General features: G+C 42.3%; 3 protein-coding genes across 4 annotated transcripts in view; 2 read left to right on the top strand and 1 right to left on the bottom strand.

Moving 5' to 3' along the window:
* The first annotated feature begins 32,970 nt into the window (after positions 1 to 32,970).
* LOC127754443 (tropinone reductase homolog At5g06060-like) lies at positions 32,971 to 36,214 on the top strand. Its single transcript, XM_052279982.1, has 5 exons — positions 32,971 to 33,153; positions 33,267 to 33,474; positions 33,594 to 33,810; positions 34,389 to 34,495; positions 35,794 to 36,214. The coding sequence occupies exons 1-5, from the start codon at positions 33,071 to 33,073 to the stop codon at positions 35,959 to 35,961; spliced, it is 783 nt and encodes a 260-aa protein (XP_052135942.1). The 5' UTR covers positions 32,971 to 33,070; the 3' UTR covers positions 35,962 to 36,214.
* Positions 36,215 to 45,166: 8,952 nt separating this feature from the next.
* Positions 45,167 to 47,591, bottom strand: LOC127754441 (DIMBOA UDP-glucosyltransferase BX8-like). Its single transcript, XM_052279980.1, has 2 exons — positions 47,175 to 47,591; positions 45,167 to 46,198 (listed from the first exon to the last, which is right to left on the bottom strand). The coding sequence occupies exons 1-2, from the start codon at positions 47,569 to 47,571 to the stop codon at positions 45,300 to 45,302; spliced, it is 1,296 nt and encodes a 431-aa protein (XP_052135940.1). The 5' UTR covers positions 47,572 to 47,591; the 3' UTR covers positions 45,167 to 45,299.
* Positions 47,592 to 65,131: 17,540 nt separating this feature from the next.
* The window catches only part of LOC127754444 (tropinone reductase homolog At5g06060-like), a 9,651-nt gene continuing 2,693 nt past the window's right edge, over positions 65,132 to 72,089 (top strand). The window contains exons 1-6 of one of the 2 annotated variants that reach the window (XM_052279984.1): positions 65,132 to 67,185; positions 67,301 to 67,407; positions 67,586 to 67,676; positions 67,793 to 68,017; positions 68,610 to 68,707; positions 68,827 to 69,034. In XM_052279984.1, coding sequence (XP_052135944.1) covers positions 68,622 to 68,707; positions 68,827 to 69,034 — 294 coding nt within the window. In that variant the 5' untranslated portion in view covers positions 65,132 to 67,185; positions 67,301 to 67,407; positions 67,586 to 67,676; positions 67,793 to 68,017; positions 68,610 to 68,621. Of the gene's footprint in view, positions 67,186 to 67,300; positions 67,408 to 67,585; positions 67,677 to 67,792; positions 68,708 to 68,826; positions 69,035 to 72,089 lie in introns of both variants that reach the window. The other variant, XM_052279983.1, reaches the window with a different exon arrangement.

Raw genomic sequence — 72,089 nt, 5'->3', positions numbered from 1 at the left:
CGGCGAGGAGAGAGAATAGGAAAAGAGGGATGCGAGTAAAAAGAAAAAAAAAAGAGATTAGTACTGATATATGGGTCCCATGAGTGCCACAAAGGATAAAACCGCTATCCAAACAGTCGAGGGATTCGATTTGCTCCGGTTTTTGAAGATGGAGGAGGCCTTACATCTGGTATTGCAGTTGAGGGATGCTAATCAATCAGAGGCAAGACTTGAGGGAGGCAAAATAGAATTATTCCAAAAAGAATATACCTCCATTTCACAATGCAAGTCATTCTAACATTTTCCACATTTATATTAATATTAATGAATCTAGATAAATATTAATTAACATTAATATGAACATGGAAAATGGTAAATTGACTTACATTGTGAAACGAAGGAAGTAGATATGATTGGTTCGACTGCAGAGGATCCGTTTCCGTTAACAGTCTATTGAATATAACCACATGTTCGATTAACGACAAGCAAGGCCCATTAGTCGATCAGTCGCACACCACAAATATTCTATCGACAAATTGAAATGGCGAGGCGAGAGTTATGAATTTGTGGCCAACGGACGATGACCAAGTCTAATCTGTCAATGGCGGTAGTTCAGGGCGAGAAAAATGTGTTGGGGCAAGTATATATGTCGACAACGATAATTAAGGGATTGAGATGGTGTTTCAACACAGAAAATAACAGAGACGTCATAATGTAGTAAAATATCCATGACGTTGGATCGGGGAGCGTACATCTCGACAGCAACACTTCGTGTGCACACACTGTTCATACAATAATCATAAGGGTGGTGCCGTCCGTTAGAAATATTTGATCAAAGATTTTGAGTGATAATGTCTAATGTTAAGTGCTACATCTGATTTATACTATAAATCACTTTAATCTTTTTCAAGTCAAACTTCTTTATTTTGATCATGTTTATAGAAAAATACAGTAATAGTTTTAACATAAAACAAAACTATCAAAATATATTCAGTTTTAATAAAACAACACTACTACATAAAGGCATAAATGTGCTGATTGAAAAACCCTTAGGTGCCGGTTTTCCCAACCAGCATCTCGGAGGCGGCACTGATGACCCTAGGTCACAACTGGCACCTTTGAGAGGCACAAAAGCAAAAAAACCGGCTCGATGCACGAGCCAGCTCCCCATCCCACATACAACAATTCATCAATATCAACATCTCACCATCATAGAAATTCAACATCGATTCATCCCCACACAAATCACAGTACCATCACATCGATTCATCCGCACACAAATCACAGAAAGAATTCAACATTGATTCATCCCCACACAAATCACAGAACCATCACATAAATTCAACATCAATTCATCTCCACCCAAATCACGGAAAGAAATTGAAGACTCACCGTTGGGTAACCATGGAGGGCAGTCATTGGATATGGCTGAGGGGAGGCGCCGCCCACCGCCGCTCCATGGGCGTCACCGCCTGCCGCCTCCCCTCCTGCTGCAATACGTCGCTGTTGCCTCCCCTCCTGCTGCAATACGTCGTTGTTGCCTCCCCTCCCGCCTCCACGCTGTCCGCCGCCACCGTGCCTCCCCTCCTGCCGGATCTGGCGGAGGAGAGGGCGCCCGCCGTCCCTCCCATCCCTGCCGGGCCGTTGCCGCCGTCGCCGCCCTTCCTCCCGCCTGATCTGGCGGAGGGAGAACGCCTCCGGGCGGCCGCCGCTCTTCCTGCCGCGCGCCGCTGACGCCGTCGACGCTGCTCCTCCAGCCGCCACGAGCGAGATAGAGAGGGGAGAGAAGAAGAGAGATCGAGAGGAGACAAGAGAGTTCGAACGAGCGAGCGGACCTTATCTCCTCGATGCGTCGTGGTGGCGCCCTCCGGCTTGGCTCAATTCATAAGTGCCATTTTTCTAAAAAAATACGGTAATTATAGTTGCCATTTTTTATTAAAGGTTTAGGTTTTTTTTAAAAAAACCGACACAATGTACCTGGTTTTTATTTACAACCGACACCTATAATTACTTCAAGGTATCGGTTTTTTACGATTTCAACCCGCGGAGATGGGAAAAAGCCTATAGGTGCTGGTTTTAGCACTTCTGGCACCTATAGTGCCGACACCTATTTGATATTTTGCAGTAGTGTGAATTTGGTGTTATAAGTGTTACCATATTCTTCTATAAGTTTGTTCAAACTTTTAAAAAGTTTGACTAAAATAAAATTAAAAAAACTAGTGATTAAATGGAGGGAGTATCAACTAGTGATTAAAGTAATCTGTGATTCGTAATGACCAACCATCAATGATAAAGCACTCCGTAGATAAAAAAAAATATTGAAAAGAAACCAACACGCCTGCCAGGTGCAACACGTTCGTTCGGGGTTTTCATTTTTTGCTCGTGCGAGTTTGCTATGATGATGCAGCATCGTATTTGGCCATTTTTTCTCTATAATACACCCTGTGTTTTCAAACACATAACATTATTAACTTTTGAATATATATAACAATTAATTATTAGTCTTATTAAAGTATTCGGTTGGTAAATGGTTTTATGTTACAGTGGATATTGAAAACGAGAATGGCGGGCACCTCAGTCATGTTGATGGAGGTGTAGAAAATGATCATAGTCTACAATAATTTTTGATTTTTTTAAAAAAATTAAGTTTGTAATTAGTAATATTTAATTAATTATATAGTAGTTAGTTCTTTTAGAAACACAGTATAAACGCAGACGCTCACAACACGTGTGTATTCAAATCTATAAACACACAAACACTCTACCCAATTAACATCTCGGAAGATTGGGCTAACATATCTCCTGATTGGCAAAGTAACTACGGGCATGTCGCCTACCGAGCACCATGTTAAATTTATGATTTGAATCTAGTTGAGCTGGTTCCATCACAAGAAATTAAAACTAACTAGTTAAGCTACGCTCGTTTCGCGTGCACCGTAAATATTCTAAACTCACCGTGAAACGAACGAAGCCTCGCCTCCCAGACAACCACACTGCTAAACCAGTCATGCGTATGTATAATCTCTAACAGTTCGCGATAGTGTCCCCCGTTAGGAATATTTTGTCAAAGATTTAAGAGATACTGTCCTACCAACTACGTTGTCATTTAAAGTAAGCTGTAATAAGATTTGCAATGACCAATCGTCAACAGTAATGCACACCATAGATACAAAACAAATATATTGAAAAGAAACAAACACATGTTGCAGGTGTTACACGTTTTTTGGGTCCTTTATTTTAACCCGTGTGACTAGGATGCATGTATTATCGTATTTATTTCTTTCACTATAGTACACACTCTGTATTAAATACAAAACGCCCTATTAACTATATACTGTATCTTATTAAAAAAAATCAGTGCAGATAGAAAAATATAAATCGTACTGATACAAGTCACAACAAGCTGAGAAACGATATTTACGTTGTTTTTCAAAGAACACTAATGATCCATCGTAATATTTAGGGTCGTTTGAATTGCAGGATTGAGAAAATATAAGAATAGGAAAAACACAGGATTTTGATATGAATATAAATGTAAAACAGATGATTACAAAATACAGGAATGGCCGTTTGATTAGACCATAGGAAAAACACAGGAATTAGAGAAGAGATAAAGACTCAAAGGAAAGTTTTCATGAGGTAGAACCTCATGTTATAACTCCTCCAAAACTTGCATTGTATTAGGCATTCCATATGTATTTCATAGGATTTCCATAGGATTCATTTCTTTGATTCAAAGTGTAAAAATTCCTATAGAAATGAAATCCTGTAAAATTCTTACGAATTTCTTTTGAATCAAGGGGGGCCTTAAATGCAAACAACTCCAAACATTTTAAAACAGAGATAATAATCTCTGGTTTTAGAATAAATATTGTTAAGCTGTATTCTATATAAAAAAATGAAGATTACCTTTTGGCATCTCTAACTCCTGTCTATCAAGGCCAGTTAGATATACCTAGTGAAGGTTTTAATGTTTATTTTTCTCTAAATGTAATTGGATCCATGTCTTGTCCCAGTACCCACTGCAACGGCGGGAGGCAGGGGTGACCGATCTGATTCGAGGATGTACTTGCCGGCGGTGGGGGAGAGGGGGAAGGTTGGGACTTGGGAGAGAAGGGCAAAATGGTTCATACGAAAATGCCGTATGTAAAAAACGAGTATACGGGTGCCTGATGTGTACATGGTAGCATGGTTCAAATTTTAGAAAATGCTAATGGCAGCCGATTTATGATTAGTAGTGGTATTTTTTTAATACTGTATATTTGTAATGGCATGATCTAATTAGAGAAAATCTATTGTGTACCATTGACTATGGCCTAGATCCATAATCTGCCACTGACTGTGTTCAGTTCCATAATATGTCATTGCCTTTTGTTTAACTTCTACGATTTACCATCGCTGTTCAGTTAGCCTCTATTAGTAACATACAATTTTGTTCTAATGATGAAAATATCCTTGAGACGAAAACTTTTAGAATTTGGCCGAAAATTCACAAACACCATACTGTAACATGTTACAGAGGTTGCCCAGCTCATATTCTTCTGTGATAATACATGATTATCTAAGCATACATATATATGATTGTTTTAGCAACACTTTTTTAACGGCATGTTGCCCTTACAAAAATAAATCTAATCACATGCTTATTTTATATTATGTGTTGACTAATATATTAAGAAATTCAACGAGCTAGTGAGCTACTAGCAGTACATATCTCTGTGTATGTGTGTAGGTTCAAAGCAGGTTAGGCACATGATTCCCATGCATAGAATTATGAGTGCGAGCACCTGCCACAAAATTAAAATATAAAAAAGCATAAAAGCCAAAAACAAATATGCACACACACATAGAGCTCTAAAAGATATCCATCACAGATAAGACAAAAAAAAAGCAAAAAAAACTTCATAACAAGTGTGAGAATGTATGGATCTGACCGCCTTAGGAAAATCCACTAAAAGTTTCGAGTTTAAAACCCCACCCTATAATTTGTTTGTTTTGGGAGAGAAAAATCTCGGCTAATTAAACTGAACAGGGTTCGAGAAGGAAGAAGACTATATATAGAAAAATTTTTACAGGAGGACCACTTAACCCGTTCGTGTTTTAGGTCCGCCTATGATAATTCATACATCACGAGGACGGTTTAAGGCTCCACCAGTGAAGAAGTGTTTGCGCATGCGGACCGCGGACGGGCATATCGCAACCTCCACTCAGACAAAGTAAGAAATAGTTTTTGGCGGCGAAAGTTCGCCTCATCTGCATAGCGATGTGGGTCTTGTTTGTGGAAATCGAGGTGAGTTATCATATAGGAAAAAGTACGAATTACCCCTCTGAACTTTTGCGGTCGTCCGAATTACCCCCCCCGAACCACAAAACCGGATATTTTTCACCCCCAACTATGCATACCGGACGAAATACCCCCCCTCAATCCAATCCGTGGTGGGTTTGGCCTTCGTGGCGTACACGTGGCAGTCCAGTCAGCATTCTATTTTTTAAAAAATTGTGGGACCCGCATGTCATACTCCTCCTCCACTCTTCCCCTCTCTCTCTCTAGACAGCAGCAGGCGGGGGACGCTGACGCGGGGACGGCGGGGGCGGCGGCTGAGGGCGGCGGCCTCGGCGCGGAGCTGTGGCGACGCTGTGCTGGTCACCCATGACCCGGCGCTCCAGCCCCGCGCCAAGATGGAGCTCGGATGCCTCGTGCGCGCCAACATCGCCGCCAACGACGACGCCCACGCCTGTGCACTGCAGCGGGAGGACGAATAGGGCAGCGGTGGATGGTGACGCGGGGCAGCGGCTGAGGGCAGCGGCGTCGGCGCGGAGGTGTGCGTTGGCGAGGCGGACGAGGCCCGCGCGGCCGCGGGTGGCGTGCCCACGCGCCGCGGGCGCGCGGTTGCAGCGCCGGAGCCGCCTGGCACGCGCGCGGAGCTCGTCGGCGTCGGCATCGGCCTCCCTCTCCGGCAGTTGCAGCGCCGGAGCCGCCCGGCGCGCGCATGGAGCTCGTTGGCGTCGGCGTCGGCCTCCCTCTCTGGCGGGGCAGTGCGGCCCAGAGGTAGGGGGGACACGGAGCGTTGGCGAGGCGGATGAGGCCCGCGCGGCCGCGGGCGGCGTGCCTGCGCGCCGCGGGCGCGCGGTTGCAGCGCCGGAGCCGCTTGGCACGCGCGCGGAGCTCGTCGGCGTCGGCGTCGGCCTCCCTCTGCGGCGGTTCCTGCGCCGGAGCCGCCCGGCACGTGTGCGGAGCTCGTTGGCATCGGCGTCGACCTCCCTCTCCGGCTGGGCAGGATGGCGTAGAGGCAGGGAGGACACGGAGCGTTGGCAGCGGTGTACGCGTCGCGCTCGTCGCCGACGCTGTCGTGCTGGTCCACCGGTTCGCATCCGCCTCGTCTCGCGCCGCCGCCCACCGCCCGCCTCCGCGCGCCGCATCCGCCTCGTCTCGCGCCGCCGCCTCCTCATCTTGCGCCGCCCGCCCTCTCCCACGCGCCGCCCACCCAACGCCCGCCCTCCCCGCGCGCCGCCCACCCATCCCCCCGCGCCGCCCGCCCATCGCCTGCCCCGCGCGATGCCTCCGCCTCGCTCGCGCCGCCGCCTCCTCATCTCGCGCCGCCGCCCACCGCCCACTCCGCGCGCCGCATCCGCCTCGTCTCGCGCCGTCGCTCGCCGCGTGCCGCCGCCCACCGCCCGCCCCCGCACGCCGCCTCCGTCTCGCTTGCCCCCTGCCTCGCTCGCCATGAGACAGTGATAGAGAGAGAGGAAGAGTGAGAGTGAGAAGTGAGAGAGAGTAGTGTATGACATGCGGGTCCCACAAATTTTTTTAAATAGAATGCTGACTGGACTGCCACGTAGACCAAAACCACCGCGGATTAGATCGAGGGGGGTATTTCGTCCGGTATACATGTATAGTTGGGGGTGAAGAATATCCTGTTTTGTAGTTTAAGGGGGTAATTTAGACGACTGCGAAAGTTCAGAGGGTAATTCGTACTTTTTCCTGTCATATATGATCAACAAAGTGAGCAAGCGGTCAAACTTTCAATATATATGATCTACGTGTACGTGTAAATAAGACCCAAATTAGAGTTTTACATGTAGTCATTATTTTATTGGTGAAATATCTAAACAAATCTTTTAAACACGTTCTCATGTGATAGTAATTTTTTCCCTATGGGTCATGAACGTGTCAAACTTCCTCTCGTGGCTTACAGCGATAGCCACGGTTAGTGGTGGACCCAACAGTGAACGTGATTAAGATAAGTTAGGCAGGCAGCTAGGATTAGGCAATGCGCTAAAATTTCAACATAACTGCTCATCATATCTTAATGGCATTGCACTTTGCTTTCTATATAGTAATATAATGAGAGCGAGATAGACTCAATACAATAAATATCGATGCGGAGAACATATAAGCACGAAACCTCCCTAATCTGCTTAACCGACTAACGTATAGAAACAAAATTCAGGAGACATATGGAGAGGGTTAGCTAGGATAGATACAAACTACACGCGCCACTACTACAAAAGTGATTTTTCTATACGAGGCCCCTTTATTTTTACAAACGGATCATAACTAGTTACGCATGTAAAAAATCGATGGTCATTTTTGCATGCGGTCCCTTAAGTGGCTCGTATGGAAAAATCGATTTTCCCATACGGGCCTCTTAAGAGCATGCGGCTCACTTAAGCGCCTGCATGGAAAAATCGATTTTTCCATACGGGCCACTTAAGAAGGCGTATGCAAAAATAAAATTTGAAAAATTTGAAACTAGTGTATCTCACTCATATGAACTCCAAAGTAGTTGATTCTTTTTTCTAAATATTTCCAAAAATCATGCTCTATCATTTTATTGTGTTCTTACTGCTATTATTTGGCCATTTTTTCTTGTGACTTTGTTTTATAAATTAAATTTTTGAATTTCAAAACTTTAAATAATATTTTGAAGTAGTAATTGATTTCAGCTGAAAAAGTCATTAACAACAAAGTTGTATAACTCATCAAGATATATACTCCCTCCGTCCCAAAAAAACCCAATCCTAGGTTTGAATCTGGACATAAATGTATGTCCAGATTCAAACCCAGGATTGGGTTTTTTTGGATGGAGGGAGTAACTTATATTTTAGTCATTTCTTCATCCGACAAAGCGATTTGTAAGATTGTTCACAAAATGTACATATCTCTTATATAGTTTATAATGTACATCTCTCTTATAGTTTTATAAACTATATAAGAGATATGTACATTTTGTGAACAATTTTACAAATCACTTTGTCAGATGAAGAAATGAACAAAATAGAAGTTATAGATCTTGATGATTTATACAACTTTGTTAGTGACGACTTTTTCAGTTGAAATCATTTAATATTTAAAAATATTGTTTGAAGTTGTCATATTTTAAAATTCAAATTCAAACTATTCAAACAAAGTCAAATATACAAATGACAAAAACAAAAGTTGTAGATCTTGATGAGTTATACAACTTTGTTATTGATGACTTTTCCATTTGAAATCATTTACTACCCAAAAAATTATTTGAATTTCTTATATTTTAAAATTCAAATTTTGTATAGTCCAATCAAACTTAGATGGAGAAATCACCAAAATAAAATTGGTAGATCTCAGTGAGTTCTGCAACTTTGTTTTTTAGAACTTTTTGACATGAGTTGATTTAATGTCATGAAAATCAATTTGAAGTTCAAAAAACACATGATTTTTACATGCAGACGCTTAAGTGGTCCGCATGTAAAAATAAGCGCTCCATTTTTACATGCGGGCCTCCTATTTCCCTCTCAACCGTTCAAAAATATTTCAACTCACACCAGCCGGCCTTATCTACTTCTTCTCTCTCTCTCAGTCGTCATCTCTTCATCTCCTCTCTCTCGCAAACCCTCTCCTCCCAGCCCTCTCTCTCTCTCTCTCTCAAATCCTCTTCTCACAGCCGTGCTGCGGCGGCGGCGGTGCCACGGGGCTCGAGAGGCCGACGGCGTGGGGCTCGAGAGGCGGCTGCCGCGGGCTCGAGAGGCGGCGGCGGTGAGCTTGAGAGGAGGCACACGGGGGGCGGAGGCGGCCAGAGCGGATCTTGGGACTGTAGCCCTCCCCCGAGCAGATCCGGGGTCGGCCGCCGTCCTTCCACGCGGATCCGGCACCGGCACTCTCCCCCGCGGTGACAATGAGCTCCCCTCGGCGACGACGAGCTCGGGGGCGGCGGATCCGGCACGGGTGCTGCGACGACGACCTCCTCGCGGCGACGACGACCTTGGCGACATTGACGGCGGCGGGTGGCGACGGCGAGCTCGAGCGCGGCGGATCTGGTTCGGGTACGGCGACGACGACCTTGGCGACAACGACGGCGGCGAGCTCGGGTGCGGTGACGACGACCTGTACGAGACGACGACGACGTCGGCGAGCTCGGGCGCGATGGATCCGGCGTGGTGGCGAGCGGCAGCGGCGAGCTCGGGCGGCTAGGGCTAGGGGTTTTTTTTGGGGATTTTTATTTTTTTTTCGCGATTTTTCATTTTCGCATGCAGCGGCTTAAGCATCAACATGCAAAAATCCGATTTTTGCATGCGATTGCACCGGCCGCATGCAAAGATGGTGATCTTTGCAGACCTTCTCGCGCATGCGTACCGGCCAACCGCATGTGAAAATGCAATCCACCCGTTTGCAAAAACGGTTTTTGTAGTCGTGCGCCATATACACGAGATACACAACACCCCCTTTGTTTTAAAGTCGGTAGGCCGAACGTTCAGACTTGAATGGAACTCGAAGAAAATAGCTCCACGAAAACCCAATCACAAACAAAGTGAAGATCAATCTCAACATGTTTCATCCGCTGGTGTTGTACTAGGTTTGTGGAGAGATAGACGACGGTGACATTGTCACAGTAGAGCACGGTGACCCGGCATATTTTGGCCACAGCATTTGCCATGATCCTCTACTCAGCCTTGGAACTGGAGCGGGAGACATAGTTCTGACGTTTGGAGGACAAAGAGACATGGTTATCACCTAAAAACATGACGTAGCCTTAAGTAAACATCTTCGTGTCGGGACAACCAGCTTAGTCAGCTCCATACTATGCCGCTAAGTCAAATGTGGAGGAATGTTTGGAAGTAAAGGCCATGATCCAGAGTACAGCAAAGGTAGCATAAAATACGCTTTATGGCAGTATAAAATCTGCTGGACGACATAAGAGATATCTAATATATCGAGTGGAGGTGAGGTACTCCAAGGCACCATCAAGACTACGATAGACGGTCAGATCAATCACAGGATTACCATCAGTGGAGGATAGCTTAGCATTGGTATCAACTGTCATGGAATAGGGCTTGCAACTGTAGGATCGAATTACAAGAACTAAGCCAACCAGAGGGGGAGCGTGAGGCTTCCCTGTATCGCTTTAGAGAGCAATTGAGTTGAGTTTTGAGTTAGGGTTTCGAGTTTAGTTGAAATTTTTGTAAGGAGTGCTGTTGGTACACTTTGTAAGCACAGAGAGAATCAATAAAGTCGTCATCTACTTTAAGAGTTCTTCGATTTGTGTTTACCGGGTTTCGGCGGTCTAACCGGCAACTCACCGGCGGTCAGACCGACGGCAAGCGGCGGTCAGACCGGCGGGAACACGGCAGTCAGACCGGCGGCGGCGACAGCAAGCAGCAGGCGATCTCGGCGGTTAGACCGGTAGATCAACACCGGTCAGACCGGCGGCTCGCTTCGGTCAGACCGGCTAATCTACTTTGGTCAGACCGATCTCATCGAAATTGAGGGTAACTTTTATTTCTGCTAAAAGTTTTCGGTTTTTGGGTATACCAACCATTCACCCCCCCTCTGGTTGGCTTAGTTCTTGTAATTCGATCCTACAAGTGGTATCAGAGCCTTGTTTTCTTCTTTGGATTTTTATCGATCTAGAGTTTTTGCCATGGCTACTCCCGCTAGGTTTTCAACTAAGCCTCATGTTTTCGATGGAACGGATTTTTCTCATTGATGTAGTAGGATGCAATCTTATATTATGGCTGAAGATTATGATATTTGGAGAAAAGTTTCTCATGCTTATGTGATTCCTGAAGCTATTAATACTGCTGCTGAAAAAACTGCTTTTGAACAAAATTGCAAAGCTCGCAACATTCTTTTGAGTGGTATTTCTCATTCGGATTATGATCGTGTTGCTCATCTTCAAACTGCTCATGAGATTTGGGTTGCTTTGAGTAATTTTCATCAAGGAACAAATAACATTAAAGAGCTTCGTCGAGATCTTTTTAAAAAGGAGTATATTAAATTTGAGATGAAACCTGGAGAAGCTTTGGATGACTATCTTTCTAGGTTTAATAAAATTTTGAGTGATATTAGATCTGTTGATTCTTCTTATGAAGCTAATTATCCACAATCTGAGATTTCTCGTCACTTTTTGAATGGTCTTGACATGTCTATTTGGGAGATGAAAGTTACATCTATTCAGGAGTCTGTTAACATGTCTACTTTGACTTTGGATTCACTTTATACAAAACTGAAAACACATGAGATGAATGTTCTTTCTCGAAAAGTTGATTCTAAGTCGAATACTTTGGTTTCTTCTTCTTCCTCTTTGGATGTTGTTGACAGAAAACACGAGGCCTAGGAGATTTTCTTAACTTCAGTGCAGGTCCAAAGCTCGCCTTCGGGTGCGCTAGCGTGCCAGTTGATTTGATCCTGTAATCAACAAGAAATAGAAGCAAAGAAACCGTGGTTAAATCTATAAATGATAGCCGATCGGCTAGGTGCCGATGACATATCATTTATCTTTGAGCCAATGTCATATGTGAATCGATCGGCAGTTGCAAATAAACAATAAAGAACTAAATCTATTCGATCGGCTGTAGATATTTCCAATATATAATTCTTATGTCGATATATACTTAAATCAAGTGATTGGGATAGATCGATCGCCGTGCCGAGACAGTATAAATCACTTAGATCAAAATATATATTAATAACAGGACTATATATGTTTATAGCATAGCCCCATCAGATAGATCTAGCATGTATCGGCTAATACTCCGATACTACTCTATATCAGGATATTAAAACAGGTAAAATATATCAAACAGAAGCCTAATATACTTAAAAAAATAATATCTTGACATAAAGGGCAGATTTAACATGTCAATGAAACATATAGAGCAAATATAATTAAATCAGATAAGATCGGCTGACACTCCGATGCTACCCTAATCGACAACCAGAAGATAGGCTAGAGATTGATATTCTAAGCATGACTTAATAGATCAAACTCAACTGATGCAGCATTAAGTATGAAAAGAAGAACAATATCTAGACAATCAAACCGCTGGAAGTTTCATAGAGTGGTAGATATCTTATATAATCTGAGTCAACGTCAGAATCTAACCTAATCGGCTGCCTTCCTCGATAGATGTTAGCCGATTGTAGGTTAGATAGCGATATTGCCAGAGATTATGTAAAATATATGATAACTGGACGAATCACATAAACAAGATTAGAATATCACAGAGATAGAAGCGCTAATCTCAAGAACGCAAGCCGTCATAACAAGTTTTATCTCTTGTTGAAGATCGAAACCGATGCAGCTCAACCCAAAAGCAAGAACTCGTCGAAACAAAACTAAAGTAAAAAAGGGTGGCGATGCGCCGGAATTGTATTGAACGTGTGTTTTTAAGTTACATAGGGCTCGGGTCTATTTGTACCCGAGAATTACAAGATATGTCCATAACGGACACGATTACCATCTCTAACAAACTCTAAGATACTATAACTCTTTGCGGCAGACTTTTGCCCAATCGTATCTCTAAAGAAATTACATAAAGCATCCTAATTAATAGATACAATTGCCTCCTCAGGACTCTATTCATGTGCGGCAATCTCCTTGAAGCACCTCAATCCAACCTGACATCACACGTCAAGTTGTATTATCAGAATCGGCTGTATCGGCTTTCCTAATCTGACTCAGACCCAGCCGATCCTAATCGTAGCCGATCCGGACTCCAGCCGATTCCTGCTCTGTTTCCGAACTCGATCTCCGCCTCCAACTTTGCTTCGATCTAATCTTCTTTCCTGATGCTGATGTTACCAAATCTAGTTGTTAATACATGCCCCCCAAGTCCAGAATATTTGGTAATGTTTCGGATTTGCTGCAAATCGACTCTGAGCAAATTTCGCACTTTGCCGTTTTCCGACCGTTATTGCCGTGCTTTAAATACTAACCGTCACCTTCGAGAAATCTCACACCGTGACTTCCATTTCCACCGCTCAAGCGAAACCTTGTCCTCTTTCTCTCCGGCAATTCCTCCAACGCAAAAGCGTCTTCCAGGCGACTTCATCTTCGGCGAGAGTTCCGCCCGCAGCGATGTCGTCCTCCACCAACCCATCTGATGCGCCATCAGCCGAGTACGTTGAGGTAAGTCCCCATCGGCTAGATCCCCTTTCTTAGCAGCAGATCGATTTTCTCTTATCTTACATCCCTCTCTTTTTCTCGGTTGTTTTGGATTTGTAGCATCTCTCCAATCTAGTCGCGATTCCAAGCCTCTCATACGAAAACTACTACTTTCTCGGCCCAGTCGGCAACCCTGATTCCACTGAGTTTATTATTGGTGAAACCAATAGGATCCCCTTCAGATTAACCAACCCAGATCTAGGTCACTGGAAGAATACCTTCAAATCTTGGCCGTCTCTAGAGAAAGTTCCACCCGAAAAAAGTTGGACCACATGGTTCAAACGTGTATCAGCAAGCAAAAGGGTTCACTGGGATGAAATTGGAATCGGCCAAGCACTTGACCTCACTATAGCAAACTCGGCCAAAGATTAACCCCTGATGGCAACTGCCTCTTACTTCTGGTCAAACACCATCAATGCCTTTTTGTACACCATCAACGCCTTTTTGTTTAATCAAGGGCCGATGACTCCAACTTTAATCGATATCACCATGATTACTGGATTAGATGTAACTTCATCGGCTAACCCTATGAGTATGAACACCAAGAACTAATTTGACTTCAAGACCAAAAGCATAGGTGGCTAGTCTGGCTATGTGGCGGCATATATGGGCCAAGGGTCCGTTACCCCTCGAGAGCATGTAGCTTTCTTGCTCATGTGGTTAGAAAAGTTCCTCTTCTGTGGATCCAGTTGTGGCCCTACAACCAACTAGCAATTTCTAGCCGAAGCCTTAGAATCGAAGAATTTCCTTTGGGCAAAATCCTTCTCGGCTATCTGTACCAAATGTTGAACAATGCATCGGCTAAAACAGCCGTCGGCTCAATAGTTGGAGCAGGTGGACCATGGTGGCTGCTGCAAACTTGGTTAAACCTGATAGTCATGAAGGTTGTCAATCAGCCATCCGTAACAGAAACTGAATTCCCAAGATTAGAGCCGACTGTTAACGATGACAGAGAGGAACTCACTCATCGGAGATGCACATCATATGGAGAGTACGCCTCTACACCAACTGATGCAGGAGCAAAACTATCGGCCGATCTGCTCAAAGATTGGTTTTGTAGCTTTTATGAGGGGTTCCAAAAGGATGCTCTATGGAGACTCAACACTTCTGGAAAATCCATGGGACTTCAGATTCGAAGACATCAACAATGACAGATATCAAAAGCCTAGAGAAATCTTCTTATCTATTGAAGATGACGTTGATGAGGCTGCAGCCGAAGTAAGCGATACAGAACGAACACCATCGGTTTCACCCAAGCAAACGCCTCCAACTCCTTCCGCCCTAGTTCATTTTACAAGAGTAAGCATCTCTTTTTGACTTCTACCAAAATTACTTCCCTCTTCGGCTAATTACCCATAGACTTTGTGGTTGTAGAAAAAGAAAACTGCTGTGAAGAAAAAGCCAGCAGCAATGATTCCCAAGTCGGCTCCACCAGTAAGATGTCTTTAATTCTTTTACTTAATCAAACTCAACCGGCTCTATATAACACTTGTCTATTCTACAGCCTCCGCCTGCTTCTCCTCCTGTACGGCAATCATCAAGTGATCAGACTCCATCGGCTGTGGGAAGTCATCACATCGAGGAGGAAGAACAACCAGTTGCTCCTGCTATCCCAGTAAGTCTTCCTTTGTCTCAACAATTAGATCGGCTATAATTCACCCATCTCTTACTCTTTCTGAAACCGTCTCTACAGGTTCTAGCCGATCTCTTCTCTTTTGACATCAGACATTACCTTGATGAAGCAGAAGAAGATACTTCAAGCAAAGCATTAGCTCCCCTTTCCGATGATGTGAGAAAAATACTGGAAGATATTTCTCATCGGCTAGAAGCATCACTAGATAACTTGGTGACCAACTGTGGCTCGATCCGAGCGAGGTTCACAAACATCCAAGCTCTACTCCCAGATGACTTAGCCGATGCCCTTACTCTAGCTGTTTACCTTGACCAACACCGATTCAAACTGGAGAAGGCTAGGCAGAGATTAGCCGATCGCTGGCAACGCAAAGACATTGAAGCTACAATCCAGCACAATCGGCAGCTTGTGCATGTAGAGAAGTCCAAGCTTGATCAGCTGTCTGAAGGCCCAATCAAGTCAAATATCGATCGGCTTGAAGCTCGTAAGATTGATCTCATGGCACAACTTCAAGAATGCAACACCAAGCTGGATATGGAGCACAAAAAGCTAGCCGATCTCCCGCAAGCTGTTGAAGAACAAAAGGCAAAGCTAAAATCGGCTATCAAGAATGTCGCTGATATGACCAAGTCCTTGAAAGTTATCCCTGGAACTGACGCTCAAGATGCCCAAGCCATAGAAGAAGTGGAACAGATTAGGCAGAAGGCTATATCGACTATCCAGCAATACTTGTCTCAATAACTTGTATGTAATAGAACTTAGAAATTTTGTAATCGGCTAAGACGTTATAATACTTTACTGTCTTGACAATCTGCATGGCATTTTGATATGTGCTCAAAAAATTTGTAAGCTGCATTGCATTTTGATATGTATGTGCCCCCCTAATTTTACAATGTCAAAAGCATTGATAAAATTATAAAACAACTAAGGGCGATATAACAATATCGGCCATTGGTCATTGGCAAACCACAACCGATTACACCATAAAAACAACTAAGGGTAATATAACTATATCGGCCATCTCAAGGCGATGGAAACATATCGGCTGTCATGCATTAACCCAAACACTTGGGTAATATTTCTTCAAATATTTGCCATTGAGCGCTCGCCCATAGACTTCACCATCAAGCCCTTGCAACATATATGCTCCCTTAGACACAACCTTATAAATTTGGAACGGTCCTTCCCAATTCGGCGACCACTTGCCGAATTTACTATCACGGGTACCAATTGGCAAAATCAACTTCCATACAAGTTCTCCTTCCGAAAAATCTTTAGGCACCACTTTCTTATTATAGTGCCGAGTAACACGTTCCTTGTCCTTGGTAACCTTTGCAAGGACACGCAATCGTGACTGAACCAGATCCTCCCACTCATCAGCCATAAGGTTGTAATACTCATCGGCTGTTAAATCGTTTTCTAATTCCGTTCTTCGAGAGCCGATTCTAACCTCCCACAGCAAAACAGCCTCATGCCCATAAACAGGTTTGTAAGGAGGGACTTGGATCGATCCATGACAAGCCATCCTATAAGACCACAACGCTTCGGCCAACTGAGTATGCCATTGCCGAGGATAATCAGAAATTTTCCGCTTAATCAATTTGATCAAACTTTTATTAGACGCCTCGGCCTGCCCATTAGCTTGTGCATAATAAGGTGAAGAATTCAACAATTTGATACCCATGCTATCAGCAAATTGAACAAACTCATCGGACACGAAGATTGAACCCTGATCGGTAGTAATAGTTTGAGGAATACCAAATCGGTAGATTATATGTTCTTGAACAAATTGAATGGCATCCCGAGAATCAACTTTCTTCAAAGGAATCGCCTCCACCCACTTGGTGAAATAATCAGTCGCCACCAATATAAACTTATGTCCTTTACTTGATGGTGGGTTTATCATAACAATCATATCGACTCCCCAACCTCTAAATGGCCATGGCTTAATAATAAGATTCATAGCCGACGCCGGCGCTCGCTGAATTGCTCCAAACTTCTGACAATCTTGACACCCCTTATAATATTTGAAACAATCCTCCAGCATTGTCGGTCAAAAATACCCTGCACGCCGAAGTAACCACTTCATCTTATGAGCCGATTAATGAGTACCACAAATTCCTTCTTGAACTTCGCCGATTGCAACTTTAGCCTGATCGGCACTCAAGCACTTAAGTAATACTCCATCAATCGTCCGATAATAAAGCTCATCATCCAACAGTGTATACTTTAATGCCTTATACCTTAATTTCCTAGAAGCCGATTGGGATGGATTACTCAAATATCGATGCACATCATACCTCCAATCATCGGCTGTCATTGCTGCAATTTCAACTTTAACATCTTTGATCATCGGCTTATATCCCGATGCCCCTTGGGCTAAATCATTAGCATCAATATTTTTCTCTCGATAAACATGCTTTAAAGTAACCAGTCGAAACTCTTTCATTAGTTCTTGGCACTTCTCATTATAAACCATCAATGTATTATTCTTGCATTCATACTCTCCTGCCAATTGACTGATTATTAACAGAGAATCCCCCATGATTTCAATGGTATCGGCTTCAACTTCCCTGAGTAGTTGCAACCCCTTGAGCACTGCCTCATACTCAGCTTGATTATTAGTCGCATACGGTTTAATAATATAAGCAAACTCGAAACATGCCCCCCTAGGGGAGATTATTACTAAGCCGATACCACAGCCATGAGTACACACCGATCCATCAAAGAATAAAGTCCACGGTACTATTTCAACCGAGCCGATTGAATCATCACGATGTTCCACAATAAAATTGGCTATAGCTTGTCCCTAAATTGCCTTTGGAGACTCATACCGAAGATCAAATTCGGTTAAGGAAAATATCCACTTCCCAACTCTTCCTTTCAATATTGGAGCTGATAGCATGTATCTGACTACGTCGGCTTTACATATAACAGTACACTCGTTAGATAGTAGATAATGCCTCAACCTTGTACACGAAAAATACAGACACAAGCATAACTTCTCCACAGGGGAGTACCGAGTTTTAGCATCCAAGAGCCGACAACTAAGATAAAATACGACTCGTTCCTTCCCTTCCAACTCCGAAATCAAGACTAAGCCGATTGACTTCTCACCGGCCGATAAATATAACCTAAACGGTATTCCTTTCTGTGGAGGAATCAAAACAGGAGTAGAGCTAAGATATTCCTTAATATCATCCAAAGCCTTTTCCTGCTCTGCCCCCCAAGTAAATTGCTGATCGGCTTTCAATCTCAACAATGGTGTAAAAGGTTTTAACCTTCCAGACAAATTAGAAATAAACCTCCTAACAAAATTTATCTTGCCAATCATCTCCTATAATTCTGTCTTATTCTCCGGAGGCTGAATCTTCTTGATCGCATTAACACTCCTTTGAGTTACCTCAATCTCCCTTTCAAGAACAAGAAATCCCAAAAACTGGCTAGCCGATACACCAAAAGCACATTTCGTCGGATTCATCTTTAGGCCATATTTTCTGGTTCTCTCAAAAACCTTCCTCAAATCGGCTATGTGGTCCTCTATTTCTTTATACTTAACAACCACATCATCGATGTAGACTTCAACCAACCAGCCAATTAGATCATGATATATATAATTCATGGCTCTTTGATATGTAGCTCCAGCACTCTTCAAGCCGAAAGTCATGACAACCCATTCAAATAAGCCAATTGCACCACGACACCTAAAAGCTGTCTTATGAATGTCTTCTGCGGCCATAAAAATTTGATTGTATCCCGCGTTTCCATCCATAAAACTCAAAATCTTATGTCCCGAAGCAGCATCAACTAATTGATCGGCTACTGGCATTGGGCACTCATCTTTCAGAGTGGCCTTATTCAGATCTCGGAAATCAATGCAAACCCTGACCTTGCCATTCTTCTTAATAACTGGAACTATACTAGAAACCCATTTAGCGTATCAACAAGGACGAATAAAACCAGCATCATACAATCGTTTAATCTCAGCTTTGACAGGTTCAAGCATATCGGCTTTACATCTCCTCGGAGGTTGCTGGCGTGGCCTAACCCCTAGTTTGATAGGTAGCCGATGTTCAATAATTGATCGGCTGAGTCCAGGCATCTCATAATACTCCAGAGCGAAGCAATCTCTAAACTCTTTTAAAAGCTCTATCAGCTTGGTTCTAAACTCCGGAGATAAGTTCTTACTAATAAATGTCGGCCTTGGCCGATCGCCTGGACCTATGTCTATTTCCTCCAAATCATCGGCTGACATGAAACCTTGACCTTGCTTGTCATCGAGATCATCTACTATATCCTTAGTGTAGACATCTAAACCCTCCACGACACCCTCAAAATAATAGCTTGGGTTCTCCATCTTCAATTGGCTGTATATCAGAATCGGATACTTTTAGAAAATCTCCATCCCAGACTTTTCCAGATAAACAATCAAGGCCATCCATCTCCCAGAGGGCTAAATTAGCACTGGCAACATTAACTGACCTGTCGGCTGGCACGATCTCTATCTTGTCGCCTTGCCATTGAATCAAACATTGATGCATTGTCGAAGGAATGCAACAATTGGCGTGAATCCAATCTCTTCCAAGCAACAAGCTGTAAGAACCCTTCCCATCGATGACAAAAAACGTAGTAGGAATAGTCTTACTACCGACTGTCAGCTCCACATTTAGAACACCTTTGGTTTCCGATGGATTACCACCAAAGTCTTTGAGCACCATATTTGTCTTAATGAGATCCTCGGCGTTTCTCCCCAACTTCCAGAACGTAGCATAAGACATGAAATTTACCGCGGCCCCACCATCAACCATCATCTTAGACATCGGCTTCCCATTGACATAGCCATTTATATACAATGGTTTAAGATGCCGATTATCTGTCCCCTTAGGTTTCTCGAACACTGCCTGTTCCGGTGACAGAACCAACTTAGCCGATTCCTCTTCCACCTCGTCGACATCGGCTTGATCGATCCCGAATTCGGCTGGCAAGGTAAAGACCATGTTAATTGGTGCCGTCACAACACTCTTCCCTTTTGCCAACCTTTTTGCCTCATCGGCTGCATCATCATCAGCTACAGGAACCTGATTCTTAACACGCCACTCCTGCCTCGGTTTTGCTTTCCTCAGCCGATGATTAATTTCTTGTTCAACCTCCTGAAGGCGTTCTCTGTTCCTCAATCTTTGAACCCTTCTCTTCTGATTCTTCATGAAAATACCAGAAGGACACCATTGATTCTTCCTAACCACACCGTCTTCTTGGCCATGTTCTTGATTCACAGGACCTAATCTTTGATGAACAAAAACCCTTGTCTGCCTTAGCCGATTACCCCTATTATATGATTGGCTTGAGCTCTCGACAATATCACTGCACCCAGGGCAGTTTTCAATAGATGGCAACCTCATGCCTTCATTCTAGCAGAATCTAAAAAATTCACAACCCCAATGAGGATCAAAACCATCATCGTATTCTTCATAATGCTTCTCTTGCTGCTTGTCATATTTCCTCTGATATTTGTTGATAATCTTAGCCGAATTCACTTGAAAACCCCTTGCGCGGGTCCTATCGGCTGTCTGGCCAGCTGTATGCACCAAATTAACAGGAAAAGGATTACCATCGACCTTCATCGGTTTTTTGGAATCATCAAACTTAATCTTGCCCCCCTCAATGGCCACCTGGATCTGATGTCTAAAAACCTTGCAATCGTTAGTAGAATGAGACCCAAAATTATGCCATTTGCAATACCTCTTTTTGCCTAACTCCTCGGCCGATGGGATTGTATGACCAGCAGGAAGTTGAATTTGCTTCTCTCGGAGTAGCAGATCAAAGATCTTATCAGCTTTAGTAATATCAAAATTGTATATCTCCTCTTTTCCAGAATTTTTCACCCATTGGCATGGTATGACCTTTTTACTCCTTTTCCATTCAGCCGCAGCTATTTCAGAATCATCCTCATCATCATCCTACCTATACATGTATGGACAAACATGATTAACTCTCTTAGAGTTCTTCCTAACTTCCGCAGACCTATGCTCATGCAGGGTTACTTTCTGTATCAGATGTGACAAGCTATCAAAGTCTTCAGACGAGAACTTCTCCCTAATCAGAGCAATCATACCCTGAAAGGCAAGATCGGCTAACTGGGCATCAGTTAAACTCAAGCTGAAGCATTTGTTCCTCATCTCCCTGAATCTCTGAATATACTCGTGCACAGGTTCATCATGCGCTGCTTAATCGCCGTCAAGTCAGATCATTTCATCTCATGAACCCCACTGTAGAAATAGCTGTGGAATTGCTTCTCCAAATCGGCCCAACTATTGATCGAACCATATGGCAAAGAGGAAAACCAAGTAAAAGCCGATCCAGACAGGCATAACCGGAATAACCTAACTTTCAGAGCGTCTACAGCCGATGCTTCACCACACTGAGCCTGGAATCGACTAATGTGCTCATAAGTCGACACACCATCTTGTCCTAAAAATTTGGAGAAGTCCGGAACTTTGAACTGATTGGGAAGAGGAACTGTCTCAAACCACTCAGGGTAAGGCTGCCGATACAAGCTTCCAGTCTCTTTTGGTTTAAGCCCAAACTGTTCCCTCATCACATCAGCAATCACATCGGCCCACGGTCGTTGCTGAGCTGCTCCTTGTGGCTGTTACTGCATGGGCTCGAATTGACCGTATTGAGATGCAAACCGAGGTTCAGCCAATCCCCCTGGCTGATACTGGGCTTGCGGGGAAGGAGGCTGATATTCATAACTCAAGTTACCCCCTTGGTAATTATGAAGGTTCGGCTGGATATTGCACACCAAGTGCTCAGGAACAACCTGAGGCATTACTGTGCCGTCCGGCTGTACGTGGTGAACCAAATGTTCTGGGACAACTTGGTTTACAAATTGTTGTACAGGCTGACCACCAGCCGTTGCAAACCCGGCCGATGCACTTATTGACCCCTGGTGCTGAATCGGCTGAACGATTTGCTGTCTTAAGGGAGTCTGTTGGATCGGCTGCAGTGGCTGCTGCCTTGGCGGTGTTTGCTGAATCGGCTGCAGAGGCTGCTGCCTTGCACGACCTGTTGTTGGATTGGTTGTACAACCAGCTGAATTGGGGGTGTCTGCTGAATCGGCTGTTGCTGTATTGGATCAACAACAGGTGGAAGTGGGAGAAACATGGCAGCAACCTGATCTTGGGTCAGCCGATTCGCAGCCTGCCCGCCATGCTATGGCTGTTCCCTCATTAACAACCGAGGGTTCACTAGCTGGCCTAGTGCCATAGCTGATGTAGCAGGTAGGGGAATTGATGCCGGCGTCGCCGGCTGAGTTGTGGGTGCAACGGAGGGAATCGCCTGAATAGATGGCTGAACATCGGTGATCAAAGACTGATAATTTGGGAAGACACCTCCTTGCAAATAAACCGTGCCTGCAGCCTGATGTTCAGCTATTGAACCATCAGCTATCGACTTCATCATGTTTGATAGGGTATTGACTAACACCCCAGACTGATTGATCAAAGCATGATGCATAGCATAATCAACCCGATCTTGGAAGTTATTGAAAAAGTCCCGTGCCTCATCACTATTAAAATTTCCTCCCTGCATCCCCTGAGCACCGTCACCTTGAACTCCATGCACCCCGTCACCTTGTACTCCATGGACTCCTTGAGAATTGTCACCTTGATTTCCTAGAGAGCCGTCGGTAGCACCCTTGATACTCGGCTGAGCCGAGCCGTCTAGAGCTTGTTTCCCATCTCCATCCTTAGAAGAACTGGTCCCAGGATCATCAGCAACGACTTTTATTTTGTACTTCTGAACAAGTTTCCCCTTGCGGGTCTACATGAATGAGTTCAGGAACTGATCCCGTGCTTGCTGCAACATTGCTTCAAACTCTTTCTTCTGCTCAGGTGTGAATTTTTCTGGATCGACCGGCACGACGTTTCCTTCATTGACGTCAGTTAATCCCAACTTCAGCATCTTTTCCTTAACAGAGCCTTTGCTAGATAGTGGTGGTGGTTGTTTTTCGGCCATGAGGAAGGATTGTTGGCTGACTTCTTAGTGGTCCCACCGGGCGTGCCAAAAGCGTGTTGACATAAAACACGAGGCCTGGGAGATCTGCTTAACTCTAGTGGAGGTCCAAAGCTCGCCTTCGGGTGCGCTAGCGTGCCAGTTGATTTGATCCTGTAATCAACAAGAAATAGAAGCAAAGAAACTGTGGTTAAATCTATAAATGATAGCCGATCGGCTAGGTGCCGATGACATATCATTTATCTTTGAGCCGATGTCATATGTGAATCGATCGGCAGTTGCAAATAAACAATAAAGAACTAAATCTATTCGATCGGCTGTAGATATTTCCAATATATAATTCTTATATCGATATATACTTAAATCAAGTGATTGGGATAGATCGGTCGCCATGCCGAGACAGTATAAATCACTTAGATCAAAATATATATTAATAACAGGACTATATATGTTTATAGCATAGCCGATCAGATAGATCGAGCATGTATCGGCTAATACTCCGATACTACTCTATATTAGGATATTAAAACAGGTAAAATATATCAAACAGAAGCCTAATATACTTAAATACAGTAATATCTTGACATTAAGGGCAGATTTAACGTGTCAATGAAGCATATAGAGCAAATATAATTAAATCAGATAAGATCGGCTGACACTCCGATGCTACCCTAATCGACAACCAGAAGACAGGCTAGAGATTGATATTCTAAGCACGACTTAATAGATCAAACTCAACTGATGCAGCATTAAGTATGAAAAGAAGAACAATATCTAGACAATCAAGCCGCTGGAAGTTTCATAGAGTGGTAGATATCTTATATATTCCGAGTCAACGTCAGAATCTAACCTAATCGGCTACCTTCCTCGATAGATGTTAGTCGATTGTAGGTTAGATAGCGATATTGCCAGAGATTATGTAAGATATATGACAACTCGACGAATCACATAAACAAGATTAGAGTATCATAAAGATGGAAGCGCTAATCTCAAGAACGCAAGCCGTCATAACAAGTTTTACCTCTTGTTGAAGATCAAAACCGATGCAGCTCAACCCGAAAGCAAGAACTCGTCGAAACAAAACTAAAGTAAAAAAGGGTGGCGATGCACCGGAATTGTATTGAACGTGTGTTTTTAAGTTACATAGGGCTCGGTTCTGTTTATACCCAAGAATTACAAGATATGTCCATAACGGACACGATTACCATCTCTAACAAACTCTAAGATACTATAAGTCTTTGCGGCAGAGTTTTGCCCAATCGTATCTCTAAAGAAATTACATAAAGCATCCTAATTAATAGATACAATTGCCTCCTCAGGACTCTATCCATGTGCGGCAATCTCCTTGAAGCACTTCAATCCAACCCGACATCACACATCAAGTTGTATTATCGGAATCGGCTGTATTGACTTTCCTAGTCCGACTCAGACCCAGCCGATCCTAATCGTAGCCGATCCGGACGCCAGCCGATTCCTGCTCTGTTTCCGAACTCGATCTCCGCCTCCAACTTTGCTTCGATCTAATCTTCTTTCCTTATGCTGATGTTACCAAATCTGGTTGTTAACAGATGTTGATGCTTCTTCATCTAAGTCGTCTTTTCTTGCTGTTTTTAATGCCACATCCGTTGATCAACTCGAACAAATCGAGGAGGAGGATTTGGCTTTGGTTGCTAACAGAATTGCTCGAGCTATGAATAATGCCAGGAACAGGAAAAGAGGTGGTCCAAATCGTTGCTTTGAATGTGGTTCAATTGATCATCTTCGTTCGCATTGTCCTAAGCTTGGGAGAGGCAAAAGAGAAGACAAAGATGGTGAGAAGACCAACAATAACAAGCCCAACAACAACAAGCCAAAGGGTTCTTACCAAGGGAGGAAGATGGAGAATCTTAGGAAGGCTTTTCAAGAAGTTTGCACCGCCTTCGAGCCACTAAGTGATGTAGATGGTGAAAGTGGAGATGATGATAAAGGAAAGAACATCTCCGATGTTTGCTTCATGGCGCGTGGTGAATCTGACACAGAGTATGAAGATAATGAGGTGAGTGTTCTTGAGGAAGCTATTAATATTTTGAGTGCAAAAAATAAGAAGTGTGAGAAGATGTATAGAAAACAGGAATTTATCATTGAATCTCTTAAATTTGAAATTGATAAATTAAAATCTCTTATTCCTAATGATGATGATTGTGAAAATTGTGAGGTTTTAATGAATGAGATTTCAAAAATTAGAGATGTTAATGCTGCACATGATTTGAAAAATAGATCTTCTCTTGCTTGTAGTTTTGCTTTGCACACACGCACATTGGATGAGTTGTTTTTAACTAAAAAGTTGTTGCAAAAATATCAAATTGCTTTTCATGCTAGTTTGATGTTTAACATGATTTCTGCTAAAAAGTTAAAACAACCTCATGATGTCTTGGATTGCTCAACACGTAATTTGAATAAGATGAAACTAAAACATGCTTTAGGTCGTGTTGAGTACATGGAAGATGTTGTGAAAAACAATGAACTGCTTTCTTGCCCCAAGTGTCGTAAAAGCAAAGGTGTCATGGTAGATTGTGAAAATTGTGCTAATTTGGAAAAAGAGGTTTCTTATTTGAAAAATTCTTTGCTAAGATTTTCTGATGGTAAAAAGAACCTGAACATGATTTTGGATCAATCAAAGGTTAGCACACATAACCGTGGTTTAGGTTTTAATCCTTATGCTCATAATTCTAGACATGCTCCTGTTGTGTTAGGTGTTGGTGCTAGAAGTGGTGAGATTTTGGTTAAACCTGATACTAACAAAACTGTGTTTAAATCTGCTGGTATCATGTCTACTATGAGTGCATCTTCTTCAAAATCCAATGTTATGCATACAAAATCTCCTGTTGTTGCTTGTGTTGCTAAATCTTCTAGTGCTACCAATATGTCTAATCATCGTGAAAAATATACTTGTTCTTTTTGGGGAAAAGATGGACATATTATTGATTTTTGTTTAGATTAGCTCATAAAAAGAAAAAGGAGAGAGATTGCTTTTGCAAAATCAAAGTGGCAAAAATCGGGTTTTCCCTCGAGGAAACCGGTCAGACCGTAGTGGGTCCCGCGGTCAGACCGGCGACCGGTCAGACCGGCTGAACAGCCTCGGTCAGACCGACCACCGGTTAGACCGGCGGTGAAGCCTCGGTCAGACCGGCTGCACACCCTCGGTCAGACCGGCCTCGGAGGAATTTTTCTGAAAATTCTAAAATTGATTTTGCACGTGGATATATGCCTATTGGATCTTCTGGTCATGTGTCTCAGTACTGGATTCCTAAATTTTTATTATCATGTAACCCCAGTACTGAGGCTTCGACTTCTGCTTATGTGTAGGCTTTGGTGCCAAGGAAGGAGAACGTGTGGATCGTGGATTCCGGTTATTCGCGGCACATGACCGGTAATAAAAATTGGTTCTTCTCCCTAAAGAAGGCATCTAAGACTGAATCAATTATCTTTGGTGATGCTACTACAAGTGATGTTCTCGCTACAGGTATGGTTAAGGTAAATGAAAAATTTGAATTGAAGAATGTAGCTTTGGTTGAGGACTTGAAGTACAATTTGCTTTCGGTTTCACAAATTGTTGATGAAGAGTTTGAAGTTCACTTTAAGAAAACTAGAAGTAAAGTTTTTGATTCTCGTGGTGATTTTGTGCTGAATATTTCTCGTTATGGAAGAGTGTTTAAAGCTGATTTTGAAAATCCTGTTTCACCTGTGATAACATGTTTGGTTGCTAAGTTTGATAAAGATGTGATGTTTTGGCATCGTAGACTTGGACATGTTGGTTTTGATCATCTCACTAGGTTAAGTGGTTTGGATCTTGTTCGTGGTTTGCCTAAACTTAAGAAAGATCTTGATTTGGTTTGTACACCGTGTCGTCATGCTAAGATGGTTTCTACTTCACATGCTCCTATTGTTTCTGTGATGACGGATGCACCGGGACAGCTATTACATATGGACACTGTTGGTCCAGCTAGAGTGCAATCTGTTGGAGGAAAGTGGTATGTGTTGGTTATTGTTGACAATTTTTCTCGATATTCTTAGGTTTTCTTTATGGCAACTAAGGACGAAGCTTTTCAACACTTTTGTGGTTTGTTTCTTTGATTGGATCTTGAATTTCTTGGTTCTTTGAAAAGAATTCAAAGTGATAATGGTGGAGAGTTTAAAAATGCTTCATTTGAACGATTTTGCAATGAAAGAGGTCTTGAACATGAATTTTCGTCTCCTCGGGTTCCTCAACAAAACGGTGTTGTTGAAAGGAAAAATCGTGTTTTGGTTGAGATGGCTAGAACGATGTTGGATGAGTATAAAACTCCTAGAAAATTTTGGGCTGAGGCAATTAACACTACTTGTTATATTTCAAATCAAGTTTTCTTGAGATCTAAACTTGGAAAAACTTCTTATGAACTTCAATTTGGACATCAACCCAAAGTTTCACATTTGCGTGTTTTTGGTTGCAAGTGCTCTGTCTTGAAATCTGGAAATTTGGATAAGTTTGAGGCACGTTCTACCGATAGATTGTTTCTTGGTTACCCCGCACACACTCGTAGTTATCGTGTACTTATTTTGGGGACTAACAAAATGGTGGAGACTTGCGAAGTTTCTTTTGATGAGGCTAGTGCAGGTACTAGACCCGATATTGCAGGTACACTGTGACAGGTTCAGGGGGAGGATGGTCGTATTTTTGAAGATGAGAGCGACGACGACTACGATGATGAGGTCGGCTCGGCCGGTCAGACCGGGCGCCAGGCTGGTCAGACCGCCGGCACACCTCTGGTCAGACCGGCGCAGGACGTGCGGTCAGACCGGCCAGGGTCGTCGGGTTCGGGTACTGTTGATGCTGATCGAGATGGTCCTCCAGAGATTACTACTTCGACCAGTACTGATATAGAACGTGGATCAACTTTAGAAGTCACTGCTCTTTTGCACATTCAACGACGACATCCGCCGGAACAAATTATTGGTAATATAGGTGAGCGGACTACAAGGTCTAATGTAACGACTGATAATGTTTGTGCAAATTCTGCATTTGTTGCTTCTTTTGAACCCAAAGATGTGTCACATGCATTAAGTGATGAATCGTGGATTAACGCCATGCATGAAGAACTTGAAAATTTTGAGAGAAATAAAGTTTGGACTTTAGTTGAACCACCTTCTGGACATAATATTATTGGAACCAAGTGGGTTTTCAAAAATAAACAAAATGAAGATGGTTTGATTGTGAGAAATAAAGCTAGATTTGTTGCTCAAGGCTTTACTCAAGTTGAGGGTTTGGATTTTGATGAAACTTTTGCTCCTGTTGCTAGAATTGAGGCAATTAGACTTTTGTTGGCTTTTGCTGCTTCAAAAGGTTTTAAATTGTATCAAATGGATGTGAAAAGTGCTTTTCTAAATGGTTTTATACAGGAGGAAGTTTATGTTAAACAACCACCAGGTTTTGAAAATCCTGATTTTCCCAACCATGTTTTTAAATTGTCTAAAGGTTTGTATGGTTTGAAACAAGCTCCTAGAGCATGGTATGATAGGCTGAAAAACTTTTTACTTGCGAAAGGTTTTACAATGGGAAAGGTTGACAAAACACTTTTTGTTCTCAAGCATGGTGATAATCAACTTTTTGTTCAGATTTATGTGGATGATATCATCTTTGGTTGTTCGACTCACGCTTTGGTTGTAGATTTTGCTGAGACTATGCGCAGGGAATTTGAGATGAGCATGATGGGTGAGTTATCGTACTTTTTGGGATTGCAAATTAAACAAACACCTCAAGGTACTTTTGTGCATCAAACGAAGTATACGAAGGATCTTTTGAGACGGTTCAAGATGGAGAATCCCAAGCCAATTTCAACACCAATTGGTTCTACAGCTGTGTTGGATCCTGATGAAGATGGTGAAGCTGTTGATCAAAAAGAGTATAGAAGTATGATTGGATCTTTGTTGTATCTAAGTGCTTTAGGCCAGACATATAATTTGCTGTGTGTCTGTGTACACGCTTTCAAGCTTCTCCTCGTGCTTCACATCGTCAAGCGGTCAAGCGAATAATGAGGTATTTGAATCATACACTTGAGTTTGGAATTTGGTATTCTACTTCATCTTCTATATGCTTAAGTGGATATTCCGATGCTGATTTTGGAGGTTGTAGAATTGATAGGAAAAGTACTAGTGGAACATGTCATTTTCTTGGTACATCATTGATTGCATGGTCTTTTAGGAAACAATCTAGTGTTGCTCAATCAACTGTTGAATCTGAATATGTTGCTGCTGCTAGTTGTTGTTCACATATTCTTTGGCTTTTATATACTTTGAAAGATTATGGTCTTACTTTTGAGAAGGTACCTCTCTTTTGTGATAATACTAGTGCTATTAACATTGCTAAGAATCATGTTCAACACTCACGTACAAAGCACACTGATATTCGCTTTCACTTTTTGAGGGATCATGTTGAGAAGTGAGATGTTGAATTGCAGTTTTTGGACACCAAGTTGCAAATTGCTGATATTTTCACTAAACCTTTGGATTCTAATCGCTTTGCTTTTCTTCCTGGTGAATTGGGCATAATTCATCCTTTTGGCATGGTTTGAGGGGGAGTTTGTACCTCATGGTTTTATCAAGCAATAATATGACAATGAGAAAAATTGAGAAAAGAGAGCTTTGTTTATGCATATGGTATTTTCTTGTGCATGCTAGCAATACTTTGAAGGTTTATTTGTTTCTAGCATAGCTTGTATGTATTCTAGTCTTTTCATGAGATTTAGATTTTGCTTTTAAGGGAGATGATGCATGACACTTAAATTCTATACTTGAATTAAGAAAATATGCAATGTTGATGCTAGCATATGGTTTGATCTATAAATGCTCTATATATATGCTTTATTGACTTGTTATTCCTCAAATAGCTTTAATTGCTTATTGTGAAAAAGAGAATAAAAATAAGAAAAAATGAATACCGAATCCTTGGAAACAGTCATGACGACACGGACGTATTCGATGTGAGCAAGAAAAAATGGGTGCCGAATCCCTGGAAACAGTCTTGACGACAGGGACGTACCCGGAATAATAGAGAAAAATATGAGCAAAAAGGCTCAAGAAAAAAAAAGTTCAAAAAATTCTCTTGGTTATTTTGTGCTAAAGGTTGTTTGAGAAAGAGTGATAAATGCAATAGGTATATGTGTTTAGTGTTTATTCTTCAACCTATGTGCTTGTTAAGATGTTGCATTATAAATCGTATGAAATCATGAATTTTGATTATTGTTTCAAACTTAATTGTAAAATCTTTGGTTCATGGTTATACTTTAATGCATGCTTGTTATGTTATAGATGGATTCATCTTCTTTTTATTGCAACATATGACTTGATATGCTATATGTATGCTGAGCTCTTGAACATTAATGAACATAATTCCTATGCTTGATGAAATCATTGTCAAAAGGGGGAGAAGTAATGTGAAAATTTTGGATTTTATGAAATCATTGTCAAAAGGGGGAGAAGTAATGTGAAAATTTTGGATTTTTGGAGAAGCATGGTGAATTTTTGAAGAGTTGCTGAGAAGAGCATGTTTTTGGTTCAATTGGGAATTTCTTTCTTTTAAAAAGGGGAAGAAGTTTTCTTTTGGATTTTTGAGCACGATGTGTACATTTGTATGAAGTGTGCTTTTTATTTTTCCAAACACCAAAACATTTTTATGAGTTTGCCAATGTGTTCATCAAGGGGGAGATTGTAAAATCAAAGATGTTTTTGATTATTATTCTGTGATGAACAATTGGGCATTGGAGATTATTGGTTTTGTTATTTGGAATTTATTCACGAAGTGGTTTTGGTGATGATTGGGTTTACAGGTGAATCGCAGGATTGTTATTTCATGTGACCGGTCAGACTGGGCTCTGGTAGCCGGTCAGACCGGCGTGTAATACGCGGTCAGACTGGCGCAGCCCGCGGTCTGACCGGCCGACACTGTGTCGGTTTCGGTTTCGGGTTGTTTAGTTGGATATCCGAGTTTATTTCATAATTATGACTTCTAGATGGATACTATACGTATGTAATACGTATGTAATCAAGTTGGAGATAGCTTGGTCTCGGAATATGGTTTCTTTGTTTGTTCCATGAGTAGGTGTCTCGATGTCTCCGGAGAGTATTTGCGGTGATGGACCGGGAGTCGGCTTGGGGATAAGACGACGTCCGTGGTGGTCAGAGATCATGCGGGATACTAAGGCTAGAATTGATGCACGTGGTTGATGGAGATTCCATATGGCATACAATGGAGTTATTGTGTGCGTATGGGATGCGGAGTTGAATTTGGAAGGAGTCCAAATTTGGTACGATTGGTTATGTAAAGTTTCTTTCTTGTACTAGAGGGTTTCCTAAGGTGTTTAGGACTCCTAGTATGAGTTTGGTTCGTGGCTTTAGGCTGCCTACCTCATGTATAAATAGAGGGGGAGCGTGAGGCTTCCCTGTATCGCTTTAGAGAGCAATTGAGTTGAGTTTTGAGTTAGGGTTTCGAGTTTAGTCAAAATTTTTGTAAGGAGTGCTGTTGGTGCACTTTGTAAACACAGAGAGAATCAATAAAGTCGTCATCTACTTTAAGAGTTCTTCGATTTGTGTTTACCGGGTTTTGGCGGTCTAACCGGCAACTCACCGGCGGGAACACGGCGGTCAGACCGGCGGCGGCGATAGCAAGCAGCAGGCGATCTCGGCGGTTAGACCGGTAGATCAACACTGGTCAGACCGGCGGCTCGCTTCGGTCAGACCGGCTAATCTACTTCGGTCAGACCGATCTCATCGAAATTGAGGGTAACTTTTATTTTCGCTAAAATTTTTCGGTTTTTGGGTATACCAACCATTCACCCCCCCTCTGGTTGGCTTAGTTCTTGTAATTCGATTCTACAGCAACCAGTCATGCCAGCATGTTCTAGGACCTCAAGACAATACTAACACGGACTGAGATGGATGTCGGTAGGACGAGCACTTATCCCAAGAAAGTGATGGAATTTGCCAAGATCCTTCATAGAGAACTCAGACTGAAGACCAGTGATAATCATCCGTAGGAGGTCACCAAAGAAAGCTATATATGGGGACAATATCATCAACATATAGTAATAGATAGATCACAGAAAAACCTCGATGATAAGCAAATTGAGACGCATTAGACTTAGCCTCTGTGAAGCCAAGAGAGAGCAGAAAGTTGGCAAACTAGCTGTATCATGACCGGGGGGCCTGTTACAATCCATAGAGGGACTTGTTCAGACGACAAACCATGTCAAGCATGGTGGGATCCACAAATCCGACCGGTTGAGAGCAATAAATTCTCCTGAAAAGTACCATGCAATAATGCATTCTTAACGTCGAGTTGATGAATCAGCCAATCCCGAGAGTTGAAAGTGGATGGTTCGACAATCAGCGTAAGTGTCTCATCGAAGTCAATGCCAAGACGTTGTGTGAAGCCACATAGAACCCAATGAGCCTTATATCTGTCAAGAGAGCCATCATCTTGAAACTTGTGACGAAGTTAGTGTCGGGTGTATTCGGAATGAGCTCCCAAGTGTGATTCACTAGCATAGCACTGTACTCATCCATTGGAACATGCTAGTGCGGGTCTATTCGGTGAGGAGTTCATATAAGCACGAAACCTCCATAATCTATTCAGCCGACTCATAGAAACATAATCAAGAGAGATATGGGGAGGGTCGGTAGGGATCAGACTTCTCGACGAGGTCAACCGGACAGTGCACAGTTGATAACAAGAGGAGACGTAGTGCTGTGATTGTAGGGTTCGGATCATGTTGATCGAAAGCCGAATCATGTTTGTCAATTTCCATCAAATCGAGAGTTATCAATACCTACCGGAAGATCGAGACCTAGTTTCTTGTAATAAAATATATAGATGGTAGTCATTTGAACGTGTTACATGTGTAGGTTTGGGCGTCCATATATGCCTATATAATGGGCACGGTGATGCACACAATAATCAAACAAGATTCACAGAAACTACCATCAATAACAGGACTCCTGCACTTCATACATGGCCACTGCCAGCTCTATAAACAAGAGGTTTAGCCTCGCCGGTGCCACGGCGCTTGTCACCGGTGGCAGCAAAGGCATCGGGTACGTATAATCAACTTACCAAATCAAACTGACTAATTGTTTGGCTCATACGCTTCATCATTCCAGTGGTGCAAATTTATCGAAGCATATCATATGAATTATTAACCATGCAGCCGCGCCATCGTGGAAGAGCTGGCGAGCTTCGGCGCGACGGTGCACACCTGCGCTCGGAACCAGGCGGAGCTGAGCAGATGCCAGGAGGAGTGGACGGCCAAGGGCCTCGCCGTCACCGTCTCCGTCTGCGACGTGGCGGTGCGCGCCGACAGGGAGGCGCTCGCCGGCAGGGTGTCCGCCATGTTCGACGGCAAGCTCAGCATCCTGGTAGAAGAACACGAGCACGCACCATGATATGTGATATTATCTTCTAATCCAGTATAATATCTCTATATGGACACGAACCGATGAAACGGCCGGATGGATATATATATATATATATGCAGGTGAACAACGCTGGGACGGCGTACCTGAAGCCGGCGGCGGACCTGACGCCGGAGGAGACGTCGAGGTTGATGACGACCAACTTCGAGTCGTGCTTCCACCTGAGCCAGCTGTTCTACCCTCTCCTCAAGGACTCCGGAAGAGGCAGTATCGTTAATATCTCGTCCGTCGCTTCTGTCCTCGCGTTCCATTCTCTTCCTATCTACTCGGCTGCCAAAGGTAAAAAAATTAAACTCCCACTCTGTATGCTATGGACTTCTTGTCCTATCGCACAAAACAACAAGCCTAGCTTGCAAATATAATTTCACTGAACTGCACCTCCTCCTTCAGGTCATATATTTGACGACGCTTAGGATTAGATTTTGTTTAACTTTTAAATTTCCAACGTACCATTAGTTTTATATTATTAGAATAAGTTTGTAAAATTTAACAGAAATTTATGTTATGATGGTATAGTTTGAGGCAAATACATGTATACCGTATAGGATGATATTTATTACATCCTAAATGTATCGTTGTGAAACGGTATAAATCCAACTCCATCTATCTAGTTTATTTTGTGAGAGCGTTTCACCTAACTCAACTCCCACTGTCAGGTGGATCTAAATCCAATTCCATCTATCTAGTTTATTAGTTTATTATGTGAGAGCGTTATTCCACCCAGCGTTATTTCAGATCTCATGTTTTATTTTGGCACGTGGCGCGCACATCCAGCGCGAGAGAAATTAATGAATTGATTTATGTGCACTTGCTTCTCAAGTTGTAATAATCACTAGCTATGCGCTTTGTAACGTCAGGAGCAATGAACCAAGTCACAAGGAACCTGGCTTGTGAGTGGGCGAGCGATGGGATCAGAGTCAATTCCGTTGCACCGGGCTACATCCAGACTCCACTCCTAACTGCCGTAAGTTTCTCGTTTTACAAATACTCCCTACGCCGTTGGCTTTTCGACCGACACTCCTAACTGCCGTAAGTTCCTCGTTTTACAAATACTCCCTACGCCGTTGGCTTTTCGACCGACGTTTGACCATTCGTTTTATTCAAAAATTTTATCCAAATATGAAAATATTTATGACATTCTTAAAGAACATTTGATGATGAATCAAGTCATAATAAAATAAATGATAATTACATAATTTTTTTAATAAGACAAATGGTCAAACGTTGAATAAAAAGTCAACAGCGTCATACATTAAAATATAGAGATAGTACTAGTAGTAATATTTTTCAAAAATAATAATAGCTAGGTACTATAATTTTAGTGCCGCTTTGTTTTAGTATCTTGCTACGGCCTATTAGTGTCTTGACATCAGAGATACCGAAATGAAAGGTATGATGTCTCATTATATTTTAATTTTAGGGATCATAAAAGACCTTTTTTTTTCTAATGAACGGGCGCAACTAATTAATAAGACTGTGGTCCCCGGACGATCTCGATTACTTGCTTGACTTTTGTAAACTTTCCTAGAGAGGTTGAATAGTTCGGAAAGCATAATTTGGGGACAAACAACCGGGTGGCATGTGGTATTTTGCGTTTTGTACAAAATTATATCTTTAAAAAATACTATTGGGTTCATCTGTTGTTTGTCAAGCTAACTGTTTTTTTTTTCTAATGTATATATCACTTACATGTCACAATTTTTGTTAAGGTGAAATAAACAGTGTTCTAACTATTTTCAATAAGAAATTAATATACTTTAGTGCAAATCTTAGTAATACATAAACACACCAAATTATAAGCTAGGAAGATGCAACATCTGGATTAATAAAATAAAATCGAAAAGTTACACTAAATTATACAAGAGTTGTGATCTTTCGGATTAAGGGTTTAATAAGCTATTTAATGTGCTACGTTTTAGTCGATGGCAATTAAGAAGAAAATATCAGATGACTGTAAAGCTAAACACCATTTGACCATCCAAGTACATTAAGAATTGAAAAGTTTTCCTACATTTAATGTGAGAATTCCAACCTAATTTTGCTATATGTCAGATGAGACTAAAGTGGAAATTGTAAGAGAAAGAACATAAATAATTAAATACTATTTACGAAAGTTTGTAACTAGGACATAGTACTACTTATTATGAAAAAGTTTATAACTATGACATACTACTTATTATGGAAAAGTTTATAACTATGACATACTTATATTTCTCATATATATTGTTGCTAACACATGGTGCCTGCACTGCATGTGTATAGTTCGTGGCCGGCAACGATTTCGCACAGGTTGAGTTCAACCGTCTTCCTTTGGGCCGTCTCGGTAAACCTGAGGACATCTCGTCGTTGGTGGCGTTCCTGTGCATGCCTGCGGCCTCCTACATCACTGGCCAGATTATATGCGTCGATGGGGGCCGTATGCTTTCTTAATAAACTCTACATATACAAAATAAAGATATATCATGTATCATAATATATTCTACTGAATTGGGAGACTTCCAAGAAGAATGAAATCTTTGTGTGCCCGTGTACCAACCACACACAACAGGCTAGCTAGTCTTCTCTGCATGCGTAGAGCATAGACTGGGTGTAATGTGTAAAATGGCCAATATATATTTGTATTAAGTTTGGGAAATCATGTGGAGAAGATTGGCAAGCTGAGTGTAATGAATTTTCCATGAAATAAAATTTACGGTTCCAATGATTATTGATACAAAACAGTATGAATGAGACCTTGATTTGTTTTGACTAAAGATTCATTATAAGGTTTATTCATGCTGTATTGGAAAAATCAACTATTCATTGGATTCGTTCCTTTTATACACTAGTACAGATCATCTTATCTGTGACGGCTGCTCACATGTCTAGGTTTTGCGGGCCGTCACAACGAAGTCATCTCAAACAGGCCCAAAACGAGGCCGACAAAGATATACTTGCACAGACATGTTAGATGTGCATAAAAATCGAGCCCGTCACGGATGACACCTATTTGTGACGGGCTCCAACTTGAGGACCGACAAAGATAACTGATGATATCTTTGTCGGGCCCTAATAGAAGCACGTCACTGATGTCCATCATTGGTGACGGGCTCCAACTTGAGGCCCGGTTGAAATAACTATTATATTAGGCCCATCGCGATGAATGTTATCGGTGATGAGTTTTTACTTAGGCCCGACAAAGATAACTGAAATACCTGTTACCGTCGTATTTTTTTTGGCCGTTACAGATATTTATTGCATAGTAAACTACCTAGTGTAATGGTTATCCCACTGTTCACTATTTTGTTGGGAGTATGAGGGGGTGATTTTTGTCTCTTTTCTCCAAGAAAATCATAAATTGCAAATTTAATTGAAAAATAGTAGTCAATTCTCAAAAATTTAGTAAATACTTACCTACAAAATGTATATCTAATATTTTTCTACTTTTTTGAAGCTCGGGGATGGATCAAAGTTAGATGTATGGGAAAACTGTGCGACGTCATACCAAGGTGTATAGAAATGGCATATTGAATTTTATTAACGCCGCGGAGGAGGATAGGAAAAGAAGAAACAACGATTGCATGTGTTGTCCATGTGCAGATTGCAAAAATGAGAATATGTTTTACAGCAGAGTGGACGTACACGCTAATCTGATACAAAGAGATTTCATGAAGGGCTACACATGTTGGGTGAAGCATGGAGATCAAGGATCAAGAAGTGGTGTACAAAATCTAGAACATGAAGATCATGAGCATGAATCAGGAAGTGGTGCACAAAATTAGGAAGATGGAGATGAGCATGACATGTTTGTACATTCTCCACTGGGCGGTGAAATGGTTGATGTGGATCACAATCTACTGCAAGACATGTTACGTGATGTTGACGACCTAGCTTACAACGAGAGAGATTCTATAAAGTTTAACAGGTTGGCCAGTGACTCGGAGATGTCTCTGTATGCCGGGTACAAAGCAAAACACACCAAATTGTCAGCTACCTTGGACCTAATGAAGTTGAAGGCAAGTAGTGGATGCACGGGCAAGAGATTCATAGATCTTTTAGGAATTTTGAAGGCCATGCTTCCTAATGAGAACACATTGCCCGAGATGACATATGAAGCTAATCAGGTTTTGTGTCCCCTGGGGTTAGAGGTCAGTAGAATTCACGCTTGTCTAAACGACTGCATATTGTACCACAAGCAATATTCGAACATAGATCTTTTAGGAATTTCATGTGATGGATGAAATATTTTGTATTATTAAAAAACCTTTTGTATGAATGAAGTACTTATATTCCTATGAATTTCTATTGTAGCATTAAACAAGCCTTTCTGTTATATAAAATTAGTAAATTATTTAGTGAAATATATGAAAATAGTAATTTTTATAGTGATTTTAGTTAATTTGGTGAATTATTTAGTGAAATAAATAAATTATTTAGTGAACTATTGTTCGTTACTGAATTATTTAGTGAAATATATGAAAATAGTTTTTTTAGTGAATTTAGTGAGTTTGGTGAATTATTTAGTGAAATAAATGAATTATTTAGTGAATTATTGTACTTTAGTGAATTATTTAGTGAAATATATGAAAATAATAATTTTTATAGTGAATTTAGTTAATCTGGTGAATTATTTAGTGAATTATTTTGACTACAGGTCAACTAAAAATAGCAAACAAATATAAAAAAATAATTAGTTCATATGTAAAAAATGGACAAATACTATCGGTGACGGGCCTTAAAGTAATGCCTGATACATATTACGTCATGTTTATCGGGATTTAGTTTAAGGCCCGTCACAGATGACTCATCCGTAACAGGCTTTAGTTTAATGCCTGATAGAGATGATGTCAACTCTATCGGGCATTACTTTTATGCCCGTCACGGGCTCTAGACTAAGCCCGATTGAGATAATGCTTTGACCAAATTGGACTAGGGTTCATTCTCGCTCAGATCTAGATCGAAAATTTTTCGAAGTTCCGCCACTCTCTGAACCCTAGCACCACCACCCTCTAGGAGCCCACCGCTGCCATCGGCCGCCGTTCCCGAGCCCTCGTGCCGCCGCCACATCCGTCTGGGAGCCCAACGCCGTCGTCCACCGAGCCCGGCACCGTCCTCGAGCCCGCGTCGGCCGCCGTCGACCTCCTCCACGTCGTCCCCCACCGTCCTTGCCACCGTCCTTGCTACCGCCGCATCGACGTCCCCCGCTGTCCTCCACCGACCTCCACACCATCCCCGAGCCGACCGCCGTCCTCCATCGACCTCCTCCACGCCGTCCCCGAGCCCGTCGCCGCGTCAGCCGCTATTGGTATTTCTTACGATCACATATAAATCCACAAGTGCATGGAATACCGCTGTAGCACTTCACCTTCAGGTGACCCTAAAAGGATATCGAACTCAGGGAACGTGTGTAATCTACCTAATGGTAGGTAGGTTAGAGAGGACTTTCTATGTGCTTTAACTATCTAAGCTAAGCAAAGGTAATTTCCTATCTGTTGCTTCGGGCACCAACCCCTGCTAGTCTGCCAGCGTGGTTCCGACTATAGCTCTATGATGTACCCGAACGTGGAGGATTACTAGGACGGGATTCAGGGCTGTCACCACCTGCCGCCTACCTTTGACAAATCCATGAGATACACAACAAACAAAGGTAATCTCTAACCTAGACACCATGTCTAAGTTATTAATTACTACTCTAATACTTACGCAGGAACTTCCTTCTCTTTCCGGAGTCCTAGTACTAGAGAACTTAGTATGAATACTAAACAATGAACCCACAAAGATAAAAATCTATCCTACTTACACAAAGTAATTAAATAACATAAGAAAGGAACATGGATGCTTACTTAATAGAAGAAGTTTCTCCGAACCCGTAGCAGAGTGTACCGACAGCTTCGGTACTCCTCCCGAATTCCTCCTAGGAAGCTACACTCGTCGAGGTAGAAGTTGGATGAGCACCAAACTTCCGGGCACTCCTCCAGAGCTTCCCCTCACTCTCGACCTTATTCTAATGTACAAAAGATACAATAGAGCCTCTTGTAATTCAGCTCAAAGTTGTGTGTGTTGGAATGAGAGTAAGCTCCTCCTTTTATAGCCTCCATATGACAGTACAGGTATGGGAAACGACCAAACTACCCACCAACCGTCATTGGGACGAAATCAGGAGCGTACACGTGGAAGGCTGGTGATTAACAGCCGCAACAACGGTTCGGCCGAACTGGTGGTTCGGCCGGACCAAAAAAATGTCTTCCCGGCCTCTCCTTTGGCTGGTAGGTAGCTTATTGGGCCTCCAACATCATGTACTTTGATTTGGCTCAATTCTAAGTGGTTTTGGTTGACATATGGGGCCCTCGAATCAGTGTAAACGCGTCCTGAATATGCGGAGGTGCATTTTGTCGCATGACAGATGTGTTTTCTCCTCAAAATACCCGCATACACATATTTCACCAACACTAGTGGAAATGATTAGTAATAAACCTTACCACTAAGTTGGATACCATATTTTATTTCATTATATGCAAGTATTGACGGTCAAATATTATGATTTAAGGACCGTCAACAACACCTCCACACTTAACCTTCACTCGTCCGAGTGAAGGCTATGGACTCTACAACAGGGTTATGACTTCCTTACTAATAATCATGCAAACAAATTATTCAAAGTCATACCTACAGTTGTGGATCTTTGTAGTGTCTACCATGCAATCCTGAGCAATTGAGAAATGGAACAATCTTGACTCAAGTCACCCTAACTTTTCATGAAAAACAACTTAGGGTTTTTCATGTAACACAAAATTATAACTCTGCTTTGCTGCTCAATTGATTCTCTCGATCTCAATTGATTCTCTCGATCACTCAAAGTGTATGATTCCTCACAATGGCATATGATTGCGCCTTCTCTGAAACTACTTTGAATCATTATTGCAAAACTGCCACTAGAAAATTACAAAAATACCACTAGAACTGTCATTTGAGTGGCATCCTTGCAATATTGAAAAAACCGGTGGCAAATTTGCAAATGCCCCTTTCTTTTCCTACCATCTAATAAGGCTTATGTGGAGCTCAGGGTGTGGAAAAGAGTAGAGCACTACTTGCATCACATATATTACAAAATCAAATAATGGATCCACGGAAATACGAGACATACTTTCTGGTAAAAAATGTGCATGTGTATGTGGATGGTTAATTTGTGGGTGAAAAGGAATGAAAATAATAACTCCTTTTGTGTACCTCCTCCATTTATTTTCTCTTTTGAAATTTTGGAAAGTGCATGGCTATCTCTTTTTTTTTCTTTCTTTTTTTTCTCATCATCATGCTCCATACTTGTATGAGCACTTTTTTTTCTTTCTTTTTGCATAGCCATTGCTCTCTCTCATTTTTTTAAAGAACTTTGGAGGAAGAGGCATAAATGACATGGAGTATTTATTTTGTGAATAGTGGATGAAATGTATGACAAATGATGAATGCTAACTTCCAGTGTAGAAGTCATGCATTGGTGGGTGTATGTGATCTTGACCATGAAAGTATGAAAAGCATTTCATACGGATCTCAAAACTTGACAGCGCTCAATGTAATGACAAGCAGCGTATGTAGCAAGCTAATCATGAATGACCAACCTATGGCTCTAGTAGGAATAAAAATATCAATGAGGAGTTTAGCATCGTTATATTTTCTTTCTTTTATAAAATGAAGTGTACAACATGAAGTGCAGGATTTCTATCATCAGACTATATCTCATTCATCAATTATCTAGATAACAGGGGGTCCCTATTGGATATGTCACCACAAGCAACAAGTAATGAGCAAAAAATAATAGGCATGCATGTTATTTTAAGGAAGACCATGAACTCTAATTGTACCATCCCTAGCTTGAGTTTAATTATCCTCGATATTTTAGAATTAGAATTGATAATCAAATTGAACTCAAGATAAAATGGATGTCCAAAGAAAAATTGTGCAAACCTGCTTTCTGTATAAAACAGAGGACGATTCATATGGTTTGTCATGGCTTATCACTTTTGGGGTGATCTTGCTTTGGTTACGGCATTGATGTGCAAGATCACCCCCACACTTGTCTTTGTATCTGGGATGCTTTATTGGACACAAAAAGAAAAAACAAAGACAAAAGTGAAGCGGAAAGGACTCACTTGGTTGGAAGACCAAGGAGCCGACTTTATTTTATTTTATTTTATTCATGAAAGCTAGACCTAAGATAACTAGAGGGAGGCCTAAGGACTCATGGCATTGAAAACTAACGAATCAAGGGGGACCTGAGGACTCCGGGTAGAAGCTAAAAGAGACTAGATTCACAACGTCTATGTGACGATCAACTTCTAACGGATCAAGGAAAACTTTTAAACGATAGCCATTTACCTTAAAGATGTTACCTTCGTTGTCACGCAGAGTGACAGCTCCATGTGATGAAGCATCGACTACGGTATATGGATCTATCCATTTACTTCAAAGTTTTCCATGTCCGAAAAGCTTCACCCATGAGTTGAATAGCAGCACCTTGTCCCAGCCTTGAATTCTTTGTGCTTGATTCGTTTATCATGCCATATTTTGGTTCTATCCTTATATATCTTGGCATTGTGGTAGGCCTTGTCCCTCCATTCTTCCAGCTCAGAGAGCTGCATCTTCCTGTGCTGTCCGGCTCCCTTCAAGTCCATGTTCCAAGTCCGGATAGCCCAGTGCGCCCTGTGTTCCAACTCTACCGGAAGATGACAAGTCTTCCCATAGACAGGTTGGTATGGTGACATGCCGATGGGCATCTTATAAGCAGTCCTATATGCCCAAAGTGCATCAGGTAGCTTGTTCTTCCATGCCTTCCCCATCTCATTGACAGTCTTCTGTAGAATATTCTTGATTTGTTTGTTACTCGTTTCTGCCTGTCCACTTGTCTGGGGATGATATGGAGTGGCAATATTGTGCTGAGCCCAAAGTTCTTGCAATAAGTTTCGGAAGGTCTTATCGATGAAATGAGACCCTCCGTCACTTATCACCATATGCGAGCGTGCTTGGCGTCTGCGGTCCTGCATGGCATTGCCTCTATCCCACTTGGACACATCATCAACGGCCACTAGGATATACTCACAGTCATAGGACTTTGGGAAAGGTCCCATGAAGTCGATGCCCCATACATCAAATAGCTAGACTTGAAGGTTAAAATTCAGAATAAAGATAAGTACTATTGAAAAAATAGTCCATGTATAACATAATACGAGATTAATTAGAACTCAAAATAAAAATAAAATAAATTTTGAAAATAGAAAAGGAAAAATAAACACAATTTTGAAGTAACTAAAATTCTTACTACTCCCTCCATTTCATATTATAAGACTTTCTAGCATTGCCCACATTCACATGTGTGTTTAGATTCATTAACATCTATATGAATGTGGGCAATGCTAAAAAGTCTTATAATATGAAACTGAGGAAGTACTTTTTTTTTATTCCACCTTCAGCCGACCGCTCCTCTCCTTGACCCACAAACCCAAACATTGCCGACCCTCTAGATATGTCTCCACATGCGTTTCGTCTTCTTATGAACTGCAAAAATAGGTTTCATCTTTGATGGGCATCAATGCCCACCGAATTCCCCTTCAATTGGTGCATTAATTGTCTCAATCTGCCTAATCTTTTAACTCTGGCCAAACTGCCACCATTGATGACCAGCCGAGCTCCCCCTAGAAGATCCCCTTCCTTCTCTAGCCTATAAAGGGGCGGTAACATCCTCCCTACCCTCCCCTTTGCCTTTTCCGGGCTCTCATGCCCCGCGTTCACTCTCATTCTCTCCAACGGACACCTCTCCCCGTCAACTAGAGCAGCGTAGCACCTCACCACTGTCTCCATTGGCATCGCTCCAACCTCCTCTACCGTGGCCACACCTTTGTTCCGGCTGGCAGAAGCAAGACCTCGTTGGCGACCAGTGGTAACGTCGTCATCTTGCTCCTTCAGCAGCTGGCCTCGCCTCATCGGAGTGCCATACCGCTATGTCGTTGTCACTGTACGCCTCACCTCATCATCCTCTCCCCCAGCTACCCCTATGCTTCAACCCAAGACCCCAGGAATGTTGGTCCCTAGGATCGACAAAAAGAACGCCTTTGTCTTCTCCATCTATCGTTGGTTCCTGCTGTTGACCGAGGATGTAGAAGCCACCATCACCATATCAAACTCTGTCGTACGTCGGCTGCCAGGATCCTGAATATCGAACAACCCGTTGCTGAACTGTTGCCTCTGCCAAAGCAACAACGGCGCGCTGCACTGTTCCCTTCGAGCGGAATCATCGACTCGACTAGCACGAAGAACTCCCCATCCTGATGCGGCACCCCACCGCCGTTGTCCATCATCAATGGCATGGTGTTGGATTCGGAGTCAAGAGGGCTTGCCGGCAAACCCCGCTTGGGCAAGCTTCTATCTCAAGTTCTTCATGTCGGACTTGTGGCTATAGATTTTCTTTTTTCTGTCACTTACATGTGTGCCCCACATCTATTTTTCAATTTTTAAATGCTTAGGCTGCCAGGTCAGCCAAAACCACCTCGCAAACCGATGAGCTCGTAAAATGCTTACTATTAATTAATAGTTGAGTGAGTCAATGTACTCGATTTTTACTATTAAGATACTTGAGGGAGTCAAGATGGAGTTTTTCCTTCCGAAGCACTTGCTCCCTGCAGCTGGGCCTGGTCGCTTCTTTACAGCAGACTGGGCTCTCTCTGGCCCAATCATGTCTGCCCGAGCTGCTAGGCCTATTAATTGGACATTTTAGACCAACACAATATTGTTTAGATAGTAACATTTCTAGCGCACACTAAAATATACTATTTTTCACGCAATGTTTTATGAATATACCTAAATAAATTATAAAAATACAACATACTAAATCCAAAGCTCAACATGCAAGTAGAAATAATTACTTATGCAAGAATTAAATATCATCTATAATTTATTGAATCATACAAATCAACATGTAAACATATCCAATTATCTCCTCTCACATTATTTAAACATATCTATCTATTATTTTTATAATACTTAGCATATATCTATCCATATATTCCGTGTTAGTGGAATATTGTTTAGTTTGTTTCATGAAAAACCCTATCTTTTCATTTGTTTCCCATCTTTCACTTCTTGCGAAGCAAATCTTGGTCAACAATATAATATTTAATCTGCAATCTTCTAAAGAGTCTATTAAATTCATCTTTCAACAAAAATGTTTTGACAAACAGTTTCATTTGATGCTAATATCATGTTTATTCCTTACTTGATTGTTGAAAAAACATATTAAAGATTATTTAGTAATTTTCACATATTAAAGATTATTTTTGTACATCCTGCTGCCAGGCAAATCAGGTAATTTCTGTATATATTTTTTTTTCAAATTTTGTATATTTATGCAAATTCACAACAAATATATTTTCATTTTTTTCTGGTATAGCAGAATGTAATATATCAGTTTGGCTATTTCCACCGGGGGCAACCGATGTGACCGAAATAATCTTGGATATTTTGGAATATAACGGTCCAAAATAATTTAGAATTTGCACAAAATTATGTCATATTTGAACTAATTTTGCCAAATTCGAAAGAAAAACAGGCGAAACAGCTTCCTATTTTTATGCCGTCTGAAATTTTGGAAATTCTATTCCGCAATTTTTGAACCTGGTTATTAGTAGTAGATGAAAACTAGATATTACAACATTTAATGATCTTCTCAATACCATCCGCATTCTTAGAAAAGAGGCTACAAGTATTAGTTGAAAGACATGACTACGTTATATCTGTGCAGATAATCAACATTTTCCAAAAGATAATATCGAATCTACTAAGTTACGTAGACCGGTGTCTGATGATCCTCCTTTACTAACACATTTTTCAGCTTCTATCCTCAGATTTCTCATTCTCTGTTTCACATTTTGACCTTCCTCCCCATTCACTAATTTCTCAACAGCAGTTTGAACTTTTGCCCTCTGCAGAACACTCCCTACCTCCATCTCCACACCCAACCTCCAAACAGCACAAACATACCTCGCATTTCCCATCTGATCTCCAAAACATGGCCTACATATCATCGGCACGCCTTCAGATATACTCTCTATCGTCGAGTTCCATCCATTATGCGTCATGAATGCGCGGACAGAAGGGTGACCTAGTACCTTTTCTTGCGGTGCCCAAGAGACTATCCTGCCTCGACCATTGATCTCTTCCTGCAAATCACTAGGGAGCTCACTGGAATGCAGCCGTAACCCACGGACAAGGCTTGGCCGAACCACCCATAGAAATGGTAGCTTGGTGCTAGCCAAGCCCCATGCCACCTCCAGAAACTCCTGAGCATCAATGGTGGCCATGGTGCCGAAGCTCACGAACAACACAGAGCTAGGGGCTTGTGTGTCAAGCCACCTCAGGCAATCACAATCTGGGGGAAGAAAGCTGCTTCTTCCGACGAGTGGTATGAGTTTGTTGAGTGGACCAATGGCAAACACAGGGATGGAGAGCTCGTCGCGGATCCTGCAAATGTTGTCACCCTCGATGAAGTCGAAGGTGTTGAGTATGAGCCCTGATGACAGCCGCGCTGCGGCGACTACATTGGCAAGCACGTTGGCGAAGCTGTAGAGGTTTGTCGTGTCAATGCGCTGTAGATCCTTCACTCGGAAAGGGGGGAGAATGTCGACTAGAGTGTCCTTTTGGGCATCTAAAATAAGGAGAAATGGATGAACAGATAGATGGAGTAGAACCATTTATATGAAGGGGTTATATTTAGTATAAGTAAAGATTTTGCACATAAGGGAAAATAACTCTGTTTGAATTTTGATTGAAATGATTGAATCAGTGAAACAACAAATACGAAAAAACATATTAGGATAAGTTCTATAAGTAATTTAGAAGATAACTACATATTTGTAGTTAATTATTTTAAATATACATCATGTCCAATAAAAGTAGTTCTGTACCAGTTGTCAGATTTTGATAGAAAAACAGAGTATAATTATAATAATCTACTTTCAGAATCAACCTATTCGGTTTTGCTTTTGATTCTCGGGCAAAATCCACATCAAACGAAAAGCAAACGGGGCTAACACTGTCCATATCTCAAGGAAGATTAAAACTAGAACTGCAGAGACGGTTGAATCTGTTCATTCTTACAGAAGACCCACCGATCCCAGAATCATGCAAGCCACTTGCTAGCTAATAAGGCTTGCTCTGAGTCTGTTTCCGATTTTTGGCTGGGTGATTCTTGTAATTTTATTTCTCAGACTGTCTGTGCTGACGCTTTAGTTGAGTAATAGATCATTACTTTTCCCCGGAAAAAAAAAACTGTTCTTTCTTTTCTGCCGGATGCCATGTCTTGACTCTTAGGGTGTGTTTGGATAATGAGAAATGAGAGTGGGATTAGGATTGGGAAATGAATGAAAGGTTAGGATTAAATGAAAGAGAGAGAATGAATGGCTAGAATTTAAAGATGTTTTTTAATGGATGGGAAATCATTTCCCTATACCATTAGCCAAAGAGGGCCTTAAATCTATATACTCTCTGTATCTCGTTATCTAGAAAATCTACCTAATATGTTGAAAATATTTCTAATAACTTGATGATCTTCATAATTTCCGCAAAATAAGTAGCGAGAAAAACACAGAGCTCCAAGCGATGGACACATGGAGTAAACTCACCGTCGACAGGCAAGAAGCCCCTCTCAAGCAGAAGAGGGTACTCCATGAACATCCGGAAGCTCGACGCGCTGCTCGTCATCAGCAGCATCAGCGGCACGCCGAGCTCACGCGCCACCGCCGCCGGCGCGTACCACATCACGTCGGCGATTACGCACAGGACGCCGCCCTCCTCGGCGAGCAGCGCGGCCAGCCGGTCCACGAACGGCACGGCGCAGGTCTCGTTGAGCGAAGTCAGGACCGCCGCGGCGTCCTCGGACACCACGAGCTCGGGTGGGGTGCCGTCGGCCACGGCCACGAAGCGGTACTCCGGCGGATGCGCCGCCGGGTCCGGCGCTCTGGTGTGGAGGACGTTGATGGAGAAGCCACGGGAGCGGAGCACGGCGGCGAGGTGGAACATGCAGGGCCGGTCCTGGGTTTTTGAGGCCCCAGGGCGAAAACTTATATGGAGGCCCCCATATATATATATATATATATATATATATATATATATATATATATATATATATATATATATATATATATATATATATATATATATATATATATAGTCTTATAAAACACATAACACTTAATATTCGATGTGATAAAATTATCTATATATAACATTTTAAAACTTCAAAGAGAAATAACATAATCATAAACATTTACTTGGCACTTTCAATAATTTCTTCTAATATTTCGAGATACAAAGTCATTGATTATAATATTGATGTCGATCTCATCCAATAACCTTTTCTCGATGCATAAAGTCGCCAAACCATTTAACCTTTCTTGAGTCATTGTTGTTCTCAAATAATTCTTCAATAATTTTAACTTTGAAAAGCTTCTTTCAGCGGATGCAACGGTCACAGGCACAGTAAATAAGATTCGATAAGCAATAGAGAGATTAGGATAACAATCCACATCTCTAACATGCTTGAACATCTCCATAGCAGACAATTCACCATCTCGCTAAGTAAATTTCATAATCTTTACTTCAGAAATAAGTACATGTACCTCAACATCAAATGAACCATCATGAGAGAAAGTTTCCGCAAATTTAGTACAACACTCTTCAAGGTCAATATCATTCATTGATTTCAAGGTGCTTGAGCTCAATAAAAATCCAAATATATTTTTGAACACCATGAGATCTTCGAATCTGGTCTTCAAAGAAGTGTTTGCCATATCAACCACAACATAAAAATATTTGACTTGAAAAGCCCTCTTAGCTTCTAGGATTTCTTCCTCGCTTGACACTTCATCAAATTGCATCTTTCTGGTAGAACGGCGTTTTACTGGAAATGATGCTGGTACACCCATCCCAGCTGCAATACCTTTAGCTATGATCGAGCTAGAAGGAAACCCCTCATCTCTGTACTTCTCAAAGTATTGCATTATACCATTTATTTGCTGCAAAGTAGAGTCAATACACATGGCTGGTGATTGCAGTTTCTTGCTCACTTTATTTACAGCAAATAGAATATCATGCCAGATAATCATACCAAGAATAAACTCAAAGCTGCCAAGTGCCTCAAATAAACCTTTTGCATCACTTTTATCCTTAGGGTCAACGTCAGAAGCATGTCGTAACTCTAACAAAGCTGACCTTAACTCGACAGCTTGATATCTTATTGCTGTCACACTTTTGATTCGGCTCTCCCATCGAGTATTGGACAGAGATTTCACAGTTAAGCTTGGAACATGTTTAAGTTAAACATCCCACCTTTTTGTAGAACTAGCAAATAACACATATATGCCTTGAACAATTCCAAAAAATGAAACAGCCTTTCCACAAGATTTTGCCATATCACAAAGAGTAAGATTGAGACTGTGGCAAGCACATGGCATGTACAAAGCCCTTGGATTTACATCAATTAACCGTTTTTGTACCCCTTGATGTTTCCCCTTCATATTAGAACCGTTGTCATAGCCTTGACCCCTTATATCTTTAATATCTAGACCGAAGGACTCCATAGATTCAAGCAATACATTAAAAAGACCCAAACCAGATGTGTCATCAACCTTCAAGAACCCCAAGAAGTACTCTTCAATATTTATTTTACCATCAGACAAATTAACACATCGGACTAATAAAGTCATCTGTTCTTGATGACTCAAATCAGGGGTACAATCTAGGATAACAGAGAAATACGTGGCCTCTTTAACAACCTTCATGATAGAACTTGTGATATCAGCAACTAAAAGAGATATTAACTCATTTTGTATCTTATGACCGAGATAATGATAATGAATTTGTTTGTTCTGAATACGTCTAAGGTGGTCTTGCATTACCAAATCAAATTCTGCAATCATCTCAGCACAAGCTAGAAAATTACCATTATTATGATGATATAGCTGCTCACTGCTTCCTCTAAAAGCCAAGTTACGTTTACCAAGATATTTCACAATGGCTATTATTCTGAACATAACTTGCCTCAAGCGCTCTTTCTCCTTGTCACTTTGCTGCTGCAATTCTTTGTCGCTTCGATTTTCCTTCGCTCGGTCGCTCCTCTTCGTCCTCCGTCTTCGGACGATACAGGCCTGCGAAGTAGCATACATGGGGGCGCCGTGGGCCATGGGCCATGGCCCATCAGCCATGGGGGCCCCTGGATTTTGGGGGCCTCGGGCGCGCGCACGGGCTGACCCCCCCTAGGGCCGGCCCTAGGAACATGGGGATGGTGTGGCCCAGGTACGGCATCGGGAAGAGGACCACGCGGCCGCACGGTGGCGCCATCTTCGTCTGTTTCAAGTACTGAAATAATAGGATATATATATATATGCAAAAATTTTGAGGGAATCAGCGGCGGTCAAGAAATAACTCAGTTCTAAAAAATACCTGACAACACGAAGTCCAATTTATGCGTTTTTGTTATTTATTTATCGGAGGGGACTACCGATCGGGCATGACGTCAGCGCCACACATGCGTACAAAACCACTTTAAACTAATTTTTCTCTTAAATTATTTATCCAAATCATGATCCGATGGCACCATTAAATTCGTTGCAATTAAATCTTCAAAACAAAACCACACATGGATATATTCCGATGAAATTTTCTTTAGCTTATTATTGAATTATTTTTAAAAGTTACACGATGTTCCACCAAGTATATCGGAATTGTTTCACTAAGTATATCGAAAATGTTTCAATCGTTTAAATTGGGCATTGTTTTACCTTATATAAAAATAATGTTTCAGCAAATAGCGAAAGAATGTTTCAGTCCACTGCAATATTAGATCTATACATAGTGAAATATTCTGAGTACACTGGGTGAAACATTTTTGGTGGAACAAAAAATAAAACGAATTCTCTTAATAGAGGGTTTCCAAAATATGTGGGTGATTTGTTGTAAAAGAATGTTTCGTTCACTGCAACATTAGATCTGTACATAGTGAAACATTGTGAGTACACTAGGTGAAATATTTTTGGTGGAACAAAAAATGAAACGAATTCCATTAATAGAGGGTTTCCAAAATATGTGGGTGATTTGTTGCAAAAGAATATTTCAATATACTACAACATTAGATATATACATAGTGAAACATTGTGAATACACTTGGTGAAACATGTTTGGTAGGGGCACGTGGCAGGTGGAAGGCAAGATAAATGGTGGGGCCCACTGGCATGTGTGTCGCATGGGGGAAGAGTGCCCGATTTCGCTCCCCCACGCCGGTCGTCCGAGGCGAAGAATTTTCGTTATCTCAGGTAATACCGGTGTGGGATTCCTAGCTCAGACAGGAAGTTGAGCTAATTAGTTTGGGAGGTGGGATGTTATTTTCGGACTTTATGGCGGCCTGCCCTAGGTATTAAACAAGGGTGTCACACTTCTGTCTCACACGGAGAAAATGATGGACTACCATACGTTCCTGTTTCCATACTGGTGAGACGAGATATCCGTCGACGGAATTTATCTTCTATCTACGGAGTATATACCATACGATAATAATTTATTAAAATTTATTAAGCTTTCTAGGAACACTCATTAGCTATCGTGTGGTGCTCTAAGAGCATGTACAATAGCAGGCTATAAACCAGCTATAAACATATTTTGAAGAGATAAAGGAAGAGAGAGAAGAGCAGCGGGTTACAGATCTGTAGCTAGCTGCAGCACGGACTCCAAGACGTAATATGTGTATAACAGGTGGGACCATATATTAATAGTACAGTGTAACGCCCCGATTTTCGTCGGGATTAAAAATCATTTAATAATGCATTTTCTAGAAATTACATAAAAGTTAAATCAATTTAATCAAGTGAAATTATAGAGGAAATTAAAATTTTCCTTTAAAAATCATGGCCGAGAATATTTTGCAATATTCTTTGTGCCCTAATGAACTTTCTGAAATTTCCCGCGAATTTTCGAAGCTCAATATCTAATTTTAATATTACAAATATCATTTAACCAATTAAATAAAAAGAAAACCAAATAATCTCCCCTTTCTCCTTGGGCCATTTTCGGCCCTAGATCTTTTCCCCCTGCTTAGACCGCTTGCCCCTCTCTCCTTCCCTCCTCCCTCTCGGGTCGACCCCTCCCTTCTCAGCGCGATCGACTTCCCCTCGCGCAAAGTCTGAATAACCCCCTCAGTCTCCTTCCTCTCTCCCTCCCCGACAGGTGGGCCCGGCGACCCCACTTGTCAGGTCCTCCTCTTACCTTCGGCTTCCCAGGCCGAAGCCGCCCACGTCCCGTCGAATCCGGCGCCCTCCTACCCGCGCCCTCGTGCCCAAACCGAGTGAAATCGGTTCCCCTCCATCTCCTCCACCAAATCCCCCGCTTTTCCGCAATTTTTTGCGCCAAATCGAGTCCCCACTTCGCCCACAATGTCACCCACGTCGTCGGCCGTTGCCGGCTGATTCCACCCTCCACAGCCACGATCTCACCGCCCCGAGCCCATAAAAACATTCCGCGTGCTCTCCTCTCCCATTTCCCCAAATTTCCCGAGCTCGTCGCGCCTTCTCCCGCTCTCCCCGCGCGATGCCGAGCTGCGCCGCTCGCCGGAGCTCTCCAGCAGCGCGCCGTTGCCGCTCCTGCCGTCGCCGCATCGTGAAACAAACACCACCGGCTTCGCCACCTCACGCCACACACCGGCAGCCGCTCCAGTCCTCCAATCCACCCCCGAGCCGCCAGCTTCGCCATCAACCCGAGCCGCCACCGCCTGTGTCGTCTCCGGCCGCCTCTTGCCGGCGTTCCCAGCCACCTCATGCCGCACCACCGCCTCCACCACATTCGCCACACCTTGCCGCACGCCAGCCGCCACTCCACCTCTCCAAAACAACTGCCTAGTGCCACTTCCACCACACGCCCGAGCCACCACCACCATACGCCGTCTCCAGCCGACCACCACTGCCGTCCTAGCCGTCGCCACGCCGCTCAACCACCTCCACCGGCTTTGCCGTCCCAAGAGCAAGCCCGGCCACCGCTCATCCTCCGTGAATCGTCGCCGAAACCCCATCCCTATCACTCAAGGTGAGCTCCACCTAGTACTGTCGCTACCGGCCATTGTTTTAGCTGCACCGCTCCGGTCCTCCCCTCCTTAATCCCTCCTTCCCCTTCCGCAGGTCGCGGCCACCCTCGTCCGTTTCTTCCTAAGCGCCGCCCGTCGCCGAAGCAACGCCGCCTCCCTTCGCCAGAGCTCCGCCGGCCGCTTTCCGTCGTCGTTCCGTCACCGGCGCCCCTCGGTGAGGAACCCCTCCATCTCCTCTCCCTTTCCCCTCTTTCCGCCGCCTCCCGCGCATGTCGCCGCGCCAGTGGTCATCGCTGGCGACCAACGAGCCGTGCGTCGTCGCTCCTCGGCCGGCCAGCCGGTGAGCCAGCTCCCGCTCGCCCGTGGCCGCCCGATCCCCCTTCGGGGGCGATCTAGGCCATCCACGTGGCCCTCCCCGTGCTGCCCGGTGTCGCTGCCCTGTGGTGCCACATCGGCGCCACCTCGTCCTCCCCATCCGCCGTGGCCACCACGTGGCTGCCATATGGTGCGCCCGCAGGCGGCGCGCACGTAGACCGAGTCCACCGTGCGCCGACCTCCTTTGAGCCACCGACAGGTGGGGCCCGCTTGTCGGCTCCACCTATTCCCCTCGGTGACGTCATAAACCATTATTAATTGCGCAATAAATCATTAATAATTCTAGAAATCCATTAAAATGGTTCAAAACTTCTAAAATTCATATCTAATTCATCCGAACTCCGAATTGAGCCATTCAACTTGCAAAATTCATCTAAAATTGAGCTCTACATGTTTGTTTACTTTTATGTATTATTTCCTTGGTATTTATTAGAGTTTTTCCTTGTTTTGCGTACCAGCGTGTAGTATCCGTCGTTTCGGAAGTCCGTGGTCGCGAAGAAAAGAGTTCGGAAGATTGTTTGAAGAAGCAAGGCAAGTCACACATTCCCCTTGAGCATGTTGATCCCAATTTATAAATGTTTTATTGCTTGCAAATAAATATGCATGTTTTGCTAATTACATGAGAATAGGGTTTACCTATCTGCTCGCTTGTGCCATTTTACTTGGTATCTGTTCTTTGTCACCCTTGGGTGATAAATCGACTAGCTCATGTTACTTATGTGACATAGCTAGAACTATATGCTTAGCCATGCTTAATTACCACTAGCTCAGTTGATGGGATAATTGCAGTATTAGACCTTTTTAGTATCTGAATGAGCTGCGTGCTCGAGACATCCGGCCATGTTCATTGGCCATAATTATCCAACTAAAATGCGACTTATTGGTGGGCTGTGGGTGCATGGTTTTGCTGGTCGCACACATAGCAATTAAGGACCGGTTCGCGGGAAACCCTGGAAGACATACAGCGCTTGCCACAAGCGGGAATGGGTAACTGCCTGACTTGAAGTATAGCTTTCCTCTGGCTGACGTTCCCAGGCAAGGGTGAGCGTAATGGAGTTGGGTCGGCTTCCGGATTCACCGTGGCACGAGAGGGGACTGCCCGCTGCCTTGTGAGGAGTGGGGGTGAAACCTGAGGTGTGGTGCGATTGGTCAGAGGGGGTTATATGAAGGGTCTTGTCACAATCACTCGACATGGTGACGTGTGCATCATAGGCACATGATGACATGGTGACATGCCGGTGGATTGTGTCTTGTGGGTACAGTTGTGCACCTCTGGCCAGAGTAAAACTATTCGAATAGCCGTGCCCGCGGTTATGGGCGATCGACCAAATTCACCATGATTAGTCTCACACTTAATAAATCGACCCAATGCACTGTAGTTCAGGTGGGTTGGTTGGGCCTGTTCAACGTGGTGTAGCGTTGATCAGTGGAGATTTAATATTACTTTAATTACTGAACTGTTTTACCGTTTTGCTCAATAAAATGTTTTACAACCGCCTTTATGCAAATAGCCACAAACTCCTCTTTGTCTGCCCTTGCACGTCTGCATCATTGGTGTGGCTTGCTGAGTACGGTGGTAGTACTCAGCCTTGCTGTTGTTCCCCTTTTTCAGAAGTGTAGTGCTTCTGAGCTGAAGATGAAGTTAGAGGACCAAGGTTCAGACCTCAGTTGAGTTTTGCCTATGGAGTGGAGCTGAAGCCCCGCTAGGATCGCCTTTTCCGCTGCTGCTGCTTTTGTTTCGGTGTGAGGACTAAGTACCTCTTCTATAAGTATTTTACGCTTTATTTACATTTGGATCTGTTTATTACTTGTCGTTTTGTGTACCCTGGCTAGTCCTGGACAGGGATTTAATACACAAAATAGTCTGGAAATTTGGGCTAAATTTCTGGGCGTGACATATAGTAAGCAACTATTGTATGAATTGGCTATTATATTGGCTATAGATGATTTGGAGCTAATAATGGGCTATACTATTAAACTTTCTCTAAGGACATTCCCAACCCAATGGCTAGGATGTTATCCATAGCATTAAATAAGATGCCACCTAGGATGAAAAATGATGTGGCAAGTGAATAAATGAGAAAAGAGAAGGAAACCACGTCTTGCATTAGACATGGTTTCTACATAACATCCAAGACATTATGTGAGATAAGTAGCATTAAATTTAAATATGGAATAGTGGTGTTTGTGTTGGAAGAGTAGTGTCTATTACTAGTTTCTTGATGATGTGGAGTTTAGGGAAACTATGGCTAGTGTCTTGAGTTGGAAATGGCCTAATAAAATTCAATGAAGAGACAAAAACATCCGACCTTTGATTTTCACTTAATGTAGTCCCATTATTTTTCACAACACTACTTCACAAATAATTTTTTCTACATGAGAACCCCAGTAGGCTCTAAGAGGACCCATAATGCAACCACATCACATACGGTCCTCTTGAGCGTCTGCACATGAAAAAAATACAATTTTTTTTTGAATTACACGAAAACACACATGTACGTCCAAACGGCATGCATCACTATGAAACTGCTAAAATCCAATCCCCATAAACTTATTTTTGAGAATGTCTAATCTATCCTATAATTAAACAAATGGTTTACTCATTCATCATTCATCATGTCACACATCCAACGCACCTCATCGCTCCCACGCTTATCCAACGGTCAGACTCATCAACGCGCTCACCCCGTCTATCCCCCGTAACTCCCGAAAAAAAATCCATCCTCACCCTCCCGTCGCTAGGTCGCCGCCTGCGCCGATCTGCTCCGCAGCGATCTCTCCCACCGCCATTGCCTTCCTCACCGATCTTCTACGCTTCGCCACCGTTCCTCGCCACCAGAAGCCCTCACCACCATCGCACCTCCTCGCCTTGCGATTCTCAACCCTAACCGCCGTCTCCCCGCAGGTCACCGTCAATCGCCGTCGCCCCCGCAGGTCACCATCGCGCCGTTACCATCCAGTCACCGTCGCGCCTCCTTCGTTCTCTCTACATCGCATCGCAAACAGATTTCCCCGCCGACCGGGCTTCGCCCATGCCGTCCGGTCCAGCACGACCTCCGCCAAGGAATTCGGTATGTCCCTCTCACCACTGATCTGTACGTACTCTGTACTAACTAATGCAGGGAAAAGTTTTTAGATTATTCATTTTCTTGATTTCAGTTTTTACTATTAGTTGTCATTCAAATTCTGCTTGTGCAGACTAATAATTTTTTCCTTGAAAATGTAATTTGAAAATGAGATGGTATGATGTCATGATGATGGGATTTACAATAAATTGAGCTTAATGTTTCATGGGTTTTTATTTATTTGTATATTTGCAATGGAGAAGAGAACATTGTTGTTAAATTATTTTACAAGCAGTTCGAGTATATATATGAAAAGAGTATTCAATACAATAACTATATCATAATAATGTTACTTTTATTTGCAGATGTGTGCCCATATTATTTACTCAATCATATGTAGTCATTTGTTTACTGAACTCTAAATCAGGTACCTCAAAGACTTTATACATTGGGACTGGGATTCGGTGACATTCCCCCGTGACATTCTCGGTGAGTTGCAGTTCAATGGGATCGACACTGCTGCTTTTCTGATTCCTGTGGATCTGAATTTGGGTGTCAGACGCCCAAACGGCCAGACCCTAACAACAGCTGCTAGAAAGGTCTTTGTTTCTCCTCAACTCTCATCATGTATATATGTTTCCCTACCTGATTCCATGTTAAAAATGTTACTAAGTCTGAACCATTAATTTTGGTATGAATCATGTGAATTTTGAAGAGAATAGCATGTGCACTGTTAATTCTGTTGGACAGAATTAAACCTAGACTTGGTTGGTACTATAATCTATCCAACATATTCAGTTATTATGCTCTGTATTGTAGTCTAGCCAATTTATTCAATTATTCTTCTTTATACTATAGTCTAGCCAATTTATTCAGTTGTACTATTTCCAGAATAGGGGTATCCAGGGTATCAAATTATTTGATTATTCTATGATCTACATGCTAGAACCATTATGTTAAGTGGTCTCTCTACATCGCGCCGCAGACTGATTCCATCGCCGGCCGGTCGCCGCCCAATTTTTCATAAACTCTCAAAATATGCTCTCAGATACATTGTACTTATTGTCCTTCAATATATAAACTCCCAATGGTTGAGTGCTCAATATATCTTATCTAATTTGGGAACACACTATTTGATTATCATTCATATAAAGCTGGTAGTATCCCCAGGTATACTAATTGACTTTGTTGTGGATGGGTGCATAACTGCAGATCATCAGCAGATGTATCAACATGGGGAATCTCGCCTAATTTCTACCATGGCACCTCAAGCTGCATATCAATGGCCTTTGATAATTTTCAAGGATAGGAATGTAGTTTAGTTTTTTGTGTTTAGGTATGAGCACCCTCGAAAAAAAAGGTATCACAAATGGTTATGAGATAGTAGAGATTTATGCTCCCATGAGACTCTAAATCTCTCATAAGGATGCCGATTTTCTATAAGTGAAAACAAGCTAAAGTGCATGGAGAGTATCTATGGAAGTAATATGAGCACTGAGTAGGCGTCTGCATCAAATCTTACATTTATTTCTATCTATAGTTAAAGAATGCTAATTAATCTATAATTTGTCAACCTCCTAAGCTATATCTCATATTATTCCTTCCTGTCATTTTAATGTGCCAATTACATTTGCTTTAACCAATTTTTTAAATCTTCCAACATGGACAATATAGGCCCTGGTATTTTGCTTTTTTTATAGGATTCCTGTAAGATAACATGATTGCAATATACCTTGATCCCGAGAGATGATTTTTGCAATGTTTACCCAACTTTATTTGCTGACACTATTAATATCCTTCTGGTAATGGTTAGGTTTCCTGTTATTCATTCGATGTTATAAAATTTGTAACACAAGTGCATACCAAAAGGTTATTGTTGCTAATATATCCTCAAGAATTAGTGTGTTACAGACATCTGTACATCATTTTTTCTTCGTGGTCTTTGACGAGCAGATCATAGTACTCTTTACCGGTTATCAATGGTTTGGGCATTGCATATCAAACAAGTATCCTGTTTACGATATATGGTTGCCACTGAAATTTTTTCCTAACATTTTGGAGAGAACCTGATCATGCTATCTCATCAGAGGACAGAGAAGCGGTCATCGGCAATTATGTGTTTGCCATGTAGAGATTATGGGTACCTCATACCCACACGGCATGGTTATCCGACTAGTCATAGGGGATAGCTTATATCTAAGGAATATGTAACAAATCATGACTTGGGTATTACATTTCCTTTTATATTATGGAGCGACCTAAAGTCCTGATTTGACAATATTGTAAAATAGATTTAGGAAATTGATACCGTATTGGTTAAGGTTTCTATCTTGTAATCCTGCCTCCCATCCTATAGAAGGTGGGCAGGAGGCCCTCTAGGGGGCATGAGCACATATGATTGTCAGATCTATACTACACCCGGCGGATTCAAATCCCTAAACAGGAGTAGGGTATTACCTCTCATTGAGAGGGCCTGAACCTGTCTAAATACTTGTCTCCGCATCCATCCACTTTTAGGTCTCGTGCGCTACCCCCTTTTATTATTGCCGAATTCATGTTTCGACAGTTGGCGTGCTAGGTAGGGGTGCGTCGAGTTTCTATCGACAAGTACGATGGAATCAACTTCACGAGTCGCCGGCTTCGTCTTTACTTCGGGAGCTGCAACTTCCTCGTCGCCGACGAATTCGCTAAGCTTTTCTTCTCCAACTTGGATCCAATCTAGCCAGCAAGATTAATTTAAGCGATGGATCCAATCACTGTCGTCACCGAGTTGTTTCTCTGATCGGCATGACCGGACGTCAGTCGCCAAGTTATTTTCCTGATCATCATGAGCATCAACAGACAGCCACGCAAGTGCATGTTTCCATATGATGCACGCGCATGACAGATTGGCCGACTAATCAGGAGCTGCCAGCAGCACTTTCTTCCCTGATTGACATAATATATACAGTGTCGTTTGTTGAAGCAGTTATTCTCCTCAAATTAACCGTCCAGTGACAGATCAAATTCCAAGCGCCAATGTTTTCTCGTCAATATCAAAGTTTCGGCGAGATTCAACTATTAGCATGAATCGGAGTCGATGTGGAATCCGAGCCGACTGATCGAACTCAGCCATGCATACTCCGGACTCATATCTAGCCCTGCACAGTACCTATTTTGCCACTTTAACTCAAGTCAGATGAAGTCAACGATGAACGTCAAGGCTGACCAGGTTGATACATGTAAAGCCAATGACGTACATGCATCATTAAGAGTTTGGGTGACAAACATTTACCAGGTCTATCGTTTTTATTTCTTTACATATACTAGATTAATATTGATTTTTCTAGTCATTTAATTCACAGATCTCTAATTATTTTTGATCTGTTATTTTTACATATGTGGCATCCGCCGCTACTGATTGGTGCCCTCGCCTTCATGGTTGGATGATCACACCGCCGCTGATGGGCGTCATCGTCATCACCACCGGCTTGCCTCCGTCGCCGCTGACTAGTGTTTCCGCTTGCACGGCTGGCCTATCATGCCACCGTTGTTGGGCGTCTACGCTTTCACCGCCGGCTTGCCTCCATCGCCGCCGACTGGTGTTTCCGCCTGCACGGCTGGCCTATTATGCCACCGTTGTTGGACGTCTACGCGCTCACCGCTGGCTTGCCTCCGTCGCCGCCGACTGGTGTTTCCGCCTGCACGGCTGGCCTATTATGCCACCGTTGTTGGGCATCTACGCTTTCACCGTCGGCTTGCCTCCGTCGCTGCCGACTGGTGTTTCCGCCTGCACGGCTGGCCTATTATGCTGCCGTTGTTGGGCGTCTACGTTTTTACCGACCGGCTTGCCTTCGTCGCCGCCGACTGGTGTCTCCACCTACACGGCCGGCCTATTATGCCTCTCTTGTTGGGCGTCTACGACTTCACCGCCGGCCTGCCTCCATCGCCGCCAACTAGTGTCATCGCCTATACGTTTGGTTGGTCACACCATCGTTTTTATTTCTTTACATATACTTGATTAATATTGATTCGTGAAACTTTGTTCCATTAATGACGAACTCATGTCACTCATATGCATGTTTGGGAAGTGCCTAGGCCGACTCCCGATGCTTGGGGGCTATTACTAGTCGGACAGAGTGTTTAAACGTACGGAGTCATCTGCTCGGGGAAATCAAAATTGGCAAGAGGAGAAATACATATTTATAAATTTTTAAAATACTTGAATTTTTCTCGAGTATTATATTTACATCAGATACTACTCATCGTATATGTTTGTTCTGCAGGATCCAGATCCAGATATACATAAAAGGGATTCATGGCTTTAAGCTTATCTCTTACGCTTCAGGAATGGATCAGTCAGAACATCACCATCGGCTTGTCGTCGCCACCGCCGATTGGTGTTTCCGCCTGCACGGCTGGCCAATTATGCCGCCGTTGTTGGGCGTCTACGTCTTCACCAACCGACTTGCCTCTGCCGCCGCCGACTGGTGTCTCTGCCTGCATGGCTGGCCTATTATGCCGTCATTGTTGGGCGTCTACGTCTTTACCGATTGGCTTGCCTCCACTGCCGCCGACTCGTGTCTTCGCCTGCACGGCTAGCCTATTATGCCGCCGTTGTTGGGCGTCTACGTCTTCACCGACCGGCTGCCTCGTATGACGCCAACTGGTGATATCGTCTTCACGGCAGGCCACGTCGCCGCCACCGCTAATAGGCATCATCATCTTCAACGCAAGCTGTATACGTCTGCTGCCGACTGGTTTCTTCACTTCCATGGCTGCATGATTCTGCCACTATTGATTGACCTTATCGTCTTCACCGCCAGTCATCTCGTCTGCTGCTGACTAGTGCCCTCGCTTCTACGGCTGGTTTATGCCGCTACCACTACGGCTGCACATCTTAGTCATCATTGGCTGGCGTCATCGTCATCGCTGGTTTGCCTTCGTCACCGCCCATGGTGTCTTCACTTTCATGGCTGGCCTATTTTGCCGCCATTCAAGGACGTCTTCATTTTCATCATCATTCTACTTCTTCTGTCGTCAATTGGTTATGCCGCCGCCGACTGGTGTTTTTTATCTTCACAACTACACGTCTTCGCTACCAGTTTGCTTCTGTTGGCGCTGACTCGTGTTCACTTCATCACGGCTTTGCAACTTTGTCACCATGGTGGAGCGACTTCATCTTTATTATCTTCGGCACCGGCAAACTCAATTGCCGCTACTTCGCAAGTTTTGCTACTTCACCAGCCGCGACGTCTACAGGAGCTTCGACATCTCGGCATGCGTCACCAAATATGATGCCGTGCTATTTTACTACAACAAGTGGTGTTCAAATGTTCAATATTTTTACTCAGACATCTTCGACATGTATCTTCACTTTTGATTGCAATGACTACTCGACGACAAGAAGCTACAATTCTCGACTCTATGTTTAGTTGTTTCCCAACTAACCAAAGAGTCGGGGGCTATACAAATACAAGACTCTCTAATCAGCCAATGAGTTCTGTGGAATCTACTTTGGGAGTCATCAGTTTCATCTTCACTTCAGAGTAGACGTTCTACTTCAGCCATTCTTATTATTTCACCGGCAATTTTGGCTTCTGGATGCCGCCACAATCTACTCCAAAATTTTCAAATATCAAGTTTGAGATTCTATCTACATTTCCGGGAGTTTTGAGTTATCAACCAATCAACTAAGTTTCGATGAATTGGACAACAGCATTTACTTTCCTCTACTTCATCGGCCCTGACATTTCTGCCGTTGCTAATGGATGACTACGTCTTCGCCTCCAGTTGCTTCCGTCATTGCCGGCTTGTTATTTCGCCTTCACGGTTGACCTACTATGCAAATGCTGATGAGCGTCTTCGTCATTATCATTGGTTGCTACACTACTATCGACTGGATCACCGACATCGTCATCTTCATCAATATCCTATCAAGCCTCTTCAACATAGCCTATTCTACTGTTGTTTGATGGGCAACTTCGTCACCATAGTCGATCATCTCTGTTGCTGCTTATCATCATTACTGTCGGTTGCGTTTGTCGTCGCCGACTATTTTCTTCATCTTCATGATTGGTGGATTTTGTCATCACCTTTGATCTGCCTCGTCTGTCACCGACTGATTATTTCACTGCCATGGCTACACAACTTTATCGCTGGGCGCTTGCATCTTCATTGATGGCTGACCTGACTGCTGCCGACTGGTTTCTTCGCCTCCACGGCTGTGCAACTTCGTCACTTTTGATTGGTATCACTATCTTCACTACCACCAATATTTTTGCCACCTCTGGTGGGCAATATCATCTTCATGTTGGTCATTTCATCTCCATGTCGGCTGCATAAGCTATTGCCAATGGACAATTTTGACTATGACAGAAGGACAAGCTATATATGCTCAGGGGCCTATCAACTCACACAAGGATCATACCTTCAAGTTGGATTTTGTTCTAGATACAGGCAATATGCACACGTAGTCCTGAGATTATTATCTATGCTCGAAGACTGGACTAATCATTATTCCCCGTAAGGGCTATCAACTGAATACTTGCGCCAATCGGGATTCAATTATTATATCTATTTTGGAGTATCCCATAAGGGATAATCACTCAGATCAGAAGCTATTCATATGAGCTACACCTGGTCTATATCACCCGGAAGATTTATTACCCGAGAGCATGTTACATGCGTCATCCTTTAAAGGGTGTCGAAGGCATATTTTTTGGCCTAGGCCTAATATGTCTGCAGCCCATATTTTCAGGTGTGGCCTATCACGTTCTTTTAGGGACTTAGGCACTTTTTGCTTAGGCCAAAGTGCGCGTGATCAAGTGCCCAATATCTTAAAATCCTTTTATACCACAGTTACTCAACTTTTTAGGAGTTGGTACAATGCATCTTAAAAGGTACCCAACAGTGAAGTTTTTCATAGCTGCCCCGCTGACTTTTTTATATAGTCAAGGCGCAATTTGGGTTAATAAAGCAATTAATTGGATACAATATCATTGCTTTTTGTCACGTAAGTGTGCACTTTTATTGACCAATATTATGGCTTAGGCTGATTATATATTGTGGTCATTTTCCAGACAGTTGGTAAATCCTTTATGAGTTTATTTACTCGGATGTTACACCGCATATGCCATATATTTTCAGGTGTGGTGAAACTATATGTCTTTTAGGGACTTAAGCACATATGTTAAAGCAGTGTGCGCATGGCGTATGCCCAATACTTTGGAAAATTCTTTATTCACAGCATACAAGGTTCTTTATAACTATTTTTGCTATGTGAATTTTCAATGATGTAGTCAACTTTAGGTTGTACGCATCATGTTTTACAAAGCAGTCGGTATATCACTTGGATTATATTATTCGGGGATTCACACCGCATATGCTACATATTAATATCAAGTCGCTTGGTTGATTAAAATTATCGAAACCACTCGGTTGGTTGGATTATTTTCCTTGGTTTGTTCAATTAACCACATAGTCGAGGGCTACACCTATTAGGTGCATCTAGTCGATGCACCTGACTTTATTTTTCAGCCCTCCATAGTCTTCAGATTTGGTAAAAGTACTCGGGAGACCATGGCAAAGATGATTGAAGCACTCGGCTTTGGAGTAATCTAGTTCGAGAGAAGATTATCTTTTCGACTGTGAAGGTCTCAGGGGGCTACTGTGGAGATTATGGGTACCCCATACCCACACAGCATGGTTATCCGACTAGTCATTAGGGATAGCTTATATGTATGGAATATGTAACAAATCATGACTTGGGTATTACGTTTCCTTTTATATTATGGAGCGGCCTAAATTCCTGGTTTGATAATATTGTAAAATAGATTTAGGAAACCGATACTGTATTGGTTAAAGTTTCTATCTTGTAATCCTGCCTCCCATCCTATATAAGGTGGGCAGGAGGCCCTCTAGGGGGCATGAGCACATATGATCGTCAGATCTATACTATACCCGACGGATTCAAATCCTCAAACAGGAGTAGGGTATTATCTCTCATTGAGAGGGCCTGAACCTGTCTAAATCCTTGTCTCCGCATCCATTTACTTTTATGTCTCGTGCACTACCCCTTTTATTATTGCCGAATTCATGTTTCGACATGCCATTTAGCTGATGTAACTGTTGTGTGTGCAGTATTGGGTATTTATCATTTTTATGTCTTTTGTGCTGCAGAATGAAAGCAGCTCAGCAAGCGATTGTTAGAGAAGAATAGGATGGAGCCTCGAACCAAGTAGATGTGTTTCTAAAAGTGGCTAGCAAAATAGGAAAAGAAGATTAGAAAGCTGCTTGACTTGAATAGCCTTGACTTGTGAAATTTTTTCATGCTTGATATATATAGGAGGCGGCAAAAGCGAGTGCAAATGGAACCTCGACAATACGCGTGAAATTGGTGGGCTGTAGCTCTTCAATTTGTTCATCCAATTAATATACATAGGCCTGTTCTGTAGCTTTGATGAAATTCGACGGATAAGTATGTTTCATTGTTTCCTTCCCTCTGAATTGATTCCGAGAACGGTGATTTTCTTAATTCGGCGATGGGGTGCTTTTCAAAATATATTATACTCATACATATGAAAAATTAAATTGGTCTGCCCATTTAAATATGAATACAAATAAATCCTTAAATACACTGACTATCGAATGCACGCCATAAAAAGCACGACATGATTGTGAAATAAATTATTTAATTACTACATGGAAATAAAGTTCTCATGTGACATGAATCACATTGTAGTGCTTTAAAAATAGGGGAATTCAATTAATGAGACAAACAAAATATATTTTTTGTCTGTCAAATATGTAAAAGAAAGACGTGAAAATCCATCTTTTAATATAGGTATTGGCGATATTTATTAAAGACAAATAGAGTTACATCGTAGCGTTTAGCACGGACATATTACTAGTGAGATTAATTGCATGAAAATATCTTAGAGCATCTCCAAGAGGTATCCAAATTTAGACCCTCAAAAGTCCTATTTTAGAAGCATGCAAAAAGATATTGGGTCCCTAACACGTAGGTTTGTCACAAATGACATGCACCCGTACTAAGCTTTCTGTAGATATCTCTATCACTCGCTCGCTGGACGACGTACGTGTGGACGAGGTTGACATCTGATCAACCTGACAACGAGAAATCTCTGTTTCTCTGTCTCTCTAATATAGCAAATTATCTATATCTATATCTATACTAATATAAAAAGGAGGATTTATCTCCCTCCAATCCTACAGGCCAAAATCACTTGGATGAATCCCTACCGTCCGTCCGCGCTATTTCATTCACCAACGCACGATTTCGTTCCCCACCGCAAGATGCGAAGACTTTGCTCCTCCATGCGTGCAGACTTCGCTACTTCGCTTCTCCTCCTCCCCGTGTGTACTGAAGCCACATCCTCGCCGGAGCTCTGTCGCCGCTCCGCCGCATCCTCGCCGGAGACGCCGCCGCCGGATCCTGCTTCTTCTCCACCGCCGCGGCAACCTCAGCCCCATCCGCCGCCGCCTCCTTCTTCCCCACCGCCGCGGCCGGCCTCTTCCCCATCAGCCACAACCGGAGCCGACGTCCTCCCCATCCGCCGCTGCTGCAGTCCCTGTCGCCATCATCGACGTTGTCTCTGCTACCTCGCTCCGCTGCCCATCTCCTGTCATGCAGCTGTATTTGGCCAATGTGCCTATACCCTAGGTGCTGAACAATAGGAGGGAATCTGAACATCGTTGAGACGTACAGGTAATCAGACTCTATCTTGCAGCTTCGATTCATCATTCAATTATACAATTTGATGGTCTTTCTTTGTTGACTGCCAAACAATTCCCCTTCAGCTCACTGCCATCCTCCTCTCCATCTGCTGTGTGGTTTGTGTAAAGCATCACCATTCTATACATCACTGTGCTTATTATGAGCTTGGCTATGCAATATATGGATTGGCCATTCAAATATCAATGTTTTTGTTCTTGGATTTGCAATGCTTACGAAATTACTCTCTGAAATTGTGCTTGCAATGGGCCTTGTATTTTTTTCCCACGATGTGGGTAGTATGGATTTTTTTTTCTGTTTGTCCTTCATATATGTCAGCTCTAAAAATGGACGGTATGAACTTAATTTAGTAGTTCAGGCCATAGAATATACTAACAGACTGCCTATGTTTTGATTTCCATTTGTCTTAACGTTTTTAGTTTCAGCAGTGCAAGGTTATAATTGCTTCATGGTTCTCCTCTCTTTGTTTTTAGCAAAATTAATATGAACTGCACATACATCATTGTGCTAATATTTCGTACAGATTCAGGCGTGATGCTATACAGTTGTGCAGGAAGAAGCTTCACAATTTCACACAAGGGATTTAGTTGGTAGCAGCTCACACACTCCCTTCGAGCAAATATTGTTTTCAAGTACTTATCTCATTTAACTTAATAAGTTGCTTGATTATTGGGAGCAACTCACATACTCCCTTCGAGCAAATATTGTTTTCAGGTACAATACTATCGATGATTCTTTTATTCTACAAGAAATGTGAATTATGGACCATTATACTACCTTGGTAAATATTTTTGTTCTAGTTTGAAGCTGAAAAAATTGTTTCCAGTTGTTCTTATTAACGTGGTTCAAATTGATTCTTAGAAAATGAAAAGTCTTCAGTAGGTCTTGTTATTCTGTAACATGTAGGTTCTAATTGATGCTTACGAAATGTGGATTTGGGATTTTGTTATAGCGAGCAGACTGTCATCAATATTAACGAGAACCTGTTGCATATTAAAACTGCTTTTATATGCTCATGGTGTGTTCTTCAAGGTTGTACATCCTTGCAATGGACGGCGTTCCTAAACTAACTGCGAAAGAATTAAAAAGTCAGCAAGCCTGAGAGCGGTACACGGCACTCAGCGTTGAGGAGAAGGCTGTGCTGGTTCAAAGGAACCGTGAAAACAGGGAGAGGAAGAATTCTGCATCTATATCGGGCACAGGGGATGATATATTCATTCGATGCTTATTATGGTCAAGCTTAATTTATGGCAAACAATGCTAAAACCTGGGCTAGTTCAATTGGATTGTAGTTTTGAATCAGAGTTTGCATGAAGGAAGCCAAACTGTAAATTGTCAGCCATCATTTCAGCCAGTGCCATCCTCCACACCTATGTCTTCCTCCACACCTGGTAGGAATCAATTTGTAATATCAAATTACTCTTTGTGTTTTTTAGGGTTCAATCTAATTGTGTATTTCAAGAGGTGTTCATCAGTGGAAGGTTTGTTATCAACATTGTAAAACAGGAAAGCATCGTTTCTGGCCAATGGATCACTGGAGCGCCGCGGACGCAAGGCACTGTTTACTCCCAATCCGTCCCCCCTATAAAGCTAGCCCCAATCCCACTACTTCGGTACAGTACATCGCCACTGCATTTCTTCTCATCTTTCCTCTTCCATAGATCATTAGTAAGGTCTCTCTTCTGAGAATCAGCTATGAATTGTTGGTATGGTATATCGAACCACAAGTGTATTTTGTGTTTGTTCTTTTCTTGCTGAAACTAACTCTGAAACATGTTTACATTTGTACAGATGTTGCTGCCATTGTGTATGATGTCGGTCCTGTAGACCATTATGCAAATTTTCCAAACAGTGTTAGAAAGGTCACTTTGATGGATTCCAAGTAAGTCAATTCCAATTTATTTTTTAGTGCAATTCTAAAACTAATACTGATTAGGACACTTTTCTTTCTGTTGTCCTAGCATATTTTGTTTGTAATCTTTGTTCTAATGGATGCAGAGGTGAGAAACTCCATGTTCAAAGAACCAGTCTTGCATGACGCCATTAAGATTGGTGTGAACTTTAGGAACCAAGAGCTACTGCAACCGGCAGAACAAAATAATGCTCCAAGAGAACCAGAAGTGGTGATAGTTGAAGATAATGAAGTGGTGATTGAGCCATTGCCAAAAAAGAAGTGCACTGGCAACAAGGGATAAACTATCCCTCTAGGAGTTGAAGTCATTGGTATACCCTCCACCCCTTAGGCATAATAATAATAGGACAAAATGTGCACAACTCAATAATTTTAAGATATTGCCCCTAAATAATGTGCATCAATATCACAATATGGATTTTGGTTTATGCTATGTAGTGTTTGCTATTATGAAATATAATTAGTGTCAGTGGCCACTTCCATTTCAATAATTTATTGTGCTATGTATGTTCTTCCTTGAGATATCAATCTAATGTTCTTCCATTGTTTTCTCAGACATTACCTCTGCACATTGGCTTATGCATATCTCTGCACATTGGCTGAAAATCATATTTATTTTTTAGCAAATTCTTGTATCTAATATGAAAATCAGAATGCATATATGCATGCACTTTATGAAAATTGTGCAGTTTGTGCATAAGTCAGCGGGGAATCGTTAGAGCTTCAAGTGTGATTGAAGCAGATCCTCTTTCTTATGATCTATTTCCTATTTACCCATTCTTCTTTCAGATTATTAGGTTATAATATATTGGGTTTAATTTATATATTGAACATAACGTGCCTTGCACATATATGATTACTAGTATTAGTACAACATGAACGGTTTCCTTTATGCAAAATCAGTGCGAGAGAAACATGGCAAGCAGTGGCGCCGGGAGAGACGAGAGGTGGATCCTCGCCGGCGCCACCGCGCTAGTCACCGGCGGCAGCAAAGGCATCGGGTAAGGTATATCATCCAAATCCGGGTGATTTCTCACCCAAATATATATGCGCTCATTCCGTGTTTGATCGAATACCGAATAATCCTCCGTGCAAAAATTCACCGCGCGCGTATGTGCAGCCGCGCCATCGTGGAGGAGCTCGTTGGGTTCGGCTCAACGGTGCACACCTGCGCCCGTAGCGAGGCGGAGCTGAGCAGATGCCAGGAGGAATTGACGGCGAAGGGCCTCGCCGTCTCCTTCTCTGTCTGCGACGTGTCGGTGCGCACCGACAGGGAGGAGCTCGTCAGCAGGGTGCGCGAGCTCTTCGGCGGCAAACTCAATATCCTTGTAAGTCTCATAATCTCTTGCCACCATGATTTCCAGCGATCCAACGGTATATGTAAAATAAGGGGGGCTGTTCACATTGCACCCACCTAACAAGTTCATGTACCTCTGATGTAATTTACTCTAAAATAAATCTTATCAAATTTTCACAATTTGGTAATATTACTAAAATTTTGATAGAATTTCTTATGTATTTATTTAAATTTGGCAAGAAACTAAATGGATGCATATATTTGGCAACCCTATAAAAAATGATATGATTTGAAATGTCATCAATCTAGACAATACCTAAGTTATTAAAAAGAATTGAAGTTTCTGGTGGCATTCATAAACAAGAAAATCTCAGATTGGTAGTTCATTATCGTCTTCCTAAACCCAAATAGTGCCTGTAAAAACATTAAAAAAATGTGAATGAAATTATAAGATGTGTAGCACTACAGGGATAGCACCAATTGGAGGCACACGGAAAGAAAAAAAAACGGTCACATTATTATCCACAGAGAAAGCTTTGCTTTTTTTCCTCCATGTGACATTGAATTTTGAGTTGATTTTCTTATGTGGCGCTGTATGTAGCATTTACATTGTAAACGATAAAACTTACCCTGTAATCATAAATCTTAAAACTTATACTGTAATTCTTCGAGGACATATATACTGCATAAGAGAATTAGAATAAAACAATTTATGACGTATTTATAGGAGATAAGAGCAAGGAGGTAGCAATAACATAATGACAGAAATGATTGAAATCAAGCCCACGTATGGTGTCATATTTTTTTAGCAAATTTGTGAGAATTTCAATAATGTATATGTTATTTGGCCCCATTAATTCTCTATTTTTAAAGTGATATGCACAGCTATGTTTAAATATGGTGTCATATTAAATCATCTACATTCCTCTCAATATGTGCGCATCGGTACTATGACAACTACATACACTAAAAGAAAAATAATTAGATAGCTAAATGATCATAACTCAATACACATCTAATTTCAGTTGTCTTTGAGTTATTAATTTATTTATAACTAAACGTATAACTCAAGATCTATATTGCCATATTTTGCTACATATAAATTATAATACGATATTCGGGCATATACGCTATCTACACTATCTGTATATTCTTTTTAATGTGAACCAAGAATAAAAAAAATTCAGGAATAGGTTTTTTTTTCCTCTCTCGTTAGCCTCAAAATAAGTACTTTTTTGAGCAAGTATTTAATCCGAGTTTTTAAAAGTAAGAGATTAATCCTTGGAAGAAGATAAGTGAAAAATAATTACATTGGGATTTGATAAAGTAGGCTATTTTACCTTTTTGGAATAGTATTGATATTTATGGGATAGGTAAAAAACTAAGTTGTTTTGGAACGGGGAGAGAGTAATTATTTCCTGATACATTAATTTGTTAATATGAAATAAATTAGGTATAAACGAATAATCTGCCTAGTGTCCTCGGTCCAAATATATCTTTCCTCTGATTCCAGTACTATATCTTTTACGTAGCTACCAAATATCAAAGAAATATTATAAAAAAGCAAACTTATATTATGCCATTTTAAACCATTTAACAAACATGCATAGCTAAATTAGATGAAAAAAAACTCAACCATAAATAAATTTTGATATAAAAGAATAATTTATCTAGCAACTGCAATGAAATATTATAAGATAGTGAACATGTAGTATGCCATTTTAAATCATTCCTGAAAAATGCATAATTGAGAAATAATTTAACAACATATGTTGCATTATCATATATTACTTTGCATACATAGCTAAATTTGATATATAATTTGTATATATGTGAGAAAAGAATAAATTTAACTATGAATAGCATAACAGCATAAAAGATTGCACCTTTATTTGGATCAATGGTATCCGGTTATTTATGTATTTTGAAATGTGCTCAACTTATGTCTTATCTAGTTACTCATCTTTAATGTATGCGCTCTAAAATATATTATACATTGCCATTTAATGGACTTAGAGAAATTTTTTAACAAACTTTTACGCCATCCGTCGTAAAATATAAGGGATTTTAGACGGATGGGACACATTCTTGTACAACGAATCTAGACAGTACTAAAGAGTGTCCCGTCTGTCCAAAATCCTTTGTATTTTGGGACGAAGGGAGTAGTACATTATAGATGATGGATAAAGATGAATGCTGCTATGGCTTTTATACATGAGAACATATCTGTCGGTGATATGGGCCCGGGGGTACCGAGAGTACCGAGCTTAGAAGGGAGGAGCCGCCCTTGGCATCCACGTGGCGCTCACCCCGAGGTGTCGCGCCCGTGAACGAGCGGAAGCCGCCCGTTCTTAACCCGAGGGGTCGGGCTGCACCGACCCCTCGGGCTGGTCACCACGTGGCCACCATGCAAAGACGATTCGTGGACGCCCCTCCACGCCCACTTAACCGCATTTAGTGCGGGCGGAGCGGGCAGAGCGAGCGTGCCTCACCACATTAAATGTGGCGTGCCGCTCGCTGACCGAATCTTGACTGGACGTGACCGGTTAAAACAATGGATGGGACAGCGGCAAGCCACGCGCGGTCCACCCGAGTGTTAGGCAGAGTGCGGTAGGTATGCCATGTCCCATCAAGATGACGGAAGGCGCAGCGCCCGGGACGGTGTTCCCGGCGCATACGAGCCTCAAATCTATAACCATTAAATGAAGAATGACAGGGATCCTCCTCCATGTCGGCTTGTGTCAGCCTGCATGATTTGATGGGGGCCGCTCGACTGCCGATGTGGAGAATTTCCAAGCTGTAGCGCATGTAGCGCAAGACACGCGTTCAATATGGAGAATGTTTACTCTCTTGCTGGAGGACACGTAGAACTCATGTAACAACCCCTTGGAGTATAAAAGGGGTGGACGTTTAGTGAGAGAGGAGAGGACAAGTTAGAGTAAGAACACTCAACCCTAGCTTATACACCAGAGATTCAGAGACTTTCAAAGCTCAGAAAAATCATCATACCTAGGAGTAAGGTATTACGCTTCTCGGCGGCCCGAACCTGTATAATTCTTGCTGCCTCACCGCTAGACCATGGCCCC

This window comes from Oryza glaberrima, chromosome 11 (genome assembly GCF_000147395.1).
Source record: "Oryza glaberrima chromosome 11, OglaRS2, whole genome shotgun sequence".
NCBI classification, from domain to species: Eukaryota; Viridiplantae; Streptophyta; class Magnoliopsida; order Poales; family Poaceae; genus Oryza; species Oryza glaberrima.
The sequence above is the reverse complement of the archived record's forward strand: the minus strand, read 5'-3'. Positions and strand labels throughout refer to the sequence as shown.

Coding starts and splice junctions, on each gene's coding strand:
- LOC127754443 (XM_052279982.1), top strand. CDS start 33,071: ATGGCCACTGCCAGCTCTATAAACAAGAGGTTTAGCCTCGCCGGTGCC. Junction 33,154..33,266: donor GGTGGCAGCAAAGGCATCGG/GTACGTATAATC, acceptor TTAACCATGCAG/CCGCGCCATCGTGGAAGAGC. Junction 34,496..35,793: donor AGACTCCACTCCTAACTGCC/GTAAGTTTCTCG, acceptor GCATGTGTATAG/TTCGTGGCCGGCAACGATTT.
- LOC127754441 (XM_052279980.1), bottom strand. CDS start 47,571: ATGTTCCACCTCGCCGCCGTGCTCCGCTCCCGTGGCTTCTCCATCAAC. Junction 46,199..47,174: donor GGGCTTCTTGCCTGTCGACG/GTGAGTTTACTC, acceptor TCCTTATTTTAG/ATGCCCAAAAGGACACTCTA.